This window comes from Rhinolophus hipposideros (assembly GCF_964194185.1).
Source record: "Rhinolophus hipposideros genome assembly, chromosome: X".
Classification (NCBI taxonomy): Eukaryota; Metazoa; Chordata; class Mammalia; order Chiroptera; family Rhinolophidae; genus Rhinolophus; species Rhinolophus hipposideros.
This window is the reverse complement of record NC_138046.1, coordinates 88,999,030-89,062,983: the sequence shown is the minus strand read 5'-3', so window position 1 is coordinate 89,062,983 and position 63,954 is coordinate 88,999,030. Positions and strand designations below refer to the sequence as shown.

The window sequence follows — 63,954 nt, the reverse complement described above, 5'->3', positions numbered from 1 at the left end:
AGTTACTATAAAACATTCACAAGAATTGGCCAAGGAACACCTAAATATTTTTTAAGTATAAAAAATGTACAGAAAACATTATCTAATTATAATGTAATAAAATAAGGAACGAATAACTAAAGTGCTCTGAGAAATAAAACAACTTTCTCTTAAAGAACCTTAAGCTCAAAGAGATCATTCTAACCCAAACTGCAGAATATCTGAAAAATAAAAATACAGAACATCTAGGGGAAAAAAAGAAAACGACAGTTTCTTCTTCCTTTTCTTCTTCCCTTGAATAATTCAGTCCAAGGGACATTAGATGGGGCTTAGCAGGCTAAGTGTGTCTGTGCACGGTGGGGGTGGGGTGGAATGTGGGGTGGGGGTGGGGGGTGCGGAGGAACAGGATGTCAGAGCCTGAGAAGATGGAGGTGGGGGTGGGGAATCATCCACCTTAGAAAGTGCTTGTTGCCGCTTTGAGGTATCAGAGCTGGGAGGAGGAGCCTCCCAGCACTGAGTGTGGTGCTTAAGCAAGGTCAGGTGGGGGACAGCAGTGTGCCGGGAGATTGGTTACCTTCCATAGCAACTATATTGAAGATATTGGGAACCAGGTTCCTGACTATCAGAGAAGGCAGTTACAAATACGTACAGAGAGGAAACGAAAATAAACCCTGTGGTGCTGGTATACAACCGGAGGTATCACAGTGAACTCATGGAAGAAGAAAGAATACTTCCCAATGCATTTTATGAAGCCAGTATTACCCTGATAGCAAAACCAGACAGAGACATTACAATAAAAGAAAAGAAAAGACCAGTATCTCTCATGAACTAAGACACAAAAATCCTTAACAGACTATTAGCAAACTGAATCAAGCAATGTAGAAAAGAAATTATATGCCACGAGCCAGTGAGATTTATTCCAGATATACAAGGGTGGCTCAGTATTCAAAAATCTATCAACATAATCCACCATATCAAAAGGCTAAAGAAGAAAAGTAGCAATTAATGCCAAAAAATCATTTGGCAAAATCTAATAGCCTTTATGACAAAAGCTCTCAGCAAACTAGGAATAGAAGGGAACTTTCTCATCTCAATCAAAATAAAAGCCCTACAGCTGACATATTTAATGGTGAAAGACTAAATGATTTCCTCCTAAAATTGAGAACAAAGTAAGGATGTCTGCTTCCATCACTCTAATTCAACATATCGTTGGAAGTTCTAGCCAGCACATACCAAAATGCAGAATAAATCCCAGCTGTTAAAGATGGAAAATATGAGGGCTGGTTAGAGCGCGGTGGTGCTCTTAACAACAAGGTTGCTGGTTCAATCCCCACATGGGCCACTGTGAGCTGCGCCCTCAACAACTAGACTGAAAAAACTACTTGACTTGGAGCTGATGGGTCCTGAAAAACACCCTTAAAAATAACATTTTTTAAAAAGTTTTAAAACAAAGATGGAAAACATGAAAAAAACTAAATGTCAAACCTTAAAAGGAAATTTACAATGATAGTTATATAAATTTGGAGACAGGGCTCTTGCCACGCTATTCTCTATAAAGGAAAAGACAGCCAGATTTCAACTAGGAATACTTTATAACATAATATGGCAAAAGAAGCCAAAGAAATAATAAAACTTTATCAGTGACCTAAACATCCAATCATTCATCCCACAGATAGCCCATCACTCACCTACTCATCTGTCATCACTCACCCCACACTCTCCATTCCTGAACCCACAGAGCTTCATAACTTGGCTTCCTGAACCCTAGCCACCATCACTAATGGAAGTCGCCATTCTTGATTAAAAAAAACCAGTGTTTTGGTGAGTTGCTGTGACTTAGATCCCTTCTGCTTTTTATCTGTCCTATTTTTCTTGCCTATTTGCCGCGGACAGGCATCCCCATTAGCAGCTGTGAAGTCACAGCTTGCCCATGGCCACCAGACTGCAGGTTGAAAGGGCACATCCTGTGCCCAGGGCAGAGGAGCTGGCCCCTCTCTGATGGCTGGTCTTTGTGCCCTACGATGGGGAGGCAAAGTGGGGGTCAGTTTTTAGGGGTTTTGGAACTGCAGCTCAGAGTGTAAATTTGAATAAATCTCTCTTCTTGCCTATGTGGTTAAATATAGATATAAAAACATAAAACTAGTGGAAACTGAAGAGCAGAATAAACAAACAAAACAGAAATAGGCTCACAGATACAGAGAACAAACTGATGGTTGCTAGATGGCAGGGGGTTGGGAGTAGGTGAGAAAGGTGAAGGGATTAGAAAGTACAAATTGGTATTTACAAAATAGTCATGGGGATGTGAAATACAGTATGGGGAATATAGTCAATAATATTGTAAAAACTACATAGAGTGTCAAATGGGTACTAGATGTATCAGGGGGCTCACTCCATCAATTATATAAATGCCTAACCACTGCACTATACACCTGAAACCAATATAAAATAATACTGAATGTCAACTATAATTTTGAAAAATATATGGTCACAGAATTTAAAGTACAGCATAGGGAATATAGTCAATGGTATTGTACTAGCTATGTACGGTGTCAGATGGGTAGTAGACTTGCTGGGGTTATCACTTTGTGAGGGGTGTAAACGTCTAATCACTGTGTTGTTTTTGTACACCTGAAACTAGTAATAATAATAATAATAATAATAATAATAATAATAATAAAAAGAAAGTGGGGACACAATGAGGCAGGAAGGAGCTCTCCAAGGTAATGAAATCCTCTGTCTCTTGATCATGGTGGTGATTACACAGGTAAACTTCTGTCAAAATACACCTACGAATCACCAAAATGGATGCATGCTATCCTATGGAAACTATCTCTCAATTCAAGTAATTTTTCCAAAGTAATAGATGTTGTAAATCCAAAAGCAAAAAACATAAAACTACATAGATTAAGTTAATCATATAGGTATAAAGATGTTATATCTATGTGATTTATGTGGGGTTTAAATAGTTTTCATGAAAATTGTTGAAACTCGTGATGGTTACATGCCAGACCATTATACTTCTTATTACCCTCTGTCCATGTGTTTAAATTTCGATACTAAAAACTTTTAAAAGGTCATTTTGAGAACTGTAATAATGATAAACATGCCTCTTCTCGCTTTTTTTAAATTAAAGTTTATTGGGGTGGCAATTGTTAGTAAAGTTACATAGATTTCAGGTGTACAATTCTGTATTACATCATCTATAAATCCCATTGTGTGTTCACCACCCAGAGTCAGTTCTCCTTCCATCAACATATTTGATCTCTTTTTAAAATTTACTTTTTTATGTGTATTTTTTCCCTTTACCTCTTTACTTTTACTCCATCTTTATGAACATTCCTTAAAGCATTGTGTCCACTATGTTTGGAGATATATAGAAGTGTATGTATCTCTATCAGTTCATATTTGTACATAAAACAAATCAGCCACTACACTTCACCATTATGCAAGGAAGTCATTTTATGATCACTGTCTTCATCTTAAGATTTAGAAAGATGCCCATATATCTATCTTTATATATCTATATCTATACATATCTATCTATATATAATCTTATTCTATATATTTATATATTCTATATAAGATATACATATAAAATATATGTCTATCTTGTTCTGTATATTTTGATATATGCATATTCATATGTATTTTATTTATAACAAATACTTATGTTACACACACATATATAATTATAAATATCATCTTGGTAGGCAACACTAACTTTACAATAGACTGTGTGGTACCTGTGATCCACATGTAGGAACACCATGAAAACAAATGGTAGTACAGAGACCCATTGTGATTGCTGTGAAGACTGGCCAATGGCCGAGAGGATCTCGGCGTCACTCCTGGATAGTCGGTCCTATGAAATGCTCGTGGATTTCGATAACCACCTGAATGACATTCGGAATGATGGATAAATCCAGAGGTCAATAAAGCTATTCTGCACCTGTTTGAGGGAGGGATTTCAATGCCCAGACTGGTCTCTGGGCATTTCCACTACACTGAAGAAGAAAAGCTATTTCTAAATATAACTAAATATCTCATAGCCTGTATGGCAAGCTGACAGTTTTCAGAAGTGGCTCGTGCCTTGAAAGAGGGCAAAATGTCCCATCAGTTCTCTTTTTGATTCAAAATCTCTAGAGGAGGTACAGATTATCCAGTCTGAACTTCCCGGACAAGTCCTGCCCAGTTGCATTTTGCTATGATCCTCCAAATCAAACTTATGCCCGCTCCTTCAGATTGTTCCTATTAAATAGTTTTAACTAACCTTTTTTTTAAATTAAAGTTTATCAGGGTGACAATTGTTAGTAAAGTTACATAGATTTCAGGTGCACAATTCTGTATTACATCATCTATAAATCCCACTGTGTGTTCACCACCCAGAGTCAGTTCTCCTTCCATCACCATATATTTGATCCCCCTTACCGTCATCTCCCACCTCCCACCCCCTTACCCTCTGGTAACCACTAAACTATTGTCTGTGTCTATGAGTTTTTGTTTCTCATTGGTTTGTCTTGTTCTTTTGTTGTTTTTGGTTTACATACCACATATCAGTGAAATCATAGGGTTCTCTGCTTTTTCTGTCTGACTTATTTCACTTAGCATTATACTCTCAAGATCCATCCATGTTGTCACAAATGCTCCTATATCATCTTTTCTTACCACTGAATAATAGTATTCCATTGTGAATATATACCACATCTTCTTTATCCATTCATTCACTGAAGGACCCTTTGGTTGTTTCCATGTCTTGGCCACCGTAAATAAAGCTACAATGAACATTGGAGCACATTTGTCTTTATGGATAAATATTTTCAATTTGGGGGGGGACAGATACCCAGAAGAGGGATTGCTGGGTCATATGGTAATTCTATTCTTAATAATTCTGAGGAACCTCCACACTGCCTTCCATAACAGCTGCACCAGTCTGCATTCCCACCAACAGTGTATGAGGGTTCATTTTTCTCCACAGCCTCTCCAACACTTGTTACTATTTGTCTTGTTGATGATAGCCATTCTGACTGGGGTGAGGTGATGTCTCATTGTGGTTTTTATTTGCATTTCTCTGATGATTAGTGATGTTGAGCATTTTTTCATATGCCTATTTGCCATTTGTAAGTCCTCTTTGGAGAAATGACTCTTCAGGTTGTCTGCCCATTTTTTAATTTGATCCTTTGGTTGTTTTGTTGTTGTTGTTGTTGTTGAGTTGTATGACTTCCTTATATATTTTGGAAATTACCCTTTATTAGAGGTGTTGTTTGCAAAAATCTTCTCCCATTTGGTTGGTTGACTCTTATTTTCTTGATGGTTTCTTTTGCTGTGCAGAAGCTTTTAAGTTTCATATAGTCCCATTTGATTATTTTAGCCTTTACTTCCCTTGCTTTTGGAGTCAAATTCATAAAATCCTCTTTGAACCCAAGGTCCATAAGTTTAGTACCTGTTTTCTTCTATGCAGTTTATTGTGTCAGGTCTTCTGCTTAAGTCTTTGATCCATTTTGAATTAATTTTGGTACACGGTGACAGCAGTCCAGTTTCATTCTTTTGCACGTGCCTTTCCAATTCTGCCAGCACCATTTATTGAAGAGGCTGTCTTTTATCCATTGTATGTTTTGGCTACCTTGTCACAAATTATCTGTCCATATTTATGTGGGTTTATTTCTGGGTTCTTAATTCTATTCCATTGGTCTATGTGTCTGTTTTTCTGGCAATACTATGCTGTTTTGATTATTGTATCCCTGTAATACAAACTAAAGTCAGGCAGTGTGATACCTCCAGCATTGTTCTTTTTTCTTAGGATTACTTTGGCCATTCGGGATCTTTTGTGGTTCCATACAAATCTGACAATTTTTTGTTCTATTTCTTCAAAAAATGTCATTGGGATATTGATGGGAATTGCATTAAATCTGTATATTGCGTTGGGTAATATGGCCATTTTAACTATGTTGATTCTTCCAATCCAGGAAAATTGAATGTCTTTCCATTTGTTTGTGTCTTCTTCAATTTCTTTAAAAATGTCTTATGTTTTTCAGCATATAAATCCTTCACATCCTTGGTTAAATTTATTCCTAGGTATTTTATTCTTTTTGTTGTCATTGCAAAAAAAAATTTTTTTGTAATTTCTTTTTCTGAGGTTTCATTGTTAGTATATAGGAATGCAATGGACTTATGTACATTGATTTTGTAGCCAGCAACTTTACTGTATTCGTTGATTGTTTCTAATAGCTTTTTGGTGGAATCTTCAAGGTTTTCTATATATATAGCAGCATGTCATCTGCAAACAGTGACAATTTAACTTCTTCTTTCCCAATTTGGATGCCTTTTCTTTCTTTCTCTTGCCTGATCGCTCTGGTTAGGACTTCTAATACTATGTTGAAAAGCAGAGGTGATAGGGGACAGCCCTGTCGTGTTCCTGAACATACAGCAAAGGGCTTCAGTTTTTCACCATTAATCATGATAGTAGCTGAGGGTTTGTCATATATTGTCTTTATTATGCTGAGGTATTTTCCTTCTATATCCATTTTATTAAGTTTTTTAATCACAAATGGATGTTGTATCTTGTCAAACACTTTTTCTACATCTATTGATATAATCAAAGGATTTTTGTCCTTTTTTAAGAAAACATATTTATTAGGGCATATTGGGGAACAGTGTGTTTTTCCAGGGCCCATCAGCTCCAAGTCACTGTCCTTCAATCTAGTTGCAGAGGGCACAGCTCATCTCCAAGTCTAGTCGCTGTTTTCAATCTTAGTTGCAGGGGGCACAGCCCACCATCCCATGTGGAAATTGAACCAGCAACCTTGTTAAGAGCTCGCACTCTAACCAACTGAACCATCTGGCTGCCCTTGTTTATGTGATGTATCTACATTGATCGATTTGCATATGTTGAACCATTCTTGTTCCCCTGGGATGAACCCAACTTGGTCCTGATGAATAATCTCTTTAATGCATTGTTGCATTCGATTTGCTAGAATTTTGTTTAGGATTTTTGCATTTGTATTCATCAGAGATATTGGTCTGTAATTTTCTTTTTTTGTGTTGTTCTTACCAGGTTTTGGTATCAGGGTAATGTTGGCCTCATAAAATGAGTTAGGGAGTACTGTCTCTTCTTCAATTTTTTGGAAGAGTTTGAACAGGATTGCTATTAGATCCTCTTTGAATGTTTGGTAGAATTCACTAGTGAAGCCATCTGGTCCTGGACTTTTGCTTTTGGGAAGGTTTTGGATGACTGATTCAATTTCCTTACTGGTGATCGGTCTGTTTAGATTTTCCAGTTCTTCATGGTTCAGCCTTGGAAGGCTATCTGTTTTTAAGAACTTGCCCATTTCTTCTAGGTTATTGAATTTGGTGACATATAGTCCTTCATAGTATTCTTGGATGACCCTTTGTATTTCTGTGGCATCCGTGATAACTTCCCCTCTTTCATTTCTGATTTTGTTTACTTGTGTTTTTTCACTTTTTATCTTAGTGAGTCTAGCCAAGGTTTGCCAATTTTATTAATCTTTCTCAAAGAACCAGCTCTTTTTTGCATTATATTTTTCTATTGTCTTTTTGTTCTCTATTTCATTTAGTTCTGCTCTGATTTTTATTATTTCCTTTCTTCTGTTGACCTTGGGTTTCACTTGTTCTTCTTTTTCTTGAAGGTGTAATATGAGGTTATTTACCTGGGATTTTTCTTGTTTCTTGTGATAGGCCTGTAGTGATATAAATTTCCCTCTTAAAACTGCTTTTGCTGCATCCCCAAAATTACGGTAGTATGTATTTTCATTGTCATTTTTTAAATGTATCTTTTGATCTCTCCTCTTATTTTTTAAAAAATTTTATTGGGGAAGGGGAACAGGACTTTACTGGGGAATAGTGTGTACTTCCAGGACTTTTTTCCAAGTCAAGTTGTTGTCCTTTCAATCTTAGTTGTGGAGGGCGCAGTTCAGCTCCAGGTCCAGTTGCCATTGCTAGTTGCAGGGGGCACAGCTCACCATCCCTTGCGGGAGTTGAACTGGCAACTTTGTGGTTGAGAGCCCACTGGCCCATGTGGGAATCGAACTGGCAGCCTTCAGAGTTTGGAGCATGGAGCTCCAACCGCCTGAGCCATGGGCCGGTCCCACTCCTCTTATTTCTTCTTTGACCCAGTCATTCTTTGAAAGTATGTTCTTTAATCTCCACATATTTGTGGTTTTTCCTGGTTTCTTTTTGCAGTTGATATCCAATTTTAAAGCCTTGTGATCAGAGAATATGTTTGGTATGATTTCAATCTTCTTAAATTTGCTGAGGCTAGTTTTATGTCTCAATATATGGTCTATTCTTCAGAATATTCCATGTACACTGGAAAAGAATGTATAGTCTGATGTTCTAAGATGAAGTGCTCTATATATGTCAATTATGTCCATTTCATCTAATGTGTCAAATAGGGCTGATATTTCTTTACTTATTTTCTGTTTGGATGATCTATCCATAGTTGTCAATGATGTATTTAGGTTCCTGAGTATAATTGTGTTTTGGTTAATTTCTCCCTTTAGTTCTGTTAGTAGTTGCTTGGTATATTTCAGTCCTCCCTGATTGGGGGCATAAACATTGATGACTGTTATGTCTTCTTGTTATATAGTCCCCTTTATCATTATGAAATGTCCACCTTTGTCTCTTGTTACCTTTTTCATTCTGAAATCTGTTTCATCGTATATCAGTATGGGTACACCTGCTTTTTTATGGATACCATTTGCTTGGAGTGTCAATTTCCATCTTTTCACTTTGAGTCTATATTTGTCCTTGTAGCTTATGTGTCTCTTGGAGACAGCATATGGTTGGGTTTAGTTTTTTGATCCAATCTCCTACTCTATGCCTTTTTATTGGTGAGTTCAGTCCATTTATGTTAGGATGATTATTGATATATAGGGATTTCCTGTCATTCTATCTCTGGTTTTCTGGTAGGATGATGTCTCCATTGTTTCTTTGCCTTTTTGTTGCTGTCTATTAATTCAGTGTCTTGGCATTCTATGATTTTCCCCTCTGTTTCTTCTTTTATTATGTTATATATTTCAGTTCTGGATTTTTTTTTGAGTGGTTACCATTAAGTTTATGTAAAAGAAAGTTTCATATTTAAAGTGTTCCATTTTCTTCAGCCGGCTTACTTTCTCCATTCCCTTATACTAGTTCAGGTCTTTACCCTCCCCTTTTTTATGTCTTTGTTGCCGCAAATTATCCCTATTTATGCTGTTCGAATAGCCTCCTTCAGTATTTCTCGTAGTGCAGGTCATGTGTGAGAAAATTCCCTCTGTTTCTGTATGTCGGGAAAGGTCTTTATTCTTCCTTCATATCTAAAGGGTATCTTTGCTGGATAAATTATTCTTGGCTCATAATTTCTCTCTTTCAATAGTTTGAATATTTGAGTCCACTCCCTCCTGGCTTGTAGAGTTTCTGCTGAAAATTCTGATGATAACTTAATGGGCTTCTCTTTGTAGGTTGCCGTATTTTTTTCCGCTGGCTGTCTTGAGGATTTTCTTTGTCATTAATTTTTGACAGCTTCTATACAATGTGCCTTGGGGAAGGCCTGTTGGAGTTGAGGTAATTAGGTGTTCTATTTTCCTCTTGGATTCAAGAATCCAGTTCTTTCCACTAGTTTGGGAAGTTTTTGTCGACTATTTGTTTGAATATACTCTCTGTTCCCTTCTCCCTTTCTTCTTCTTCTGGTATGCCCATTATTCTTATATTGCTCTTTCTAATGGAGTCAGAAAGTTCTTGTAGAGTTTTTTCATTTCTTTTAACTCTCAAGTCTCTCTCTTCTTCCATCTGTGTCATTTCCAGATTTCTATCTTTGATGTCACTAATTCTATCCTCCATCTGGTTAACTCTATTACCTAAGCTGACTATTTCATTCTTCATTTCTTTTATTGAGTTCTTAATCTCCAGAAATTGTATTTGGTTCTTTTTTAAAATTTTAATTTCTTTGGTAAAATGTTCATTTGTTTTCTGATTGCATTTCTGAGTTCATTAAACTGCCTGTCTGTGTTTTCTTGCCTCTCATTGAGTTTTTTCAGAACTGCAATCTTGAATTCACTGTCATTTAAATCACATATTTCCATGTCTTTTAGTTCATTTTCTGGAGACTTTTCATTTTCTTTCTGAGCTGCCTTGTTACCTTGGTTATTCATGGCAATCATTAAATTATTATTTCTCTTCCTAGCCATCTACAGGAGTGGGTCCTGCAACAGGTTGATAGGAAGAGGTGTTTCCTTTGCTTTCCAGTACGTTTTGGTGGAATGCTTTATTTTCTTTCCAACTGCAGCCTTTAATTCACTCTCACGCCGTAGTGTTATATTTTCTCTGCACTGTTCTGGCTTCTCACACAATGTGGAGATTCTTTGGAAAGCGGGTTTCTGCTCTGTGAGTAGGTTGCCTGGGTCTCAGGGCACAGCCTCCACTGGGGGATGTGGAGAGCTTCTGAAGTTCTGAAGCTCTTCCTGTACCAGATTCAGGGCCTGTGTGTTTCAGCGGCTCTGTTTACCCCTGCAGGGATCTGCCCAGATAGGTGGTGTCAGGGGCAGGGGTGGGTTGTGAGAGGTGGCCCAGAGCAATTGACCACCACCACAGCCCCCAGGGCTCCCTCCGTTTTGCTGGAACTAGTTGGGTGGCGAGTCCGTGTCTGCAGGCCACAGTTCTCAGAACTGCAGATATCCTGTTCTTTTGATCTGACATTGCTATAAGTCTGCTTCTAGCACTGGGAGGTGGGGGGCGGGGTTGAGTTCTGAAATGGTGTGTGGGGGGGGGTCGGCTAGGCTCCGTGCCTATGCCTTCCGTCCTCTACTTGGCAGTGAGGGCTTAAACCACCGTTTTCGCCCTCTTCCCTTAGTCTTGGTTCTGAGGTCTCTGCCATGAGCGTTGGGTTCAGCCATATTATACGCTGGTCTCTCAGGCGGGACTGTGGGCCATAAGGGGAGTGCTAGCAGTCCAAATTCGTCCCTCTTCCCGGCTGTGGTTGCTCTGGAATGCAGGGAGCTCGGGAGCTCCGAGCTAGGTCTGAGTCCTGCACCTACCCAGCCTGCATCTCCGTCCTCTTTGCTCCTCCCCCACTCGCCTAATTTGCCCACTTTTAGGTTATTTCTGTAGTGGTCCTCTTCGTCTTGCCTGTCTCTGCCCAGGGAGTCCTTTGTGGAGTTATGGTTGTTTCTTGTAAATTCCAGGGGAGATTTCAAGAGGCTCACTTCACGCCGTCATTTCTACCTAACTAACCTTTTGTAATCTGCAGAAATTACTTTTTAAGGCTTAAGAAAAAACTATCTTTTAAAAAAGCCCACATTTTATTTTTAAAAATTCATATTACATATACAGAGGGTGCCAAAAAAAGTATACACATTTTAAGAAAGGAAAAAACTGTATTAAAATTGTAATACTCAATATATACAAGTCATGTGTATATGTTTTTTTGGCACCTCCGGTATATTCTCTGGGATAAATGTCCAAGAATGCAATTGCTGGAGTATATGGTTAGTTTATGAGAAACTGCCAAATTATTTTCCAGAGCAGCTGTACCATTTTATGAATGACCAAGTGTCTCCATATCCTTGCCAGCATTGGTGTCGTTCTATTTTATTTCAGCCATTCTGGCGTGTATACTGATATCTCATAGTGGTCTAAATATTTATTTCACTCATGTTTATTGTTGTCAAACATCTTTTCATGTACTTATTTGCCATTGGTATGTCCTCCTTGGTGAAATGTATTTTATAATTAGATTATTTTTACACTTTTTTTAAATTTAGAGAATATTTTATTAGTTCTGTAATCAAACCCACGTAGATAAGACCTTACATATTTAATACAGTGCATTACTCCTGTACAAATGAAAAAAATTATGTTTAATATTTCTAGACCAATATGGCTGTTAATTTCTGTACAATGCCAACCCAACACGGTACAACTGGGATACTTTTTCCAAAGTTGACAGCACAGCCATATTTTCCAATAATTCAAATTATATATACGTATATATATATATATATATATATATATATACACACATGTACATGTGTGTGTATATACACACACACATATATATATATATATATATATATATAATTTGAATGTATATATAAAGACCAATAGCAGTATATTATGCATCAATAGCAGCAACAGCTTTTTCAGGCTCTGCAGTCATCTGGACAAAATTAGAGAGACAACCAGGATACTCCATTAAAAAACAAAAAAAGGTGAAAAACAAAACCTCAGAAAACAGCAAAGTTCTGTTGTGGTACCTAGCAACATTTTTTTAAAATTAGCTTCTCAATCATCATCTGGAAAGAAAACATTCTAGAATAACGTCATTAAAAACAGCCCTGATAAAGCACGGTCACAACTACGTATCCTAAAGCAGGTACAAGATATTTTACATTCACAGAGTATGATACAGTACTGTTCTACATCTATAATACAAAGGATACAATGAAAAAGGCATTATTTCAGATTTGATTGTATTTTTCCAGCGGAAGGCCCAAAAGTATGGTACGACACAGCTCTGGTATACTCTTGAGTTTAAGAGTTCTTTGTATATTCCAGAAAACTAGTTCTTTATCCGATATATAGTTTGCCAATATTTCCCCCCAGTTTGTAACTTGCCTTTTCATCTTTCATCTTCACAAGGGATTTCACAGAATAAAGTTTTTAATTTAGATCATTTTTTCCTTTTATGGATCATGCTTTTGGTGTCCAGTTGAAGAACTCTTTGCCTATCCCTGGATTCTAAAAATTTTCTCCTATACTTTTTTCTACAAGCTTTACAGTTTTACATTTCACAATTTTGCATTAATTTTTGTATAATATTTGAGGCTTGCTTATTTATTTATTTAGCCTATAGATGCCCACTTGTTCCAACACCATTTGTTGAAAAGGCTATCCTCCATTGACTCACTTTTGCAACTTTGTCAAAAATAAATTGGCCATACTTGTTTGTGGGTTTTTCTGGGCTCTCTTTTCTGTCCCATTGATCTGTTCTGTGTCTGTGCTTCCACCAATACCACGCTGTCTTGATAAATGTCGCTATATAATAAGCTTTAATATTGAGTAGAGTGATTCCTCCCATTTTCTTATTTTTTTCTCAAAAGAGTTTTAGCTATTCTAATTGTTTTGGCTTTCCATGTAAATCTCAGAAAATTATTATGTTTATCTACAAAAGATATTAGGATTTTCACAGAAATTGCATTAAATCTATACAGTGATTTAGAAAAAATTGGCATCTTTACTGTGGCACCTTCCAATCCGTGAATATACTAAGCCTCTCCATTTATTGAAGTTATTTATATTATCAGAATTTTGTAATCTGTAGATCACGTGAGTTTCCTTTACATATTTTGTTAAGTGCATATACCCAAGTATTTCATTTTCTTAGGATTGATTGTAAATCATATTATATTTGACATTTCAGTTTCTGTGTGTTCACTGTGACTATATAGAAATGGATTGTTTTTGCGTGTTGATCTTGTATCCAGCAACCTCGCTGAACTCCCTGGTTAATTCAAGGAAGTTTTTGGGGTAGATTTCTTGGGATATTTTGCATGGGCAATCATGTCACTTGCCAATAGGAACAGTTTTTTTTTAACCCCTTTACAACCTGTATGCTAGTATTCTTTTTCTTGTGTTTTTGTGGTTATTAAAACTTCTACTGCTGTGTTGAATACCAATGGTGAAAGTAGATATTCTTGCCTTGTCCCCTATTTTAGGGGAAATAATTCAGTCTTTCACCAATAATATAATGGTAGCTGTAGATTTTTTTGTAGATGCCGTTTATCAACTTGAGGTAATAGTCCTCTATTTCTAACATGCTGAGAAGTTTGGTTTTGTTTGTTTTTTTTAATAAAAAATGGGTGTTGGACTTTTGTCAAATACTTTTCCCCCATGAATTGATATGATTGTATGATTTTTCTTCTTTAGGTTGTATGGTATAATAAGAAATACCTATATGTGTTTTGTTTTTGTCTCCAGTTCCTGGCACAGAGTTCCTAAAACCCTTGGAATTTTGTGAGTAACAGGAATGTCTTTCATTATTCATAAGGAGCCCGTTTCATCACACTTGAGTTTATGTTAATGAATGACTTAGGGGGAGCCCCATAGATAGCATCAGGACGGGGCTGTTAGCATGCATGCAAAAGTTCCAGCCGCTCGCCCAGAGGCGTGGCTGGTGGGAAGAAAAGCTTTAACGGAAGACAGTGGACTCCTTCACACAAAGATTGCCTTCCTGCTCTTAATACCACTAAAAGGTTTCATAGGCATGCAACTTGAGAGCCAGAACAAAGAAAAAAGAAGTTGGCCAGGCAGCTCCAGGAAAAAACATGCTTCCCAGGGGCTCGTCTGCCTTTGAGTAAGCAGCAGATTCCGTACAAATGCAAAAACCTCTCTCAAGTCACCAGGCTAGGCAGAGCCCCACGTAAACAGAATCATTGGAACTGGTATGCATAATAAATATACAGTAAACACAGTCTTCAAGGTTTGGGGGGAGAAGAGTGAAGCAAAGAAAGGAAAAAAATCTTTCAAAAACTGCCAAGCCAAGCCACTGTCAAGTCGAATTATATCAGAGGTTTAAATCTCAAAATAGAAGGTAAAGGTCACCGTTACAGGGCTGGTCACCGGAAAGACCAAGTGATTAGAGGGTTGAAATTTTCAGCACCACCACCTACTAATCTTTAGGGAGGGGAAGGAGGCTGGAGATTAAACCCTAAACTTACAAACTCTTGAACAGGGAGATTTGAAGAGTTTCTAGGTTGATGAACACATTAAGTGCTGGGAGTGTGGTGGACCTTGAGAGCATGTGGAAACTCCTTCCCCCAACTTTACCCTTCGCAGTAAACCAGTAAATGTAAGCACAGTCATGCACCACTTAACAGACCAAGAACCAAAAAGAAACAGTGGACCAAGAACTATACAAACAGAAAACAGAAAACAATAAATTGGAGGACTGAAGTGTTATCACATCAATAATTACCTTAAATGTAAATGATCTAGGGTGGCCGTTTAGCTCAGTTGGTTAGTGTAGTGCTGCTAGCACCAAGGTTGCAGGTTCGATCCCCCGCATGGGTCACTGAGAGCTGTGCCCTCCTTAAAAAACGGGGGGAACCCTACAAAACATCTTATGCTCATAAATTTGACAACTGGGAAGAAATGGACCAATTCCTTGAAAACCACAAATACCCAAAACTCAAATAAGATGAAGTTTGATGATCTGAGTAGTTATACAATAATTAAATTGAATTTATAATTTAAAAGTACAAGGAAATGTGTTTTTTTTTTTAAAGATTTTTTTATTGGGGGAAGAGGAACAAGACTTTATCGGGGAACAGTGTGTACTTCCAGGACTTTTTTTTTTCCAAGTCAAGTTGTTGTCCTTTCAATCTTAGTTGTGGAGGGCGCAGCTCAACTCCAGGTCCAGTTGCCATTGCTAGTTGCAGGGGGCGCAGCCCACCATCCCTTGTGGAAGTCGAACCGGCAACCTTGTGATTGAGAGGACATGCTCCAACCAACTGAGCCATCTGGGAGGCAGCTCAGCTCAAGGTGCTGTGTTCAATCTTAGTAGCAGGGGGCACTGCCCACCATCCCTTGCGGGAGTCGAGGAATTGAACTGGCAACCTTGTGGTTGAGAGCCCACTGGCCCATGTGGGAATTGAACCTGCAGCCTTTGGAGTTAGGAGCACGGAGCTCTAACCGCCTGAGCCACCAGGCCGTCCCCCAAGGAAGTGTTTTTTAATTTTATTTTTTATTAAAATATATTTGAACATATCACATTGTATAAGTTTGAAGTGAACAACGTGTTGATATAATACATTCCAATGTTGTTATGATTGCCATTGGAGCAATAGCTAGCACCTCTATCATGTCACATAATTGTCATTTCTTTTTTTGTGTGGTGTAAATAATTAAGATCTAGTCTCTTAGCAAGTTTGATGATTATAATACAATATTGTTGTCTATGATATCTGTTCTAAGGACTCCAATCCCATCAGATCAGGAGTCCACTCTTATGACCTCATTTAACTTTAATTACTTCCTCTGAGGCCCCATATTCAAATATATCCACACTGGTGAGTTACAGCTTCAACATGTGAATTCTGGTGGTGGGGGGGACACAAATATTCAGTCCATAACACCCATGCTTTCCCCTTGCTTCCTCTGTCTCTTTGTTGACCCTGGTGCTTCCTGGTGTGACCCCTTACGGTGTGGCATGCCCCCTCCTCTCGGAAACTATGAGTATAACAAACTCTTTCCAATGGCAGTTGTCTCCTGATCTGTTGGCCTCATTATACCTGAATTAGAAAACAACAACAACAAAATCCTTCTATTTTAAAAAATACTAGTACTAACATTTTACCACTTTTAGTGAAATGTGGAAAACACTTCCATTTAGGTCCCTTATCTTCCCCATTTTTGTTTGAATCATCAAATGTGATATTGAAAACTCAGGAAAAAGGTAGTTTGTGTATACACACATATTCCTGCTCCTCTCCTTGAGTCTTTTTCCTTCCTGATGCTCCATGATCCTTTTGTTTCTCAGTTTCTGTTTTTTCAAGAACTACCTTAGCCCCTTGTTAAGTGTAGGTCTGCTACCAACAAGGTCGTTGAATTTTCCTTTGTCTAAGTATATCTTTTTTTTCTCTTATTTTAAAAATTTAATTAATTTATTTTTTACTTATTAGATCACCAGTGTACTCTAAAAGGATATAACTCGGGGGTGGCCGTATGGCTCAGTTGGTTGGAGCGCGAGCCCTCAACAACAAGGTTGCAGGTTCAATTCCCACATGGGATGGTGGGCTGTGCCCCCTGCAACTAAAGATTGAAAACGGCGACTGGACTTGGAGCTGAGCTGCGCCCTCCACAACTAGATTGAAGGACAACGACTTAGAGCTGATGGGCCCTGGAGAAACACACTGTTCCCCAGTATTCACCAAATAAAATAAAATAAAATAAAAATAAAAGGATGTAACTCAGGAACAACCGCATAGAAGAGATGCATAGAGCAAGGTTTGGGGGGAAAAGAGTGGAGCTTCCATGCCTTCTCCGGGCATGTCACTCTTCCCAGATCTCCTCGGGTTCACCAACCCAGAAGCTCTCCAAACTCTGTCCTTTTGGGGTTTTATGGAGGTTTCGTTACATAGGCATGACTAATTAAATTATTGGCCATTGATGATTGAACTTAGTCTCCTAGGCGTCCCCAGTAATCAGGGGGGTGAGACTGAAAGTTCCAACCCTCTAATGACAAGGACATTGAATCTGCACATTTACATACAAGTTCACATTTTGAAACAATGGAACACATCAGTAATAGAAAAAAAATCTATGATATAAGTGGAACATCCCAACCACCAGGAAGATTAAGAAAAGAGATGAACCCACACTTTATATTCTGCTTCAAATGCCTCAAAAAGGTCCCAGAGATTTCAGGGAGCACCTGGTTTATATAGTAAAATGTGATCATAAAAGTTTGGGGTGGCTTGGGGCAAAGGTAGTAGTCAAAGGGAGAATTGCCCCATCCTCAGGGGAGTTCCAAAAGTCACCTCATTAACATAACAAAATACAACTTTCTTGCTCTCATCACTTAGGAAGCTTTAAGGTTTTTAGGAGCTTTGTTCCAGAAACAGAGATGAAGACCAAATATATATTTATTATAAATTACTGTACTACAGGCCACCCCCTGGCCTTTGAACACGGATCTTTTACGGAAAAACAATCATAAAAGTAAAAGATACTGGCACGTAACTAGAATCTCATTCAGTAATTAATAACTATCCTGTCCATCATGATATCATAATGAAAATGTCTCCCAGGGTGAGACCACTCAGATTTGCAGGCTTCTATTCTACCTGGTGAGGTTCCCAAAGCAGGAGTGGTGTCAGCAAACATATGGCTTCAACTTTTCAGGCATCTCGTATAATGGAGCTAAGAGATAGTATCATCTCTTGCTCTTAGCCTCTTTCAAGGGGTTAATATAATATTGGATTTCCCTCATTATATAACATAACCCCTTTATTCATTCCCTTAGCCTCAGTTACTATTTTTCCTTTTCTCCATTTATACCCAAACCTTTCCACCTCTGGAAGGGACATTAGGTTTGGCCACTATGCTGTTCTAGATTGCAGGCAGCAAGCAGTACTAGTCTAGCAAGTGCCTCCTTCTCGGTGCACTGCCGTTCACGTAGAGGAAGGTCACACAAGTGTAGAACCAGTGGGCTATCTTTGCCATCAGGCAATAAAACTGCATTCACTGTTAATCCCAATTTTGTCAGAAGGTGTGAGGGCACATCTTGCCCCATGAGGCCCTTAGGAATTCTGACATAAAGGTGAAAAACAGAATTACAGTTTCTTGCTTAGGAATCATCCCTGTTTCCAGTCCTTGTAGTTGCAGCCCTTGACCTGCTACCACTTCATCAAGTAGGGGAGAAAATTTGATGTGATGAGGGGAAGAAAGAATCCCAGCATGTCTCCTATCTAGTAGAAACGCTGTTTCAGCCCGACTCATGTTCATGTTGAGTATGAGCACACACTCATGAAGGCGTGTAAGCCAGCCCTTCATGCTTTATCTCCCTGTTTTAGACAACCACTGTTCTATTTTTCCATTCCAATTCTCTATCAAGCTATTACTCTGAGGAGGCTATCGCTGCCCATTGTTGGACATTACGGGCTGCAAAGTGTATTCCTTAGTGTGAAGAAATGATGGTAGCCGCCCAAATTGGTGCAGTACCTTCTGTTCAGGTCTTTTATAGCTCTCAGAGCATTTGCATCTACCACTGGCTAAGCAACGCCCAGCCTAGGGTCCGTGTCTATTCCTGGCAGGATCCATCTGTAGCCCCTCCCCACGGCTACCAGCATCTGTCTAACTTGCCAGCTATGTTCTAGGCCTTCCCCCAGGGAGTCTGCCACACAGCCATCTGCACTCTCCGTCTTTGTTGTTGGCAGACAGCTGTTACTGGCATTTTGTGCCTCAGAGGGTGCAAGAGGACAGTGTCTACATTCAGCCCATCTCTGCATTGCTGTAGACCCTCATGTCCACACATCTCATGGACCTGGGTGGATACCTTAAGCGAGTACAGGGCAATATCTGCTTATTGATTCTAATCACCTTCCAAACGTGGCAGGAATTCTTCCGATGGGCTTCAACATGTCCTACTTTAACGCACCCCTCAAATTTCTATGAGGTTGTCCCTTTAATAGGCCAGGTTTCCATTGTTCTCCTGCCTGACCATAGGGCCGGGCCACTGGCTACTGTCCAGGAGTCAGTGAAAATCCAAACATAGGGACTTTTACCACTGTTCAGGTCTTCCATAACTGCTGGGAAAACAGCTTGCACTTCAGACCACTGAGCTGACTTGGTTTTACCTTCTTTCATCAGAGTGGTGGCCTTTCAAACAGGATGTTATCCATTCACTGTGGATCAGCCACCACAAACCAAGCAGCACTTTGTCCATCAGTTGAGAACTATTCAGAAGGCACTGTCCAAGTGACAATAGAAACCAGCTGCTCCTCAGTTCAGAGTCTGTCCTAGGGAAAAAAGGCTCTCTGCGTGTTGAGTATCTCCTCATTGTGTTCCCCTAGCAGCATGATCCCTAGAAACCATTTCCACATTATTAGGGCACTCTCCTGGCACTCTCCAATGCCATTAGGGCACTTCTCCGACATCGTCCTAGACATTGTCGGTATTTCAGTTGTTTTAATATCACTTTGTGTCCTTCATTCATAGAGGTAGCTTGAAATATAATGTTCAATAGCAAGGTGGTAAATGCCATTCAAATGGCCATTCCACAGATTAAGAATTCAGTCCTACAAGACTGTCCCTCCCCCGCCACTTCAGATACCAGTTGCAAACCTGTATTTCTGACTGACTATAAACCAGAGGTTTGCACAACTGCCTCCTTGGGTTAGATTACTTTGCTAGGGTGGTTCACAGAACTGAGAAACATTTTACTTACAGTGTTTCCCCCAAAATAAGGCCGGGTCTTATATTAAGGTTTGCTCCAAAAGACACAGAAGGGCTTATGTTCAGGGGATGTCCTCCTGAAAAATCATGCTAGGGCTTATTTTCCAGTTAGGTCTTATTTTTGGGGACACACGGTACTAGATCACCAGTTTATTATAAAAGGACATAACTGAGCAGCAGCCAGATGACAGAGGTGCACAGGACAAGCTATGTAGGAAGGGGTGTGGCACCTTCATGCCCTCTCCAGGTGTCTGTTATTCCCCCCCAATCTCCATATGTCCATCAACCCAGAAGCTCTTTCTTTTCCCTTCTTACCTGAAGGATAATTTACCAGATAGAGAATCTGCAGTTGAAAAGTCTTTTCTCTCAGCACTTTGAAAACTGTTATGCCACTTCCTTCTGGCCTCTACGGGAAATCTGCTATCATTTTTTTAAAGTCTGTTTTTTTAAAAAAATTTTTTGCATTTTTAAAATTGGAATCTAATTGCATATAACGTTGTGTAAGTTTAGGGTGTACAATGTGTTGACTTCATACATTTATTTATTGCAAGATAATTACCAACATAGTGTTAGCTACCACCTCCATCTTGTCACATAACGACCATTCCTTTTCTGCAGTGAGAAAATTTAAAATCTACTCTCTAGGAAATGTGGGGGTTCAGAACAAGCCATCCCAAGATGTGCCTCAGTGGTACGCAGATTACGTTGAGCTAAAGGCAATTTTAGCTTCAGGCTCAAGAGAAATTTCTGCTCTTTAACTACCTAGAAGAACTTGAACTAGGTGCCTTGCCCATAATAAATCATTAGTTTTATTTTTTTATTTTTAATCTTTTTTTGACCCACCTATATGGCAAGACCAGCCAGAAGAACCTTGAGGGTAGAGGAAAGTTTCTTCCTCCCCCACAGCAGCATTCAGTTATATGAAGTATCGCCATGCTGTGCATTAGATCTGCAGAAATTCTTTATCTACTAGTCGCAAGTTTGTACCTTTTAATAACACCTCCCCAATTCCCCCATCCAATCTGCTGCCATTTAAACTGGTATGCTGCTAGAGGTAATGCTTTGTTTCTCTCTGGCTGCTTTCAAGTTATTTTCATTGTCTTTAGTGTTTAAAAGCTTAATTATGGTACATCTTGACATGAATTTCTTTCGGTTTGTCCTGTTGAGATTCCCTGAGCTTCTTAGATAGGTTGGAGTCTTTTGCCAAATTTGGGACATTTCATTAATTATTTATTCTGTTAAACAGAAATTTTAACTTTCACGCCTGAAAGTCTTTTTCAAAGAAAGAGTTTACTAGACTCATTACAAAAACAGACTAGTCTTGGGGCATGGTGTCTAAACAACGAGCCACATGGCTAGGTAGAAAAGAGACACGTCCGTTGTCCCAGATTTTTGCAAGCATTCTTTACACATCAAGTAGTGGAAAGAAAGACATAAGCCATTCTGAAAGGCTTTACATTAGCTATAGACAAAGGGAACAGGAGAAGGTGAAGCCGGGCTGGTTCTGGGATGGCAGCAGAGGCCCCAGCAGAATCCGTAAAGCTCATGTGTAAACAAGAAGCGGAGGCTCCTGGGGTCCGATGGCGCCAGGCTATTCTCTTTTTAGATAATCTCGGAAATAGCCACCTGGAAGTTAATTTAACTAAGGTGTGTAAGCAGTCTTTTGTTAGTTTTGCACTGCAGATGTTAACTGATAAACCCCTTTTTGTCTCCTTTACCCTCTGGCCGGCTGTAATTTAATTTAGAACATTTAAGAATTTTCTCCTTGTTATGTGCATACTTCCTGCATATATGGAAGAGATCAGGAAAACAGAGTAAATTCTCTGAAAGGGTTGAAGCCATCATCACCTTAAATGTGCTCTTCAGCTGAAAACAAAAGAAGATGGTGGAGGTGGGGAGTCAGTTAGGGGAGGTGACTAGGAAAGTCACAGTAAACAAAGGGTAAAGTTGTTATGCAGATTTAAGTCCAGGCCTTCTCCATTGAAAAGAGTTTCTAAAGATTTAGTCACCCCTACCCCTTCCAGGTACAGCTGGGGAGACACCCTTACAAATGGAGATTTCCCTAACAAATGTAAATGTCTTTCACAAAGGGTAACTTCTACTTGATTTTCAGAGTTTTTCCCAAGTCTGATGTTTCTCAAAAAATAACCTGCCTAAAATAATCCGCATGCCAGAAGAGCCATATTTTGGGGTGGACAATTCTGCTCCCCTACAATAGATTTAAGAGGTTTCCAGTCCAGACAAGATAGCATAGACCCATTTCTCTCTATTCTTTTCTGCACAAATAACAACCCTGGAAATAAAACAAGACAAAGGAAAACCCTGAAAGGTGGTAAGAAGATTAACTCGTTTAGGATCCCAGGACTGCAGGAACAGCACAGCTGCAGGGCTTCTTATGTCCCCTTACTCAACAGAAGGAGGCAACTTAGGCTCAGCATTTCTCGATGCCCAAACTAGCAACAAAAGACAGATCAAGTAGGTTCCTTCCTTCCCTGGGTCCCTCTGACAATGTGAGGCAAGCCTCACTCCAACAAAAGACTGTATTAGGAGCCTCACATAAGGGGCGGACGGGTGGCTCAGTTGGTTAGAGCGCGAGCTCTGGGCAACAGAGCTGCCGGTTCAATTCCCACATGGGCCAGTGAGCTGTGCCCTCCACAACTAGAATGAAGTCAATGAGCTGCCGCTCACCTCCCAGATGGCCAAATGGCTCAGTTGGTTGGAGCGCGTGCTCTCAACCACAAGGTTGCCGGTTGGATTCCTGCAAGGGATGGTGGGCTGCGGCCCCTGCAACTAGCAATGGCAACTGGACCTGGAGCTGAGCTGCGCCCTCCACAACTAAGACTGAAAGGACAACTTGAAGCTGAACAGCACCTTCCACAACTAAGATTGAAAGGACAACAACTTGACTTGAAAAAGTCCAGGAAGTACACACTGTTCCCCAATAAAGTCCTGTTCCCCTTCCCCAATTAAAAACAAAGAAACAAAAACATAAGTCACCATGAGAAGTGTTCTCTTTCTCCACTGGGCCCAAGACTCCCTTTCCATACCAGCACCCTGGGGCAGGCACGGGGAACCTGCAGGAGGGATGGAGCTACAGCAACAGGCCAAGTCTGAAAACTTCTTTTACATTGAAGACCTCAAATACCTGAGATTCCCGTTTCCCACAGGTGGCACGAGGCTGGTGGATGAAACTGGCAGGAAGGACCCAACCAGACAGCCAGAGTTGGAAAAACCCTTCTCTACTCAAAGGCACTGGGGCAGGCAGGCAGAACCAGCAAGAGGGACCCAGCCACAACAAGCATCCTACCATAGGATGCTGCTTTGCCTTTGCAGGTCCCCTTCCCTGCAGAGACACCTGGGTAGCTAAAAGGCACTAAACGGGAGCTCATCACATCCCACTACCACCAAGAAACACCGGAGGCCTGCCTTAATCCTTACCAAGCCCTCAGGCAACTCGAGCAAATTCAAGTGGAGCCCCAGAGGCACCACATAGACCAAGCAGATGAAAATAATACCACAAAGCCTCTGAAAATTAAACTGCTATTGGAACCGTAACACAAAAACTAGGCCAAACATTCGTGCTAAACCTAAACAGGGTGACTGACTGCTGGAATGAAAGATTTTAATACAACTCAGAGTCTCCTAAGATCATAGACAAATGCCTAGGATACAATAGAAAATTATCCATCATTCCAAGAACCAAGAAAATCACAACCTGAATGAGAAAAAATAATCAACTGACACCAACGCTGACATGACTCAGATGTTCAAATTGTCTGACAAGAATTGTAAAGCAGCCATCACAAAAATGTTCCAACAGTCAATTACAAATTCTACACATTATCTTGGAACAAATGAAAAATGAGAAAAATCTCAGCAACAAAACAGGAGTTAAAAAAAAAGGAAATTAATAGAACTGAAACATACAATAAAAGAAATAAAAACATTACTGTATGGGCTAAACAGTAGAGTGGAGATGACAGCAGATAGAATGACTAAAGTTAAAGACAGATCAGTAGAATTCACCTAATTTGAACAGAGAGAAAATACTTTCATTGGGACTGAAAATATTGAACAGAGCTTCGTAGACCCGTGAGACAATAACAAAAGAGCCAGCATTCATATCATAGAAGTCCAGGAGGATAAGAGAAAGACAGGGAGGCCAAAAGAGTATTTGAATTGACAAGAAAATTCTGAGATGTCCCAAATTAAATTATAGCAGGCCAGAGGGTGGAAGGAAGAGACAAGAAGGGGTTAATCAGTTAACTGCAATGCAAAACTAAAGACTGATCACACTCCGTGGCTATTTCCGAGATTATCTAAAAAGAGAATACTGAACCCCAGGAGCCTCCGCTTCTTGTTTACACATGAGCTTTACGGATTCTGCTGGGGCCTCTGCTGCCATCCCAGAACCAGCCCGGCTTCACCTTCTTCTGTTCCCTTTGTCTATAGCTAATGTAAAGCCTTTCAGAATGGCTTATGTCTTTCTTTCCACTACTTGATGTGTAAAGAATGCTTGCAAAAATCTGGGACGAGGGACATGTCTTTTTTACCTAGTCATGCTGCTTGTGGTTTAGAGTCCATGACCCTTGACCAGGTTTTTATTTTTATTTTTATTTTCTGCTAGCAATCTCCTAATCAATTCTTTCTTTTAAAAATTTAAAAATTGTTGTTTAATACGTGCCATTAAACTTTTGATTGTGTTTCTCCTTTTTATCTGCCTGATGTCAATTGATTTATTAGACCAGCCAGAGATCCTAGAAGGGTAGAAGGAAAACTTTTCCAACCCTACACTATCAATGCCTGTCAGGCCTGCCTCAAACCCAAGTCTCTGTTAACTCTTCCAGTCAGTGCTACTCTGGTCGGGCCTTGCATGTGGGCTTGTGTCAACAATTCACCAAACCACCAGTGTCTGTCTTTTATGTTTCTTCAAACTTGGCTTCTATGAACTATTCTACCATCCATGCCCCTCTGGCTGACAACTCAAATCCATGCCTCTTTCAACTCCATGGATCAATGGCATGTTGTGCAGTGCTGTGCTATCTGATAAGACAGAGACACTAGCCACATGTGGCTAGGGAGCACTAGAAAAGGGGCTATGAGACTAAGAGTTAAATTTTAAATTTTATTTAACTTCTTCAACATTGAAAATATTCAATTCAGTTATTGGAAAACTTTTGAAGTATGTTTGGAACAATTTGTGATATTAATCTGTTTTCAACTGTAACTTTTAGGAAATCTGAATGCAGATCAAGTATTTTCAATGAAAACTTCGCATTCAAATTAAGATGTAAGTGCACAATACACACCTGATTTTACAGCTTATTACAACAAAAAGAATGCCACATCTCATTAATAATTTTAAAAATTGATTACATGTTGAAATGATAATGTATTGGATATGCAGTTTAAATAGAACACACTATGAAATTTCATTTGTTTCTTTTTCTTTTTAATGTGTCATCTGTGTGGAGCCCCTCAGGCTGCGTTTCCTCCTCCTCACCCACCTGAGTTGGAAATTGAGGCTGCTGTGCTGCGTCAAAGTGACTTAGATCCTCCAGGCATGAGAGGTTTCATTCTTACTGATATAATTTGGAACAGCCAAGGTACTGTTGCATAGCAACAGGGATGTTTGCATTTCGTGGCCATGGAGACTAAAACCTGTCTCCCACACACCGCCATTGGCCAGCTGCATCACCTCCCCAAAGCAACCTCAGGCCTCACCCCACCCACTTACACTTCCCTCACAGGGCCCATCATCTATCTGCATCCCTTCGGCCTATGCCTGGCCCCTCCCCGCACTGGACAATGGGGACCTCTGCTGATTTACAGGCATGTCTCTGCCTCATATGACTGGGGAGGCCAGCGCCCAGTTCTTACACTCAGCCACTTGCTAACTGTGCCTTGTGCTTACATCCTCTCAGGAGACACTTTGGCTGCTTCGTTTCACATGACAGTGGGGGTTACTGCCTAGTAACACTTTACCATAGGCTGAAGAGGCTAAAGCCAACTTTTCCTGCAGTCATTGGCTGTAGCTCTTCAGGCTAGACCCTGCCTCTCCCACTGTGCACATAGTAACAGAGCCTTCTCCCTAGTAACGGGCTGCTGCTTCATCCCATTGGCCACCAGAAACCAGATCCCACTTCTCATACAGGGCCATTAGCCAGCTGCACCATCTATCTACAATCCCTCAGACTTGGTCTAGACCAGAGAGCTCAAATTGCAGTATTCTATTAACTCTCCCACCACCACTGCTCATCTGGTTGGCTCTTGAAATTAGTCATTTGTTATCTAATCCACTACCAAGGGCTCCTGTCAAAATCTAAAATCCACACCCCTGTTAAAATTTCCACCAACTCTGGACAGATTTCTAACTCTATCAGTATTGCTCTAGTCTGACCTGTAATCTAGAGTGCTGATAACTCTTCCACCACCAATGTTTATCTGGTTTGGTGTAGCATTCAGCCTTCAATTAACTATTCTTCTGTCAATGCCCCTCTGATCTGGAGCTTGAACTCAGGCCTGTTAATTTCACCATCATCAATGTATGTGTACAAGGACTAATCTCAAACTCAATCTCTGTGAACCCTTCCAACATTAAGGACCTTCATAAAGCCCATCTGATAAAGACCACCAGGGTCATATCCATACTCTTACAGAAGTGGGTTTGTTAACTTGCTCCAACAATGGAGACCACGCACCATAGGAAGTGTGAGGGAACTCATCTAGGGTGGCCAACTTGTTCCAGATTGCCTGGGACTTTCCTGATTTTAGCGGTGAATGTCCCTAATCCCAGTAAACCTCTCAGTCCTGAGTAAACAGGGATAGTTGGTCACCCTAGTCTCACCAAATAAAGAAAAAAAAAAGGGATTACTATAGGGTTTTTGGGAAGCCCAAAGTTTAGGTAAATTTTAAATGAAGCAATGTTGTGATTAGCACAAAACAAAGGAGGTTGGTATGTGAAAGAGTCAATGTCACCTCCAGACTTCGAAGTGGACCCAGGAACCTTTTAATTCGGAAACACTGAAGCAAAAATAGATGTGACATGTTTGTTCCAGATACCCCTCATTTGAAGCTCTGAACCTGGGTTGGAAATCGGGGCTGCTTCTTTGTGTGGCTTAGATATTCCCGGCGAGAGTGGGATGCTTTATTATTACTGATATAATTTCAAATAGCAAAGTTTCTGATAGTCTCTGACTTTAGAAAACAAGGTTTCTCAGCAGGGCAGAGACTGGGGTGAGGCAAGTGAGGCGCTCACCTCAAAGTGCAAAATTTAAAGAGGCACCAAAAAACTCAGTAAACAACATAAGTAATGTTTTAGTTCAGTATTTTCAAAAGTCAAAATTAATGCAACAATCCGTGATGAACAAAATACCAAAACTTTAAACTCCTGTATTAGTTTTCTATTGCTGCATAACAAATTTTCCTTAAACATAAAAGCTTAAAACAACAAACATTTATTATCTCAGTGTCTGTGGGATCAAGCACTGGGGAGTGGCTTGGCTGAGTGGTTCTGTCTCAGGGTCTCTCCTAATGTTGCAGTTGTCAACTGGGGTTGCAGTCAGCCGAGGCTGGAAGTTTTACTTCCAAGATGGCTCATTTATGTGGCTACAGGCTAGAGGCCTCAGTTGTTCACTGGCTATTAGCGGGAGTGCTTGGCACATGGGCATCTCCAAAGGCTGCTTGAGCACCATTGTGACACAGCAGCTGGCTTTTCCCAGAGTGAGTGATATGAAGGAGGGAGGGAGAGAGAATGAACACACAGAATGGCAACCAGTCTTTTATGATCTAATCTCTGAAGTGACAAACCATCACTTCTGACCTTGATCCCTGGGCCTCGATTAACTATTCCATGTCTATATCCTAGGAAAATATTAACTTTTCCATCATCTGTCTCCCTGGTTTGATCTACAAATGTCAGTTAATAATTTTGCCAGAAATCACCATCTTGTTTTATAGGCCATAAGCCCAAGCCTATAAGCAATCTTCTACCATGAGTCAACTTCTACCTTCAATGGTCCTCAGGTCCAGTTCTTGAACTTGGGCCTCTGTTACTTTAGAAACATCATTTCCCCTCTGGTTTGACTGTTTTTGGAGGTATAATCAAAAGGACATTGATGGTTGAAAAGTTAACCATGGTCTAATAGTTGAGATCTAAACCATAGAGTCACTGAGAGTGGAAAATTAACATATGCCTAGTCTCTCAATCTATACAGGGTAGAAGGGTTAGCAGCAGTTTCAATTCAGTGTCAAAATACAGGGACATTGATAATGGAATCCTTAATAGAGGACATGAATCCAGATCAGAAGGGGGCAACATAGTAGGTGTAGGTAGAGTTAAGAAAGGCCCAAGTCTGAGATCAGCCCAGGAGCCATTGATGGTGGAAGTTAGCAGAGTCCAGCATTTGAGATTGATCAGAAGTCACAACAATAAGGTTTGGAAATTTCTGTAGAAGTGTGAGCGTTACAGCAACATTCTCACATTTGCCATTCTGTCTCCCACTGAATTCACAAATACTGCAGGGAAGACAGACAAAATGAGACTCTGGGAGTATCTTACTCTCCTGAATTTTGAGCTGAGGCTCAGAGACATCTGAATGTCTTTGGGGTACCCAGCAATCCATACCCAAGCTTACCCAGGACCTACCTATGTTGTTAGGTTTTCAGCAGAAGAAACTTCTCTACCTATTGTCAGAGAAGGCTTCCTGCAGGAGGGTATATGTGGACTAGGTTTTGAAGAAAGTGTAGTTCAGAGGTGAAGAACACCCAGAACTCTCTCTTCTCTCCAGAGTCAGTAGCAGCTCCTGAATTTCTATATAAGAGAGGCTAAGCAGCTGCAACCTGGTTGATAGCAGAAGTCAGGGGCATGTCTTGGAGACGCCTTCTTATCGAAAAGTACGCTCATAATGTTTTCTAAATATTTTTCTATTGACAATTTTCTGAAAAACATTGGCTGTCCACATAGAAGGCTAGTATTACAATTATTATTCCTAGCTACTATTTTAGTGGGGGTAATGGAGATTTAGGGGGATTCAAGTGTCCTTGATACCAATTCCAGCACATCAAAAGGAGACTGTACCACCCTGACTCCTCCCCCTTCTTCTCTAGTGGTATCGCCCAGGAGAGACCCGCATTAACCTGACTTTCCCACCCCTCTTCCCAATGGTATCTTCAAGGAGAGGATTGTACCACCCTGACTCCTTCCCTCTCTTGCTCACTGGTATCTGCTAGGAGGGGGACTGTACCATCCCAACTTCTCCTTTCTTCCTAGTGATATCTCCCAGGAGGAAGCTGTAACCTGACTTTTCCCCCTCCCCCAGTGGTATCTCCCTTGAAGATCTGGACATATCGCCCCTATACCCCCATGAATGGGGGCTGCAACCTCTGCTTCTTTAAACTTTGCACAGACCTTTACAACACAGTTCCAAAGACCAGCTGCTCCCCCAATCTTGCCCTCAGAAGGTTTCTACCCTTGAACAACGCCCTCCTACCCCTCCTTCTGTGGAACAGCCCACTGTACGGCATGGACGGTAAGATGGCGGCCCATGAGGGCCGCCAGGGCGCAGCCATGTTCCCTGCCCGACAACGTCACTCCTGGACAAAGTCTGTGCGGATCCATAACTGCACCTGGTTCAGAGTGAGTAGATCACAGCCTCACATCACAATCCGTTACGATCCTGTGCGAAACCAACAGCCCCAGAAGGGGCAATGGCAGGGATGATGACAGGAAATGGTAGTGGGGCCTCAGAGGCCTTTAAGTTTTGTCGCGGTGCGCTAAAACGAGTGGACGAGCATTTACGGCGTGATAGTTACTGAGGTGGTTTTGAAGTGATAGCTTTGTTGGCTTTTGGGAATGACACACTGTCAGTTTGTGGGGTCAATTGGTGGAGGAATTAAAGAATCTAATGAATAGATTCTAATGAAGTCTCTGCGGGTCAGCGATGGGGGCTTCTGGAATAGTCAGTTTTTAGATTCCTTGCTGCGTCTTGTTATCAAGTCTTAATAGTGTGTGTCCATCAGTCCGCCCAGAGGTTTGCTAATTTTATTAGTCTTTCCAAAGAACCGACTTTTGGGCTTGTTGATCCTCTCTGACATACCTTTGTTTTCCATTTCTGTAATTTCTGCTCTTCCCTGTGCTATTTTCCCTTTATCTAACTTAAAAAAAAATCTAACTTATTAAATTCGATATTAATTCATTAATGTTCAGCCTTTCTTTGTTAAAAAAAATTTAAGAATGTGAATTTTCCTTTAGGAATCTCTTTAGCTGCATTCCACAAAATTTTACATACACCATTTTATTATTGAGCTTTGTGTTTAATTTTTCTTTTAAAATTTATTCTTTACATTAATATTAATGCTCTTGGGAGGATTGACATTTTTATTAGACCACATCCAGGGATCTGGTATGTCTGTGTGCCCATTTTATATTTTGTCAATTAAAAAACACCCATTTTTAATTGTATAGGGCCAGCTCCTTAAAAAGTTTATTTTATATATTTCTTGCTATCATTACTAATGTTTTCCCCCCATTTTCATTTGATCATTGCTGTTATAGAGGAAAAACTATCTGCTCTTATTATTTTATCTTGTATTCAGTCCCTTATGAAATTACCCTATGAATTCTATAGTCTGGTAGTTTTTCTACGTATAAAATCATATCTTGGCAAAAATAAGCTACATTTTTTTTCCAATATTTATTCTGATTGTTTCATCTATTGTATGAGCTGGAAAAACAATTTTGAGTTGTATCAGACTTCCCTGTCTTGTTGCTAATTTTAATGGCAATAGCTTCATCATTTTACTTTTTAGCATAATATTCCATGACTATGTTTTGTAAAAGATTTTTGTGATATTTAAGTGATTTGCTTCTCTAATTTTTGTTTGAGTTTTTATTGGTAATGACTGCTGAATTCTGTCAAATGCTTTTTTGGTGTAAGTTAATAGCTGCCCACCCCCAATTTGTTGCTTTAATAAATAATGTTAATGTTGAGGCATTTTCATCTGGAAAGAAGAGACTAGAAGCTTTCCATAGAATTTAAGGGGGATTTTTCAATCTAAAATGGCAAAATAATTCAAGATGGTACGAAGAGATCCCTTTCATTTCAGATGACCAGGTTTCCACGTTTCTCCATAGTTACCCACCAGGTTCCCATGGACAAATCCTTCCCCTGCCCACTCCATTCACTGCTCCAGTTTCTCCTTTCTCCCAAATCCAGATCTGCCTTGAACCTGGAATTGAGGGATGGGCTCGGTGGGTAAGGTGTGAAGCCTCCTGTGGAGCCACCCAAGAATAAGGGACTCTGAGCTCATTAATTTCATTCCAAACATCATGAGTGTTTCTATAACCCACCCGACACTTAGAGTGGGAATTGCTGAACTTTGTAGGGTGAATGTGGAATGACACTGATGACATGGATACTGTCCTTTTAGGGTTTCTTGGTGTTTCTGCGGAGCTGTTGAGCTTTCTCCTTACTGGAGGTGGCAGGATCTTCCATTCATTCTGACTGCAGCCCACATACAGACACCGCTCCAGCTTTGGAAGGTGGGTTGAGACCCAGGGTGAACATGCCAACTAATGGGAAATCACCCCAGAGTTTCTCTGCCTTGGTTTCAGGACAACCTGATAGATCATTTAAGGTAAGGAGGAGGAGCCTATTTTTTCCTACTTTTTCTTTTATTTTTTTGTAGATAAATTTTAATTTTGAGATAATTGTGGATTCAAATGTTGTGCACTGTTTACCCAGTTTCCCCCAACGGTAATACTGTGCAGAACCCTGATACGCTATCACAACCGGGATATTTACATACAGAAAAACTTCCAGCACCACAAGGATGCCTCATGTGGCCCTTTAATAGCCACAACCACTTTCCTCCTCCGCAACTCCCTCCTTAACTCCTGGCAACCACCAATCTGTGCTCCACTTCTATATTTTTTCATTTCAAGAATGTTATATAAATGGAATCATACAGTATGTAACCTTTTGGAACTGATTTTATTTAACTAAGCATAATTCTCCAGAGATTCATTCAGATTGTTGCATATACGAATAGTTCATTCCTTTTTATTGCTGAATAGTATTCCATGTCATGGATGTAGCACACCTTGCTTAACTAGTCACTAGTTGAAGGACATCTTGGTGGTTTCGAGGTTTTGGTTATGAAGCAAGATGCTGTGATTGTGTAAGGTTTTTGTATGGGATGAATGCACATGAGTGCAATTGCAGGATTGTATGTTAAGTGCATTTAAAACAATTGATTTAGTTTTTTAGTATAGTTTTAGATTTACAGAATAATTGAGAAGATAGTACATGTAGTTCTATATACCATTCTTGCCCCCTGATCTTTTGACACAGTTTCCCCTATTATTTATATCTTGCATTAGTGAGGTACATTTGTTACAATTAACCAATATTAATACGTTATTCTTATAGTCTATACAGTAAGATTCACTGTGTTGTACATTTTTTGGGTTTTGACAAATGCGTAATGGTGTATATCCACTAGTACAGTTTCATACTGAACAATTTCATCTGTGCTTCAGCTATTCATCCTTCCTTTCTCTTTGCATGAGCCTCTGGCAACCACTGCTTTTTTTCACTGTCTCTATAGTTTTACCTTTTCTGAAATGTTGTATAGTTGGAATCATACAGCCTGTAGTCTTTTCAGATTGGCTTCTTTCACTTAGCAGTTTGCATTTAAGGTTCCACCATGTGTTTTCATGGCTCGATGGCCCTTTTTTTTTTTTTATTGTGCTCTCCAGCTTTTTATTTTGACGTGCTTTCACATTTATAGAAAAGTTACAAGAAGAGTAGTAGGGACTCCTAAACACTCTTTACCCAGATTCATCAGTTGGTTACATTCTGTTCCATTTGCTTTATCATTCTAGCTATATATCTGTCTATTTATGATTTTTCTGAATTGTTTAAAAATAAATTAATGACATCTTGCCCATTTATAAATACTTGAGTGTGTATTTCCTAAGAACAAGTACACTGCCGCATAACTGCAATTATCAAAGATCAAAATGAGAAAATTTAACATTGATATAATGATATTATCTACTCCACAGTTTATATTTAAATTTTCCCAATTTTCCCAATAATGCCCTCTTTCTTTCTTTCTTTTTTTTTTTTTTCCTGGCTCAGAATCCAAACCAGGGTTTTTTTTGGGTTTTTTTTTTTTAATTTATTAGTTTCAGGTGTACAAGACAAGGTAATATTTAGACGTTCATCATTTATATCCCTCACACTGTGAACCCCCCTCCCCCCACCCACTATCCCTCCGACCTCACACTGAGCCATCACATTATATATATAAAATTATAGTTGGCATTCATTAATGTTTAGCTTCTGGTGTACAATGCCATGACCAGGCATCCACAGCATCCCTGAGGTGGTCTCCCAAACAGGACACATGTCCATCGGACACGCAACAAAATCCCCAAACACTATTGAATAAGTTCCCCAAAGTAATTCTCAAAAAACTCCGAGGCCATCCTGTGGTCACCAGCCACCCCCAATCCCTTCACCCTTCCCCCCATCCCCAACCCCCTCCCCCCCCGCCCATCTAACAACTCTCGGTTTTTTGTGTCCCCTAAACTGTTTCTGATTAGTTCATACACATATTCTTTTCTTTAGATTCCGCATATAAGTGAGATCATATGGTACTTGTCTTTCTCTTTCTGACTTATTTCACTTAACATAATGTTCTCTAGATCCATCCATGTTGTTGCAAATGATAAGATTTCTTTCTTCTTTATGGCTGCGTATTACTCCATTGTATAAATGTATAAAAAACCACAGCTTCTTAATCCAGTCATCTACCGATGGGCATTTCGGTTGTTTCCATATCTTGGCTATTGTGTAAAGTGCTGCAATAAACATAGGAGTGCATACTGATTTTTGAATTGGAGTTTTGGATTTCTCCGGGTAGATGCCTAGGAGTGGAATTACTGGATCATAGGGTAGTTCCATTTTCAGATTCCTGAGATACCTCCATACTGTTTTCCATAGTGGCTGCACTAATCTGCAATCCCACCTACAGTGCACAAGCGTTTCCTTTTCTCCACATCCGCGCCAGCATTTGTTGTTTGTTGATTTATTGACGATAGCCATTTTGACTGGGGTGAGGTGGCATCTCATTGTGGTTTTTATTTGCATTTCTCTGATGGTTAGTGAGGTTGAGCATTTCTTCATATGTCTTCTTGCCTTCTGCATGTCCTTTTTAGAAAAATGTCTCCTCAAGTCCTCTGCCCATTTTTTAATTGGGTTGTTTGTTTTTTTGGAGTTGAGTAAGTTTTTTATAGATTTGTGATATTAACCCCTTATCAGATATATCATTGGCAAATATCTTTTCCCATTCAGTAGGATCCCTTTTTGTTTTATTGATGGTTTCCTTTGCTGTGAAAAAACTTTTTAGTTTGATGTAATCCCACATGTTTATTTTTTCTCTTACTTCCCTCGCGTGAGGGGATATATCAGTGAAAATCTTACTCCGGGTAATGTCCATGAAGTTTCTTCCTATATTTTATGGTTTCAGATCTTACATTTAAGTCTTTAAGCCATTTTGAATTTCTTTTTGTATATGGTGTGAGGAGGTGGTCCAGCTTCATTTTCTTGCATGTGTCTCTCCAGGTTTCCCAACAGCACTTATTGAACAGACTGTCTTTACCCCATCATACATTCTTGCTTCCATTGTCGTAGATTAGATGGGCATATAGGCATGGATTCACTTCTGGGCTCTCTATTCTGTTCCATTGATCTATGTGTCTATTTTTATGCCAGTACCATGCTGTTTTGATTACTGTAGCCTTGTAGTATAGTTTGAAATCAGGTATCGTTATACCTCCCACTTTGTTCTTATTTCTCAAGATTGCTGAGGCTATCCGGGGTCTTTTATGGTCCCATATAAATTTCAGGATTATATGTTCTATTTCTGTGAAAAACGTCGTTGGTAGTTTGATAGGAATTGCATTGAATATGTATATTGCCTTAGGCAGTATGGACATTTTAACTATATTAATTCTTCCTACCCATGCACATGGAATGTGTTTCCATCTATTTATGTCTTCTTTCATTTCTTTCTTCAGTGTCGGATAATTTTCTGAGTACAGATCTTTCACATCTTTGATTAGATTTATTCCCAGATATTTTATAGTCTTTGGAGCAATTGTAAATGGAATTGTTTTCTTAATTTCTCCTTCTGATATTTTATCATTGGTGTATACAAATGCAACTGATTTCCGAATATTAATTTTATATCCTGCTACTTTACTAAATTCGTCTATCAGTTCTAATAGTTTCTTGGTGGAGTCTTTAGGGTTCTCTATATATAGTATCATATCATCTGCATATAATGATAATTTTACTTCCTCCTTACCAATTTGGATGCCTTTTATTTCTTTCTCTTGTCTGATTGCTGTGGCTAGAACTTCCAGCACTATGTTGAATAGAAGTGGAGAAAGTGGGCAACCTTGTCTTCTTCCTGATCTTAGGGGGAATGGTTTTAGCTTTTCCCCATTGAGTATGATGTTAGCTGTGGGTTTGTCATGTATGGCCTTTATTATGTTGAGATATGATCCCTCTATTCCCACTTTCTTAAGGGTTTTTATCATAAAAGGTTGCTGTATTTTATCAAATGCTTTTTCTGCATCTATTGATATGATCATGTGATTTTTATTTTTCATTTTGTTAATGTGGTGTATCACATTAATTGATTTGCGGATGTTGAACCACCCCTGCATACCAGGGATGAATCCCACTTGATCATGGTGTATGATCTTTTTAATGTATAGCTGAATTCTGTTCGCTAATATTTTGTTGAGAATTTTTGCATCTATGTTCATTAAAGATATCGGCCTGTAGTTTTCTTTTTTTGTGGTGTCTTTGTCTGCTTTTGGGATCAGGGTGATAGTGGCTTCGTAAAAAGTGTTTGGGAGTCTTTCTTTCTTCTGGATTTTTTGGAAGAGCTTGAGGAGAATAGGTGATAATTCTTTTTTGAACGTTTCGAAAAATTCACCTGTAAAGCCATCTGGTCCAGGGCTTTTGTTTGTTGGGAGATTATTGATTACTGATTCAATTTCCCTGGTGGTAATCAGACTGTTCAGGCTTTCTGTTTCTTCTTGAGTTAGCCTTGGAAGGTTGTGCGCCTCTAGAAAATTGTCCATTTCTTCCAGATTGTCAAATTTGTTGGCATATAGATGCTCATAGTAGTTTCTTAAATTTTTTTGTATTTCTGTGGTGTCTGTTGTCACTTCTCCTCTTTCATTTCTGATTTTATTAATTTGGGTCCTCTCTCTCCTTTTTTTAATGAGTCTGGCTAAAGGTTTGTCAATTTTGTTTATCTTCTCTTAGAACCAACTCTTGGATTCATTGATCTTTTGTATTGTTTTTCTGGTTTCTATTTCATTTATTTCTGCTCTGATCCTTATTATCTCCTTCCTTGTGCTCCCTTTGGGTTTATTTTGCTGTTCTTTTTCCAGATCCCTTAAGTGTGAAGATAAACTGTCAATTAGTGATGTTTCTTGTTTCTTTAGGTAGGCCTGCAGTGCTATGAACTTCCCTCTTAGGACTCTTTTCGTGGCATCCCATAGATTTTGGGTCGTCGTGTTCTCATTCTCATTTGTCTCGAGATATCTTTTGATTTCTTCCTTGATCTCCTGCTTGACCCATTCATTAGTTAGTAATAAGTTATTCAGCCTCCATGAATTGGTGTGTCTTCCAGTTTTTTTTCCTGTAGTTCATTTCTAATTTCATAGCACTGTGGTCAGAGAAGACAATTGGTATGATTTCAATTTTCTTAAATTTATCAAGGCTTGTTTTGTGTCCTAACATATGATCTATCTTGGAAAATGTTCCATGTGTACTTGAGAAGAACGTGTATTCTGCAGCATTGGGGTGAAATGCTCTGAAAATATCAATTAAATCCAACTGCTCCAAAGTGTCATTTAAGGCTGTTGTTTCCATATTGAGTTTCTGTCTGGAGGACCTGTCCCTTGTTGTCAGAGGTGTGTTGAAGTCCCCTACTATGATAGTGTTGCTGTTGATCTCTTTCTTTATGTCCATCAGTACCTGTTTTATATATTTAGGTGCTTCTATGTTAGGTGCATAGATGTTTACTAGGGTTATGTCCTCTTGTCGGATTGATCCCTTTATTATTATATAGTGCCCATCTTTGTCTTTTAATATGTTCTTCATTTTAAAGTCTATTTTGTCAGATATAAGTATTGCAACTCCAGCTTTTTTTTCGCTTCCATTTGCATGAAATATGTTACTCCAACCCTTCACTTTCAGCCTGTGTGTGTCTTTTGATCTGAGGTGAGTCTCTTGTATACAGCATATACAAGGGTCTTGCTTCCTTATCCACTCAGCCACCCTATGTCTCTTGATTGGAGCATTTAATCCGTTTACATTTAAAGTGATTATTGATAGGTACATAGTTATTGCCATTTTTAAATTTGTAGTAAATTGTTTTCATCTTTCTTCTATTTACAGAAGTCCTTTTAGTATTTCTTGCAATGCTGGCTTGGTTGTAATAAATTCTTCAGTTTGTTCTTTTCTGGGAAGCTCTTTATCTCTCCATCAACTTTAAATGATAGCCTTGCTGGATAAAGCAATCTAGGTTGTAGGCCTTTGTGTTCCATCACTTTGAGTATCTCCTGCCACTCCCTCCTGGCCTTCAATGTTTCTGTAGAAAAGTCAATTGCTAGTCTTATGGGAGTTCCCTTGTATGTAACCTTCGGCCTTTCTCTTGCTGCTTTTAAGATTCTCTCTTTGTCTTTAAGCTTTGCCATTTTAACTATAATGTGTCTTGGTGTGGGCCTGTTTGGGTTTATCCTGGTTGGAACTCTCTGCACTTCCTGGGCTTGTATGTTGGTTTCCTTCATCAGGTTAGGGAAGCTTTCGGACATTATTACCTCAAATATGTTCTCAATCCTTTGCTTCCTCTCTTCGCCTTCTGGTATTCCTATGATGCGCATGTTGTTGCGCTTGATGTTATCCCAGAGGTCTCTCAACCCATCTTCATTGTTTTTTATTCTTTTTTCTTTCTGTTGTTCAGTTTGAGTGATCTCTGCTAACTTGTCTTCTAAGTCGCTGATTCGATCCTCTGCTTCATCTAATCTGCTGGTCATTCCTTCAAGTGAGTTCTTAATTTCGGTAATTGTCTTCTTTAGTTCTAGCTGGTTGTTCGTTAAGATTTCTACATCCTTTTTTAGTTCTAACTGGTTGTTCTTTATGATTTCTATATCCTTTAAGTCTTCTCTAAGCTCCTTAAACGTTCTTATCACCAGTGTTCTGGACTCTGTCTCTGACATGTTGGTTACCTCTGCTTCATTTGGTTCCAGTTGTGGAGGTTTCTTCTGTTCTTTTATTTGGGACATGTTTCTTTGTCTCCCCATTCTGACTGACTCTCTGTTTGCTTTGATGTATTGGGAAGATCCCCTAGAGCTCTTAGTTCTTGCTGGGTTATCTTATGTAGTATGTGTCCTTTATATTTGACTTGGACTACTTCGTTCTTCTCCTCTGCATGTGCTACACAGGTGGCTCGTGTGTTTAGTATATTGTCCTGTTCAAGAAGAACTTTAATTGCTTTTTGCTTGTGAGTAGGTGGGTTTAACTCCTAGGCCGTCTAGTTGTGAAACTTGGCTCTGCCCACCGCAGGGTGTTCTGCTGGGTGAGGGTTGGCCACGTAAATGAGGTTTGGCCTCTATGGGCTCTTGTGCCTTCAGAGAATTCCCTCTGGGTGTGTGACTTGTAGGTCAAACCCGGTAGTACTCTGGTTTGGTCCAGAGTTGGCTTCTGGATATGTTGAATCTTGTGCCTGTTCAGCTGGGCCCTGTTAGGGCAGTTTCAGCACAAATCAAGTTTCCAAGTACAACAACAACAACACAGAAAACAAATCAAGTACATTCACATGTAAAATACAACCGACAATCCCCACTCAACATAGGCAAAGATATCAAAGAAATAAAGACAGAACAAAGCAAATCACAACAAGCAGAAAAAAAAAAAAAACACCAAGCAAAGCAAAACAGAAAGCAGCTCCAGTCTTGGCTTAAGCCCACCAAGTAATCTCCAGGTTGTCCTCCGCTGTGCCAAAGTGTGTTTCTCCAGGGCCCATCAACTCCAAGTAGTTATTCTTCAATCTAGTTGTGGAGGGCACAGCTCACTGGCCTATGTGGGACTTGAACCGGCAACACTTTTGTTCAGAGCTCACTCTCTAACCAACTGAGCCATCAGCCACCCCTTGCATATCCATGATTATCTGTTAAAGATATTTTTCTAGAAATTGAATTTTTATGTCACAGGAGAGGGATCACTAAATATAAGGAATTCAGTGGATGACAGTGAAAATTCTTCCTTTTCACAGTCTACACGGTAATAGTGTTTGGAGGCTGATGATTCTGAGCCATGTGTGGCACCTTTTTCCTTATTATCAGTACTCTACTCCTCCCCAACTCTTGCTTCCCAGAGCCTCCAAAGATGAGTTAGAAATGCCTACATCCCCAGTCAGTTTTCATTTTTCATTCATTGGCATGTTGCCTTTGTTTTCCCGTGGTTTTTAGGAAGTTTTTAAGTATAAGTAGATACGTATTAGGATAAAAGGAAGTACAAAAAATAAAGTATCAACACAAGTTTTAGAAGCATGCTGGTCAACATTCCTAGTAGCTAGAAACATTGAAGTCTAGATTTATCTCTGATGTCTGAGAAAACAGAACAGAATAAGAAGTGCAATCAGACATGTGAGTTACAATGCACACATAGAGAAATCAATAATTCCTCTGTAGCAAAGATTTCCTGTTACTTGAGGGTCAAGAAATCTTTTGGTAGGGGATGGCCGGTTAGCTCAGTTGGTTAGAGCACGGTGCTCTTAACAACAAGGTTGCCTGTTCAATCCCCACATGGGCCACTGTGAGCTGTGCCCCCTGCAACTAGATTGAAACAACTACTTGACTTGGAGCTGATGGGTCCTGGAAAAACGCACTTAAATAAATAAAAGTGTAAAAGAAAACTGAAAAATAAACTTTGAAAAACAAATCTTTTGATAGATCTTAATATGGATGTTGGAAACAATGTCTTCAACTACAGCCTGTACAGCACGTGTGCGCCTGTACAGCACGTGTATGTGCTACTGTTGGTACGGCTACACGTCGGTGTTCATTTTTCTTTATGAAGATATTTTTCATTCAGTATTTAAGTAAGATTAACTACTATAAGATTTTGCTTGCAGTCAAGTAATAAGAGAAAGACTAAATATAAATTATCATCTGATTGGTTAATTAATTAATGCATCTGACCCAGAGTCAAATTACTGTGATATGCTAGTTACTTTGTGTGGGCTTAAGAGTTTTAACAAAACATGCCACCTGAGAGCATAGGGATAATGAGTACATGAAATGCTGCATAAAAAAAAACTAATGGAGGGAAGTTGTGTCAGACCTTTAGACTCTTGAGGCTTGTAGCAGTTGGTTGCCACATGCAAGTACTTCGCAGCCATTTACTTTATCTTTTGACCTTTCTGAGTTACAGTTTTAATCTACACCCCTTAAGGAGGATTAAAGAGACACTTTAAAATATAGATTAGTAGTTAGAAAACATAAAGCAGTCCTACTTCCCCCGTAGAATTTTAGTTGAATTAAATCATAAAAGAAATAATGATTATTGCACATATTGTATTAGTCTCACTGCATCTGTGGAATAGAATTTACAGTCTAAGTGGTTTTATCTTCACAATCATCTTGAGTCCTTAATCTACCTTCTTTTCCCTTTTGAAGTCTTCCCCATGCTTTTCCAGTACTCTTCTGGCTGGTTCTCTTTTTTTCTGAGTTGCTTAGCTGGTGCACAATTTGCGAGTTCTGTTAATGTTGTCATAGAAGTCTGTGCAGGAAGAGCATTACTAATTAAGAAACTGCTAACCAATATCCAAATGACAAGGCCTGGATAAAGTTCTGTCCCCAACACTGTCCATATGTTTCCACTGGAAGAGTGCACCATGGATGTACGCGTGGTTGGTCTTCCTTCCCGTGTAGCAAACTGCCGTGCTTTTTCTTAAGCATATATAGGGAACTGATTTGTGAAGGAAGACCCATCAGGAAGGTTTCTCTTGCATTAGGTTCCCTCTTAAATTCTATTTTTGCCTGTTTTCAGCAGAGCAACAGCTTTGGTACCTTCTAATTTTTCCTCTGTCTTTGTAAAACAAGCCGTACTCTCTGCATGGTCCAATGCAGTCTGCTGTTTTATATGGCCTTGAGCTGCCCTGTCTTCTGCCTTTTCTATTTCTTTGCTCTTCTTACATTCTGTTTGTCAACACTTCTTGCTTTCTTTTAATATCCAGCATTTCTTTTTCAATTTTCCTCCTCAATTTCCTTCTAACCTTTCTTTGTTCTTTCACTTTTCTTCAAATTTTTTTCCCCACTGTGTCAGTGAGGTTCTGGGTAGGTCTCTGATTTGAACATCGACTAGTTTTCTGAGAGAGTGACATGTCCTGAACTCTCTCTTTCTGTTTAAGCGTATGACTTTGTTTTAGGAGAGGTGAGTGGTGTATCACAAACTCTGGACTGAGAGTTTTTAGAAGTGTTATTGGGTTCAAATGAGGAATGAAACAGACTAAACTTTCTGACTGGTTCCCATTTGCAACTGATGTTTCAACTTTTAGTGAGTGCATCTTTTGGTATTGATTTTAACAGCAGCAGAACTGCTTGAGGATGCTTCTGTCACTTTGTTACCTTCCCAACTTGCAGACATCTGTGTAGACTGCTCATCGTCACCTGCCATGAACACCATGAAGACCGTGCCGCTCCTCTTGGCCAATGTGATGGCGACCTGAATGGTGCTTGGGAACCACAACTCACTCCCCTCTCCTCTCCTGTCTGTTATAAGGACAGTTGTCATTGGATTTAGGGTTCATCCAGGTAATTCAGGATGATCTCAATTCAAGATCCTTAACTACATATGCAAAGATCCTTTTCCCAAGTAAGGTAACATTCACAGAGTCTGGGTGTTAGCATGTGGAGATTATATATATATATATATATAATTTTTTTTAAGAAAAAAGTTTTTTTAAAAAAAATTTTTATTGGGGAATATTGTGTTTCTCCAGGGCCCATCAGTTCCAGGTCGTTGACCTTCAGTCTAGTTGTGGAGGGCGCAGCTCAGCTCCAGGTCCAGTCTCCATTTCAGTCTTCTGTTGCAGGAGGCGCAGCCCACCATCCCATGCGGGAATTGAACCAGCAACCTTGTTGAGAGCTCGCGCTCTAACCAACTGAGCCATCCAGCCGCCCCTCTGGAAGCTCAGCGGCAGCTTGTTGTCTTCAGTCTGGTTGTGGAGGGCGCAGCTCACTGGCCCATGTGGGAATCGAACTGGCAACCCTGATATTCAGAACTCGCACTCTAACCAACTGAGCCATCTGGCCGCCTTGGACATATTTTTTAGGGACCACTATTCAATGCATTACAGCCCATCTTCTGGTCCCCAAATTAATGTTTGTCCCATGTGCAAAATAAATTCACCACATTTCAACATCCTCGCAAATCTTAACCCATTATAGCATCAATTCTAAGTCCCAAATCTCATCTATGTATCATCAGGTCAAAAAGCCCTAATTCTTATTTAAATAATGTAAGTCAGGTATAAATGGAGTGAGACTCTGGGAATGATCCATCCTGGGGCAAACTCTCTTTCCATCTGTGAATCTGTGAAAGTAGAAAACAAGTTATCTAGTTCTAAAATACAATAGTGGAGCAGGCATAAGATAGACATTCCCATTCCAAAAGGGAGAAATTGGAAGGAATAAAGGGGTCACTGGTTCCAAGCAAGTTTAAAATTCAGCATGGCAATTCCATTAGGTTTGAAGGTGTCAGGATGGAGAACTGGTGTAGTGGCTGCTGTTAATGAGAGGGTTTCTGGAGACTGAAAAACAATGCAGGCAACTCCATAGATCATAACAAGAGTTTATGGGGCCGGCCCAGTGGCTCAGGCAGTTAGAACTCCATGCTTCTAACTCCGAAGGCTGCCGGTTCGATTCCCACATGGGCCAGTGGGCTCTCAACCACAGGGTTGCTGGTTTGACTCCCGCAAGGGATGGTGGGCTGTGCCCCCTGCAACTAGTAACGGCAACTGGACCTGGAGCTGAGCTGCGCCCTCCACAACTGAGATTGAAAGGACAATAACTGGACTTGGAAAAGTCCTGGAAGTACACACTGTTCCCCAATAAAGTCCTATTCCCCTTCCCCAATTTAATCTTAAAAAAAAAGAATAAGGTGCTTAATTAAGAAAAAAAGAGTTTATTACAAGGTAAGTTACTTACAGGAATAGGGTTGGAGCGAACAGACGACTCATCTGTCTGCTATCAGACTGCTGTTACAATACATGTTTTATAGTATAGCTTAGATATTAATGATTGACAAGACAAAGGGACAAAGAATGTAGTTGTGCCAGGAACCTTACCTCCTGGTGGTCTTGTGATAGATGACTTTTTAGAATTGACGCTAGCACCAGTTTGATATTTATCTCCGTTGTCATGCCTTCTGGCTGTTACTGACAAAAACCTGTACAGCTGCGTTGTGTAGGTTTAAAGAACATTGCTAATCATTAACTATAAGGCTTTGGTATGCTGGCTGAGAACAGTTAGGTTGGTCCGAGTTCACAGTGCAAAACACTTGAATAGAAAAGAAATCAGGGACACAAAGATGGAGTTAGTTTTATTCACAGTTACATCCTTACGCAAAGCCTGAAAATAATTCTCTGTGGCTCTGCCCTCTTGGCCTGTGGTGGCTCCATTTTTGTGACCTGTAGCAACACTTCCCACCCCTGCACTGCCTACTGCTCCATTGGCTTCTGCCTCTGGGCCTGCACCGCCCCCCTCTGACTTTGCACCCAAGACTCTGCCCTTGAAGTCATTCTTCCTTTTTCTTGCAAAGTAGCATATGTTTATAGCTAGTTCTACCAGACCATTTTATACCTGTAAAATTTTAGAAGCCTGATAGCCTTTTCTTGTTTTGTCTTGTATCCATCCTTCTCAGTTCAAGTTTGCAGTGTTTCTATACGTATAGCATTCTCAAAAGCCTTGTGGTTCTCCTGTGTAGGCCCCCATTAGACAAGAGGAGCCCTACAGATCTTTACTGGATAATCTCATCTCTGTTCCTAGATTCTGCTGAAATGGTTCAGTGGATCCATGAGTCACACACCTAATCCCTTCAGGAAAGGTTGTCTAGCCAAACTCTTGGCTTTCTCTCCATAGCACTAGTTCCGAACAGTGAATTTTCTAATTTTAGCATTCTTTACAATGTGGGTAGGCTGAGAATCTCTAAAATCATCAAGTATTGGTTCCTTTTTGCTTAATAGCTCCTTACGCAATATTTTTCTTTTGTCTCACCGTTTACTATAAGCAGCAAGACAAAACCAGGCCACACCTTCAAAACTTTGCTTGAAAATCTCTCAGCTAAGTAGCCAAGTTCATTCCTTACAGGTTCTACTTTCCTCACAACTGTAGAACACAATTCTATCAAGTTTTTTGCTACTGTATAACAAGGATAGTTTTTCCTCCAGTTTCCAATAACATGTTCCTTATTTTCATCTGGAATCTCACCAGAAGCACCTGTAATGTTCATATTTCTATTAACATTCTGCTCATGATGATACACATACCCTCTGAGATGACAGAAGCTTCCTCTACTCTCGTCCTCACTTCCTTTTGAGCCCTCTGCAACAGTGCCTCTCCTGTCCGTATTTCTTCCAACAGTCTCTTCAAGACAATTTAGGCCTTTTCTGTCACATGCCTCAAAATTCTCCCAGATTCGACACATTATCCCAAGCCAAAGCCACTTCCACATTTTTAGGTATTTATTATAGCATTACCGCACTTCCCAGTAAAATTTGTGTTAGTTTCCAGGTCTGCCATCACTAATGACCAAAAACGTGGTGGCTTTAAGCAACAAAAGTTTGTTTTCTCATAGTTCTAGAGGACAGAAGTTGGAGATTGAGGTGTTGGCAGAGCCATGGTCCCCCGGCAGGCTCTGGGGGAGAATCCCTTCTCGCCTCTTCTAGCTTCTAGTGGTTCAAGGTGTTCCTTGGCTTGTGGCTACATTACTACAAACTCTGCCTCTGTCTTCACGTGATCCTCTTCTCTGTGTCTCTCTTCCTTATCTATGTCTTATAAGGACACTTATCGTTGGATTAAAGCCCCACTGGGTACTCTATATCAGTCAGGCTTCTACCAGAGAAGTAGAGCCAGTAGGGATATATGTATATACACACACATTAAGAGACCCATTGCAAATAATTAGATTACGTGATTGTGCGAGCTGTCAAGTAAATCCAGAATCCATAGGGTAGGCTACCAGGAAGGGCAGGCTGGAAACTTTCAGGCAGGATTTGACATTGCCATCCATAGGTGGAATCCCATTGCTCTTAAGGCCTTTTAAAATTAGTGGCTTTTTTTTCCTTTCTTCTTTTTTTTTTTTTAGCATCAAATTGCGACCAATTAGAAAGGATACATCTCACAGGGGTACTAGCGGGAGTGGACTCTTTTTTTTTTTTTTTTTTTTTTTTTTGAGAGCCCACTGGCCCATGTGGGAATCGAACCGGCAGCCTTCGGAGTTAGGAGCATGGAGCTCTAACCACCTGAGCCACCGGGCCGTCTTAAGGCCTTTTAACTGATTGCATGAGACCCACCGAGATGATCAAGAATAATCTTTACTAAAGTCAACTAATGGTATATGGTAATCACACATGATACAAAACACCTTCACAGCAACAGTTAGATTAGTGTTTGATTAACCAGGGACTGCCAGTAGCTCACTTGACACATCACAGTCTACCCCTTGTCAACTTGGCAGCCACACGCATCTTCTTAAGTCATACTTAATCTCCTAGTAGAGACAATAACAAGGTTACCCTTCTGCCTAACATGATACAACTACAATGTGTACAACCGAAAACGGGCTCTTTCCACAGAAGAGGATGTAGTCATTGAGTGATGGTCACTCTTCTCCTTGATACACTTAAATGTGACTTAAAGTGAACTATTATGAATAGATTTTATGTTAGCTAATAAGAGGATGAGAGAGGGAACAAAACAAAAATATTTGTTATATACCCATTCATAATAAAATAAGGATGAAATACACAAAATTACAGTTCTCGTGTTTGCAACTGGTTATGTGGTCATAGCTGGTATTTATAAGTACTTTCTTCCCCTACCCATTCCATATTCCCTTTGCAAGCACCTCAGCTGGTTGTGGTTCGTTACATAGTGGGATGACTGAAACTTTCATTCTTGCAGGGTCTGGGCTATTAATAGTCCTGCCTGAGTTGGGTTGTTGTCGTTTTCCATTTACTTTAATCACAGGGCATGGGAGTATGCCTTAACGGACCTTGTAAATATTCCAGGAATATACTCCCTTACCTCCATTGTGTGGCAGCAGCCCAATCTCCCGTTAGTAGTCAGGATAACCACCCCAGCCAGTATAGTAACTCCCCTTTTTGCCTATTGATTTAAAGGTATGAGGAGCCACAGAGCATTAGAGATATTGCTTCCAGGCAGTTTGGTTCAAATAAACTCTTATAAAAAAATTTTTTTTAAAAGCTTGAGGAGCCCAAAGTGGCTGGGTGGCAGCCTTAACTTCCAGTTCAATAGAATTGCTATTACGTCACCTGGAGGAAGCATTCCTCTCTTTGGAACTGAGACCTCTACACCAGCAGAGCATGAGGTCACAGGGATGGGAAGCAAAAACTTTGCTAGTTGATCATTAGGAGTAATAGTAAGGGGTGCCATTCCCATTTCCACCCCTTGAATTCTGGGCCCATGACTCCTGTCTATGGGAGAAGCAGCACCATTTATTAGATGCTGATTCAGAGGCTGTACAGCATTCTGGAGGACATTGTTCCAGTCCTGCAAGATACTGCCATGTTTCCCCGAAAATAAGACCTAGCTGGACCATCAGCTCTGCAAAAATTATGTAAGACCCAGTTTTATGTTATGTTATGTTATGTTATGTTATGTTATGTTATGTTATGTTATGTTATGTTATGTTATGTTATGTTATGTTATGTTATGTTATGTTATGTTATGACCCGGTCTTATATTATAGTAAAATAAGACCGGGTCTTATATTAATTTTTGCTTCAAAAGACGCATTAGAGCTGATTGTTCAGCTAGGTCTTATTTTTGGGGAAACACGGTAACATCTAGCTGGCACTGTAACCAAGTCTTTTTTTTTCTTTGCTTAATCAAACGATTTTAATCAAGTTGGTAGTAAGCAGTAAAAGTGCAATTACATGAAAAACCCCATATTTTACATTTAAGTTGTTTTCCATCGTCTTTGCTTATAAGAAGTTTAAGGTGGGACCCACTCCTGAATCTTATTCCTGTTGGTGGAATAAGGTACATATTGTTCTGGAGTGGCACTCATATTGAATTTGTGGTTTGTCCAAATGAATTTATGAGCAGTAGGTGGTTTGGTCGTTGGAGGATTCATCGGACATAAAGTGAAGCCAACAGTGCCATTCAGGGGGCAACATTCTTCCATCCACATCCCAGAATGTGTCTGTGCCACTCATCGGTATTACAGTTGTGTCCCCTTATCCGCGATTTCCCTCTCTGCAGTTTCAGTTACCTATCGTCAACAGCAGTCTGAAAATATTAAAGAGAAAATTCCAGCAGTAAACAATTCATAAGTTATAAATTGTGCACCGTTCTGAGCAGCGTGATGAAATCTCTTGCTGTTTTGCTCTGTCCCGTCTGAGACGTCTCCACACTGTATATGCTTCCACACGTTAGTCACTTAGTAGCCATCAGATTGACTATCCCAGTATCGTCATCACACTTCTTGTGTTCAGTTCACCCTTATTTTACTTAATAATGGCCCCAAAGTGCTGGCAATTCAGATATGCCAAAGAGAAGTCATAAAGTGCTTCCTCTGAATGAAAAGGTGAGAGTACAGTACAATATGTTGAGAGAGACCACATTCACATAACTTTGATTGCATACAGTATATTGTTATAATTGTTCTATTTTATTATTGTTATTAACTCTTATTGTGTATAATTTATAAATCAAACTTTATCATAGGTATGTATTATAGGAAAAAACAGTACATATAGGATTTGGTATTATTCATGGTTTCAGGCATCCACTGGGGGTGTTGGAACATATCCCCTGCGGAGAAGAGGGTAAACTACTACCGTGTTTCCCCGAAAATAAGACCTAACCCGAAAATAAGCCCTAGCATGCTTTTTCAGGAGGACATCCCCTGAACATAAGCCCTGATGCCTCTTTTGGAGCAAAAATTAATATAAGACCCCGTCGTATTTTCGGGGAAACACGGTATGTGTATAGCCCATCAGTGACAGCCAAAAAACTGTTTGTTGTCTTCATAGTATTTGTTTCCATATTGGTCTTCCTCCCACTAATGTACCAACAGGATTCGCCCTGAAGAAAATTTGTATATAGTCGCGGAAGCCACCGTGGCCTCTGACCTGCTGCAGCCCGTGCTTCTGGACCTGCAGTAACTCCATCTTGTCCCACAGGCCTAACAGTCTTCAGAAGGCCATTCCACCATTCTGTCAAGCCAGCTGCTTCAGGATGTCGGAGAACATGGTAAGACAAGTGAATTTCATGAGCGTGGACCCATTGCTGCACTTCATTTGTTGTGAAGTGAGTTCCTTGATCGGAAGCAATGCAGTGTGCAATACCATGATGGTGGATAAGGCGTTCTGTAAGGCCACAGATAATAGGTTTGGTGGAAGCATTGTATGGAAGGAAGGCAAATCCATACCCAGAGTAACTGTCTATTCCTATAAGAACAATTTGCTGCCCCTTCCGTGATGGAAGCTGTCCAGTGGAATCAACCTGCCACCCGATAGCTGGCTGATCACTCTGGGGAATGGTGGCATATCAGTGTTGGTCTTTGCTGCTGGCACAATGGGCCCTCTGCTGTGGCTGTAGCCAGGTCACCCTTGGTGACAGGAAGTCCATGTTGTTGAGTTCGTACATAACCTCCACTGTTACCATGCTCATTTTGGTCATGAGCCTACCAGGCTCACATCTTCGTTAGTACAAGTTGCACCCACTTTGAAAATGATGTCTAAGTGTGGATCATAAGGGCTCAAGGCATCAAGAGAGCTATTGCTTTTTGCAGTTCAGACATAGCTTACTTTTTTTCAGGGCCTTCTTCAAATATGGCCTTCTTTCATGTAGTTTTATGAAGAGGAGCTAGCAGTAGCAGTATTGGTAGATGTGGAATATACATCCTGCATGACCCAAGTAACCTGACCGGGTGCTGTTTCTTGCTTAGTACCAGGGGTAGGGAGCAACAGCAGTTCATCTTTTGTTGTGTTTGGAGTGTCATGGGTGGCTCCTGCACAGGGCATTCTTATGAATTCACCATTTGAGTGGGCCCCTGGATTTTTGTTGAATGTATCGCCTAGCCTCTATTGATCATGTGTGTCACTATTGCATTTAAGTCAGCCTAGCTTGAGCTTCAGTTTCTGATATTATCATGATACCGTCAATGTAGTGTATTGTTATACTTTGGACCTGCATCAAGTCCAAATCCCTTCTAACCAAATTATGACAGTTGAATTATGACGGCTGGTGAATTCACATCACACCGTGGCGGGACAGGAAATGTAAATTGGGATTCTTCCCACGTGAAAGCAAACTGCAGTCGACTGTTTTCCAATATCGAGATAGAGAATAAAGCATTTGCTAGATCAGTTGCTGAGAACCAGTCTCCTTTAGCTTCCGGTATTTTTTTCACTGTTGAACCATTTCACTGTTGAACTACTGATGCTACAGGCAAAACTAATTTACTTAAGCCTTGTTAGTCTCCCTGAGCCCTCCACCTTTTTCATGGGCCACATGGGGCTATTCTAAGAGAAATTGTTGGACCTGAACTCCAGCATCTAACACTGCATTAATTAAAGTGGTAATCTCTTTTTGTCCACCATATAGTCTATACTGCTTCAAAATAACATATATGGGCTTGGGCAATTCTCAAGATTCTCATTTATCATGCACAATTAATACTGCTGAAAGGGTGAATTTATATTCCTTCTGTTTTACACTACTAGATAGGAGAAGTGTTCTCCAGTTAGACATAATATCCATCGCAGGAATACATTTAGATGAAGGAGATGTAACCATTTCACGTAAAGTCCATTCAAACATTCCCATTTTCATTCAACTCTCACTTTAATTCCGTCAGCTGTTGCAGCCCTATGTCCTACCAATCTAACTGTGGCCCCTGTTAGGACTTCACCAACAGATTTTGGAATCACAGTGCATTATTCTTCGGTGTCAAAGAGTCCCAGAAAATTTTATTCTCTATCCCTGGCCATTTTACCCATGCGTGTGCATATGGCTTTGGGTCCCCAGATGGGTGTGGAGCCTGGTTAGAGACTAAGAAAAATTATGAGTCCATAATAAATAAATGAACAAGAAAGAAGGGAAAACTCTTTCGTAAGGTCTAATGACAATTACTAATGTGTAAAGAATGATAGAGTTAGAAAAATAACCATTTTGCAACCATTGTAATAATAATTGAGCCAAGTAAGAATCATTGGTGGATGCCAAAGCTATTTGTTGAAAGTTTAATGAGGAACAAAATATTTATGTAGTCTCAAGGTATGTCCCCACAGATTACTCATTAATTACATAGGTAGAATGGGAAATTTTATAATGGAGAAAACTGATAGACACTACCTTAACTAAGTGATCAGAAACATACAATTTTTAATTTGAAAATTTCTCATAATCTCACATTCTGGAGATCATCTTAGGTTTAACAGTTCAGTAAGTATTCTTCCAGAACTCTGAAGTTTTTTTGGCTATGACTATCTAATTGTTCCAGATCCATTTATTGAAAAGAGTATCCTTTCCCCACTGAATATCTTTGACACCTTTGTCAGACTTCAATTGGCCATATATGTGTAGGTCTTTCTAAACTATTTTGTCTCATATAAATCCTTACAAAAATACCACACTGTCTTGAGAACTATAACTTTTATGAGTCTCGAAATTAGGAAAGGTAAGTCTTTTTCCCTTTTTCAAAAGTGCTTTGGCTATTCTAGGTCCTTTTAATTTCCATATGCATTTTATAATCAGCTTGTCAATTTTTAAATTTTAAATTTCTTTATTGATTGTGATCAGTGTTGTTTGTAATATTTTTATTTTTATTTTATTTTTATTTTTTTAAAGTTTTTTTTTGGGGGGAAGGGAACAGGACTTTATTGGGGAACAGTGTGTACTTCCAGGATATTTTTTTTCCAAGTCAAGTTGTTGTCCTTTCAATTGTAGTTGTGGAGGGCGCAGCTCAGCTCCAGGTCCAGTTGCCATTGTTAGTTGCAGGGGGCGCAGCCCACCATCCCATGTGGGAATTGAACCTGCAACTTTGTTGTTGAGAGCTTGTGGTCTAACCAAATGAGCCTTCTGGCCACCCCTCATTTTATATATATATATATATATATATATATATATATATATATATATATATATATATATATATATTTAAGATTTTTTTATTGGAGAAGGGGAACAGGACTTTGTTGGGGAACAGTGTGTACTTCTGGGACTTTTCCAAGTCAAGTTGCTGTCCTTTCAATCTTAGTTGTGGAGGGCGCAGCTCACAGTGGCCCATGTGGGGATCGAACTGGCAACCTTGTTGTTAAGAGCACCGTGGTCTATCCAACTGAGCTAACTGGCCGCCCCATTGTGTTAATACTTTGTATAATACCCATAGTTAAACCTTTTTTTTTCTTTCTTTTTATTTACTTATTTATTTCCAAAAATTGTGTGTATATATATATGTAGATTTAATTTTATTGGGGAAGGGGAACAGGACTTTATTGGAGAACAGTGTGTACTTCCAGGACTTTCATCCAAGTCAAGTTGTTGTCCTTTCAATCTTAGTTGTGGAGGGCACAGCTCAGCTCCAGTTGCTGTTGCTAGTTGCAGGGGGTGCTGCCCACCATCCCTTGTGGGCATCCAACCGGCAACCTTGTGGTTGAGAGGCCACTGGCCCATGTGGGAATCAAACTGGCAGCCTTCGGAGTTAGGAGCATGGAGCTCCAACCGCCTGAGCCACCGGGCCAGTCCCCCAAATTGTATATATTCACTGGTTGCCCTATTTCCCTCAAGATTGAGGAGTGAACAAAAAGGGGGCAATTATAACAGGGTGAAATGCTCGGCCTCTTTGATTCCATCTTGTTCAAGCCTACTTTGTTCTCACGGCCTTCAGGCTAATAGCTTCTGCTTAGTCTTGCATGTAGACATGCTAATCATTAGAGGAATTCTGCGTGTAGCTTCAGTTTTACAAAAGCAGTCCCTCCTATTACCCCTTCCCCTGACACAAAAGAAGCCTGAACTTTGGTAAGATGGAGTTGAGGAACCACTAGGGCACCCATCTTCTCAGCTGGCACCTTCTTAATCAATAAACCTTTCCTTAACCCCCCCCAAGTGTATATATTTAATATATACAACATGATTTGATTTGTATATACATAGTGAAATGATTACTATAAGTCAAGCTAATTAACATATCTCCTCACATAGTTACCCTTTTTTGTGTGATGAGTGTACCTAAAATCTAAACTCAGCATATTTCTATTGTTCAACACAATATTAAGTATAGTCATCTTACTATACATTAGATCTCTAGACTTATTCATCCTACATAACTAACTTTGTCCTCTTTGACCAACATCTCCCTATTTGCCCCCACCTGGAAACCACCTATACTGCTTCTATGCGTTTGACATTTTTTTTTGTGTTAGATTCCACATATAAGTGAGATCATACATTTGTCTTTTCTCTGTCTGACTTCTTTCACTTAGCATAATGCACTCAAGGTCCATCTATGTTGTTGCAAATGACAGGCTTTCTTATGGCAGAATAATATTCCATTGTGTGTATATATATATATATACCCCATCTTCTTTATCCGTTTATCTGACAGCAAACACTTAGGTTCCTGTTTCCATGTCTTGACTGTTGTGAATAATGCTCCGTTGAACATGGGAGCGCAGCTATCTGTTCAGTATAATGATTTCCTTTCCTTCGGATCTTTATCCAGAAATAGGATTGCTGGATCATATGGCAGTTCTGTTTTTAATTTGTAGAGGAAACTCGATATTGTTTAGCATTACAACCAATGGTGGTACCAATTGACTTCTTCCGTATTCATCTTGTACTATCTAATTTGTCTCTCACTTAATACCTAGACAGCAGCCACTGATCGCATTCAGCTTTCCCCTTTTCTTTCTTTTCTCCTGTGTTTCAGTTGCAGTTTTTCTACTTTGTTGGGACACTTAATACATTATCCTTCAACCCATGACCCCAGCCTTTACAGTTAAATATATAAAATGCTCATAGTCAGTCCTTTTGCCAAAGTTTTCCCATTCATCATTTCTGGTTGGATGAAGGTCATTGTTGAGCATCATGCTGTCCAATAGAACTTACTGCAATGATGGGAATGTTCTGTCTTTATAATGTCTAGTACTATAACTAGCTGCATGTGGCTATTGAGCACTGGAAATGGGCCTCGTCTGACCAAGGAACTGAATTTTAAATTTTATCCCATTTTAATTCATCAAAATGTAAATTTAAATGGCCACATGTAGCTAATAACTACCGTATTGGACAGCGCAACTCTAATAAATTCTTAAGGAAGGGCACACATGTTCTGGCACGTTCCAAACTTTCTAAAGTCCTTGATATTTGAAGGGTATCTTGGCTGGATATAATTTCGTTTGTTTGTACTTGCTTTTCTTAAGTTTCTTGAAAATGCTGTTCCACTATTGCTTTGCTTTGTATGTTGGTTTTGAGAAATTGATGCCATTCTAATTCTCTTGCCTTGTAAGTTATTTCATTGTTTTGCCTGGAGGCCCAGAGGAATTTTTTCTTTGTCTTTAAATTCTAATAGTGTTTTTAGGGTATATCTCAGAGTTCAAGGTTCCAGGTCAATTTTCCTTGATACCCAGTGGGCCCTTTAATTGTGTTGAGGTTTGTTTTATGTTCCAGGATATGGTCTAGCTTGGTGAATATTCCATGTATATGTGAAGAAACTGTTAATCTCTATTTTTGAGTGGAAAGTTTGCAAAGTCAATTGGTTGATTGGTGGTGTTCAGTTTTTCTATATCCTTGTTGATTTTCTGTTTACTAGTTACTTTTATGTCTAAGAGGTATTGAAAGTTGGCAGCCAGAATTATAGATTTGCCCACTTCTCCTTTCATTTTTGCTTCACATAGTTTGAAGCTATCTTATTAGGTTAATCTTTCCCACACTGCTACTCCCAGGGAGCCCCCTTCTTGGTCCTCTGGCTGGACAGGTGGGGCTTTAGTCTCTCTACTCTGGCATTCACTTTCTGTAAGCCGGTTTGCCTTTGGGGCTAAGTGGTGGGAGGTTAGAAAGAAGGCATTGGGGATCCTTCCCACACTCTATTCCTCTGGCCAAAGAAAAGGATTTTTCTCCCTTAGAGTGTGAGGTGCCCGCTGCTGCATGGCTGCAGCTTGGGCGCTGGGCCTTCCTTTGGGGCAGGACTGTATCAGAACAAAAGGATCTCTCCCGTTTTCTCTGCCCCACAGAGCTCCTCTCACCCCCCAACCTTTATGTCATATTGGTGTTCCCACGGCCTCTGTACTTGGTGCTTCTCTGAAGGTCCATTATCTTTTAGCTATCTAGTTTATTCTTGTGGCTTCATCTGGTGCTGAAATGCTACTGCTTCCCAGTCCTCGGCTTAGCCTAGCCTTCTCTCCTGAGCTCCAGAATCACCTGCCAGCTGGACGTCTCTATTGCTATGTGCCATAAACACTCCAGCTCAGGTCCAAGATTTATTTCCGTTTCTCCTTCTGCTAACCCATTGTCTTTTCTGTTTTGCTAATCAATATATGGCACAAGCCTCAACCCAGCTGTTCATGCTCTTATCCTGGGAGTAATATTCCCTCCCTTTCGCCCATTTGACACTACTTCTATATAATTTATAAATATAAATATGTTGTGGGGAGGTCATAAAATATCCCGATGGTGTAAGAAGTCAAGTATTTTAGAGACTGACGAGCTATAGAAACAAAAGTCGAAAAGTCCCTTCACTGTCTAGCCCCTGACCGTCTCTACAGCCCTTTATCTTATCATAGCCTGAAGCACCATTTTCCCGTCACACTGTACTGTGTGTGTTCTCTAACTCACCATGTGGGTTTCGTGTCTTCCTGCCTCCTCTTGTGCTATTGCCCCATGTTCATGAGGGAAATGATATTCTTGTTTATGAATTCAAAGCACTATCTCCTCAAGTGAAGTTCAACCTGATAACACAAAGCGGCATCTGGTTCCCCCCTTTGTGAAAGCCCATTGCACCCTGTACCGATGTCCCCACGTCCAGCAAAGCTCCTGTAGCACCTCATTACAAGGCTCTGTTCATGTACAGGTATCCTTACTGGGATATGAGCTCCTTGAGAGCAGGCACTCCATCTTTTTCCTTTTTGTTTCCCCAGCAACAGGGACAGGTCCAGACACACAGTGTTTTAACTCAGAAGGACGTCATCTTTTCTTCATGAATTGATAAAGTAACACAAGCAGGGCTGCTCTGGGTTTCCCCACTGCAAAGTATAATGTCCAGCAAGACAAAGCCAGGTGTCTGATGTAGTTTTTCTTATTCCTTCTCCATAGTTCTCTATTGAAAGACTTAGTCCCCACACGTCTTTTCCATGCGTCCCATTCTGATCATCGTTGTTACAGGAATCTGTGTCATTCGAGGATGTGGCTGTGGATTTTACCCGAGAGGAGTGGCACAGACTGAACCCTGCTCAGAGGAGCATGCACAGGGATGTGATGCTGGAGAACTACAGCAACTTGGCATCTGTGGGTGAGGATTGTTGTCTGTGTAACTCCTGCTTACATGTGTTTCCTTTCTTGATTGCTGTAATGTGTGTACCCTTTACAGGGTTTAATGATACTTTAGTTTTAGATTCAAGGTCACAGATGATTGATCAGTTTGGGGCACCAGGAAAGGTATGTTTGTTGTCACTTCCCCCGATGAAAGGTTTAAATGGGCCCCCTTCCTTGTGCAGCTCATGAAGATGCACCTTTCTCCTCCATCAGAGGCCCTAAAGCTCTGACAACTTGGCCCACGTCCTGTGCCATTTCCCATTAACAGGCCTCTGCGTGGCAAAACCAGAGATGATCTTCAAGTTGGAGCGAGGAGAAGAGCTGTGGGTATTAGAGGAGGAATCCTCAGGCCATGGTTACACAGGTGAGTGAGCAAGAACTAGACATGGAAAATGGGAGAAAAAGCCCAGGAATTCATATCTAGGGTTATCTTTGGGCAGTTGTTTTTCAGGCATCTTTATTTAGAGGTCCTTGGTCTTTGAAAACTGGAGGACAGAAGGTCTGTGTGCTTCTGATGTCTAAACCATACATTGCAATATCATCATACACACACCTAAGTGCTGGCTCCTATTTTATCTTGATTTTTGTGATTATTTACCACTCTTATCTATCCCCGCCTGCCTCATCTTAGACATTTATTTTTAGCTAGTCTTTCTCTTTAGTAGTCTCAATTGCCTTCCTTCTCTCTATTGCCTTGGATGCCTTCTATTGCCAGGCATTCATTTAATGATCCACCAAATCTTAGATGAGTGTCAACTATATGTTGGTCATGTTCGAGGTGTGGAGAGCCAGCAGTGACTAAACTAATATCTCTGTTCTCCTGGAGCTTGCAAGTCTAAATGATGCAAAGAGACATAATGTTTCGTGGTGAAAAGAAAAATCAATGTAAGATAAGAAGGCTAGAGAGTGATGAGATGTGTGCTTTTAGGAAATGTGGTCAGGGAAGTTTGTTTGGTGAGATTAACATTGCGACACCCACATCAGTGACGTGAGAGAGATGAAGCCATGTAGATTTTGAATATTCTGGGCAGAGAGATCAGTAAGTGGCAAGCCTATGCTGAGGGATATATCCTAGTAATAGCAAAGAAGCCAGTGTGGCTGAAGGGTGGGTGGTGTGAATGTGAAGAGGTGATATCAGAAAGTTAGCTGGGCTCCAAATTATGTAGAGTTCCATAGGCTATGTTAAGCACTTTAATTTTATATCGTGACAAGGAAAACCATTGTTGGGTTTTGAGTGAAAGAATGATATGATCTGATTTGTTTTTAAAGGATCTCTCTCACTGCTGTGTGGCAACAATTCTGTTGGGGGTAGTGCCCTCAGGCATGATAATGACCTTCAGCATCATAATATTCAAACTGCAGATCAAACTCTTGAATATAATGGGTACGGGAACGTCCTCTACAAGAAGATGGGCTTTGTTGAACATAAAAGAGCACACACAGGAGACAAAAACTTTGAATGTCACGAATGTGGGAAAATTTACTGCAGGAGATCAAACCTTATTGAACATCTGCGAATACACACAGGGGAGAGACCCTATAAATGTGGTGAATGTGCAAAAACCTTTAGTGCAAGATCATACCTCATTGCTCATCATAAAACTCACACAGGGGAGAAGCCTTTTGAATGTAATGGATGTGGGAAATCTTTTGGCAGGAAGTCACAACTCATCCTCCATCAGAGAACACACACTGGAGAGAGACCCTATGAATGTACTGAATGTAGGAAAACCTTTTCTGAGAAGGCAACCCTCACAATTCATCAGAGAACTCACACAGGGGAGAAACCCTATGAATGTAGTGAATGTGGGAGAAAATTTCGCGTTAAGATATCCCTTACTCAACACCAGAGAACTCACACTGGGGAGAAACCCTATGGATGTGGTGACTGTGGGAAAAACTTCCGTGCAAAGAAATCCCTAAATCAACACCAGAGAACTCACACAGGTGAGAAACCCTATAAATGTGAGGAGTGCGGGAAATTCTTCAGAATGAAGACAACTCTCAATAATCACCAGAGAACTCACACAGGTGAAAAACCCTATCAATGTAACGAATGTGGGAAGTCTTTCAGGGTGCACTCATCTCTTGGGATACATCAGCGAATTCACACAGGAGAGAAACCTTATGAATGTAATAAATGTGGTAATGCCTTCTATGTCAAAGCACGCCTCGTTGAACATCAGAGAATGCATTCAGGAGAGAAACCCTATGAATGCAGTGAATGTGGAAAAATCTTTAGGATGAAGAAATCCCTTTGTCAACACCAGAAAACTCACACAGGAGAGAAACCTTATGAATGTAGCGAATGCGGAAATGCCTTTTATTTGAAAGTACGCCTCATGGAACATCAGCGAATTCACACAGGAGAGAGACCTTTTGAATGTCAAGAATGTGGGAAAGCCTTCTGCCGGAAAGCACACCTCACAGAACATCAGAAAACTCACGTAGGCTGTCCCTTGCCTTGTGCTATGGAGGAAGCTTCTCAGTGAAGACTCTTCTCACCATTTGATCAAGCCCTTTGGACCATCTGATCACCAGGGCACAGAGAGTGCACCTGTAACAATTTGGCTCCTAACTACATTGGTGTGAAAATATGTCCTGATTCCTTAGGGGATAGCTCATTGTTGTTTTCCCTTCATTTGGATTTCCCTAATTAGTGATGAGGTTAAACATCTTCCTCTCTGTTGATTGCCCACTTGGGTTTTTTCTTCTGTGCGTTGACTGTTCATATCCTTTTGCTCATTGTTTTCTAATGGGCTGTTTATCTTTTACCTCTTGGTTTAAGTGTTGTTTTTTAATATATGAGACTATAAAAAATCCCCTTTCAGTTATCTGTGTTACAAATACCTGCTTCCAGACTGGGGCTGGTTCGTTACTTTTATTAACTCTTTTCTTCTGCTCAGGTTTTATGTTTTAATATGGTCAGTTTCAAGGTGAAAGTATTCTCCTTTACTTTCCTCCAAAGTTAAGGTTTTCCTTTCAACATTTAGAATTTTAATCTACCTCGAGTTTTTTGAATATAGTATGGATTCTGCAATGTATAATACTATATTGCTTTTAAAAACTTTAAGGTATAACACTATGTTTAAACTTCTACAGCTTGCTTTTCTCATGAAGTGTTACCTTTCCAAGGTCTGTCCTTGTCGATAAAGATAGGTCTGGTTTATTCATTTATGTCTCCATTCCCTAGTGAAAGACACTTGTATTGTTTCTGTGTTTAGTGTCTGAATCTAGAAGTGGAACTGATGGGTCATGAGGTATAAGCAGTGTGCCAGTTATTAAGCTATTGCACCCTGGTTCCGCACCCACCCTTTCTATACTGTGCTTTGTGATGCTGGCTGGGCCCATGACTCTACAATAAACACATTTATATCTTGCCAGCATCTCCCCATTGGGCCTCCATGTTCAGCTGTCCAGCGTTACTTCTTCATTGGGGCAGCAGCAGTTCCTTGTGGTAGCAGCAGTTTAATCCAGTTTGCAGTTTTCCAGCCTAATGGTAACCCAACCCCCTAGAGACATTACCAGCAGTTGGCTGGTGCCACCTCCTTAGAGGCATGGGTCCCAGCCATATGAGACCTCTCCTCCAACCTTCCAATTTTTAGTAATTTCTATTTCCTCTCTTGTTACCGTTGCCTGGCTGCTTTTTGCAGTTGCTACCTCCATGATAATTTTAATGTTCTCTTTTTGTCTTTTCATTTATGTGATTGATAACTGTAACTAGTTAAGAAATGTTGAATAAAATGTGTTTCACACACACACACACAAAAGAATTCTTTATAATAAGTTCTCTCTGTTAAAATAAGTGTTATGGTTTCTGTCTCCTTGCTGGGTTCTGATTAATAAAGAAGTTTTTCAACTCTATTAAGTAATTGATTTTTTTTTCTCCTCCAAAGTGTACTAATTTATACTCTCATGAACAGTTTGAGAAAAAGTTTACATTTTCCCACATATTCACTAGGACTTAACTATCAGTCTTTGAAATTGTTGCCAATCTGAAAGCTGTAAATTGACTTCAAGCCTTTCCATCCATGAATGTGGTTTGTCTTTTTTTTTTTAAAGATTTTATTGGGGAACGGGAACAGGACTTTGTTGGGGAACAGTGTGTACTTCCAGGCCTTATTTCAAAGTCAAGTTGTTGTCCTTTCAATCTTAGTTGTGGAGGGTGCAGCTCAGCTCCAGGTCCAGTTGCCAGCTGTTTAGTTGCAGGGGGTACAGCCCACCATCCCTTGGAGGAGTTGAACCAGCAACCTTGTGGTTGAGAAGACGCACTCCAACCAACTGAGCCTTCCGGGAGCTCAGCGGCAGCTCAGCTCAAGGTGCCGTGTTCAATTTTAGTTGCAGGGGGCGGAGCCCACCGTCCCTTGCGGGACTCGAGGAATCAAACTGACAACCTTGTGATTGAGAGCCCACTGGCCCATGTGGGAATCGAACCGGCAGCCTTCGGAGTTAGGAGCACGGAGCTCCAACCGCCTGAGCCACCGGGCCGGCCCCTCTTTTTATTTTCTAATGTATCTTTTTTGACCTTCAATAGTATTTTATGGTTTTCTCCAAGAAATTGTCTTTGGAAGTTAATCTTTTTAAGAAGTTTTGCTCATATACATGTATGTACATCTATATTTCAAAATATAGTGATGTATTAATGGGATTTACATACATATGTATATGTAATATCTGTGTATGTTTACACACACACACCTACACCTCCTCATGCATTTCATTTTACCCACATATTCACTACGTTGGTTGGTTTTTATCCCTTTCTGCATTCCTTTCAGGACCATTTTCTTCTTTGCCTGAAAAATAGCCTGCAGAGTTTTCTTTTTTTTTAGATTTTTTTTTTCTTTAGATTTTTTATTGGGGAAGCAGAAGAGGACTTTATTGGGGAACAGTGTGTACTTCCAGGACTTTTTCCAATCAAGTTGTTGTCCTTTCAATCTTAGTTGTGGAGGGCGCAGCTCAGCTTCAAGTCCAGTTGCCTGTTGTGAGTTGCAGGGGGTGCAGCCCACCATCCCTTGCGGGAGTTAAGGAGTTGAACCAGCAACCTTGTAGTTGAGAGCCCTCGCACCAACCAACTGAGCCATCTGGCCACCCGGGAGCTGAGTGGAAGCTCATTGACTTCATTCTAGTTGCGGAGGGCGCAGCTCGCTGGCCCATGTGGGAATCGAACCGGCAGCCTTCAGAGTTAGGAGCACGGAGCTCCAACAGCCTGAGCCACAGGGCCGGCCCCTATTCTGTAGCTTGATTGGAGTGTGTGTTAATGGGTGTGTACAATAGTCATCAAATGAGTAAACGTAAGATCTTTGTATCTCATTGTGTGTAAATTATATCTCAAAATTTAAAAACAAAAGTGAAAAGATCTCTGTTCCCACACCAGGAGTTGCCTGGAAGAAAGTCAGGAATCTCGACCACTAGATCAGATGAAAGACATTGGCAATGGGAGACAGTCCTCCCAAACCTTTAGAAATGGGGGATTGTGCTGGCCTTCTGGTAGCTACCATCACTTACATGGTGATCACCCCCCGGTCAACATTACTGTGTGTATTTGACTCCCAATAGCCTAAGCACAGTCCTGCCTGTAGTTTTTACCCCCCTGACATGTCAGCACAGTGTCTAACACCCCATGAGCTTACGGAAATTCATATCACCTCCTTTAGCCTAGAGCACACTGCTGATCTACCAGTAGCTCACAACAGCTTGTCTTACCGCAACCTTTTGCTCCAGCAGAATCTGCTGAGCCCCCTCCATTAGAACGCTCATAGCATCATGTCTCACTACCCCTTTTAGCTGCCATTAAATTGTTTTGGTTTTACATTTTTGTACTGAGACAAAATTGAGATAAAATTCACATAAGATTCCCAGTTTGAACCATTTTGAAGTGTCCAGTTCATTAGTTTTTACATTTTTAAATTTTTCAATGATGGTTGGCATATAATATTACATTAGTTTCAGGTATACAATATAGTGATTAGACATTTCTATAACTTAGGAAATGATCACCCCGATAAGTCTGATACCCGTTGCAATTTTTGCTGACAGCATAGTGTCTTTTCACGCCTTTAGCCTCAAGCTTAGTGACTGATGACCCTCCGTTAACTCAGTATCATGCCTTTTGCCCTCCTTCGGACTCAGCATGGTGACCACTGACCTCCCATTAGCTCACGGCGATGTGTCTTACCTTCCTGTAGACCGAGTGTAGTGTCTGTCTGACCCCATATTGGTGGGTCCTCACCATTTTGTCTATTGATCCCCCATTGGCTACCACCGTACAATATATTTAACCCAACAAGTTTTAATCGCAGTGTCTGCTCCTCTTCCTTTAGATCCCATCGCTGTGTCTGCTGATTGATTATTAGTCATCAGTACAGTGTCTTTGACCCCCATAAACCCATAGCACAGCACAATGGCACCAACATCTGCTGTTCCACAATTTACCACCAGTATGATGACTTTGATCCTCCTGAGCCCCATCATAATGTCTGCAGAACTCACATGACCTTGTCATGCTATCTTTTGATCCGCCATTTACCGAGCTTCAAGTTGTTTTTTTTTTTTTTTTACCTGAGGATCCAGCAGTGTCTGCTTTCCTTAAAATAGTCCCCATAACTGTGTCTTCTGACCTTACATTATGGCCTCTCAGTGTATCTGCTGACCACACATTAATGTCTTCTGATTCATTAGTCACCAGCACAGAGTATAAACTCCTTGAGGGCCCATCACTATATTTTTGGTCCTTACCATTGTCGAATTAGTGTATCTGTGGAATTTCACCCCCTTTAGCCACTAGTTCTGTGTCTTTGACCCATTGAGGCCTGAGTAGAGCCTGCTGACCCCACATTAGCCCCCATCGTGTTATCTGTTGATCCTCCATCAGCCAACAGTATAATTTCTTTGACATCTGTGTGACTCCAGCATGTATTTGCTGAACCTACCTTAGCTGCCATCACTCTGCTGATCCCCAATTATCCGCAAGAGCAGAGACACCTCTGGGAGCTTCCAGCATAGTATCTGCTGATTCCACTTTAAGCTCCCTTTGCTGACCACCCGTTTGTCATGAGTACAGTGTCCTTGACTCTCATAAGTCAATCACAGTGTTGCTGCCCCTGCTCTCTGTGCCTCATCACTGTGCCTGTTGATTCCCCATTAGCCACTAATATAGTGTCTGAATGCTATGATGGCCCAGATCGGTGCATACTGACCATACCTTAGAGCCCATCACTGTTACGCTAACCCTCTATTAACCTCAACACTGACTGCTGACTAGCAGCCATTAGTGTAGTCTTTACCTCGTGTCTCAGTCATGATAGCTGTTGCTGACCCTATGTGAATTAGTGTCATCATGGTGTTTGTAATCTTGGTCACAAGTAGTGTGATCTTCATAAAAAATCAGTTCAGTGTCTGCTCACCCTACCTTATCAGCCCGCTGATTAGCCATTAGCCACCACTAAAGTGGTTTTGTCCGTCCCAGCATCAGCCTACGCACTATCCCCATCCTTGTGGATGTTGGTCCTTCATTATCCACTGACTAGTGCAATATACTGACCTCATGAGCCCCAGAATAATGCCTGGGGCTCATGTGAGCCTACCCTACATTAGAGCACTTTATGGTTTCAGATGATCCTGTATTAATCACCAGTACAGTGTCTTTCACCCCAATGAGTCCTTAGAGCCATTTATTTTTTTTAATTAAAGTTTGTTGGGGTGACAATTCTTAGTAAAATTACATAGATTTCAGGTGTGCAATTCTGTATTACATCATCTATAAATCCGATTGTGTGTTCACCACCCAGAGTCAGTTCTCCTTCCATCACCATATATTTGATCCCCTTTACCCTCATCTCCCACCCCCCACCCCCCTTACCCTCTGGTAACCACTAAACTATTGTCTGTGTCTATGAGTTTTTGTTTTTTCAATTATTTGTCTTGCTCTTTTGTTGTTTTCAGTTTGCTATACCACATATCAGTGAAATCATATGGCTCTCTCCTTTTTCTGTCTGACTTATTTCGCTTAGCATTATACTCTCAAGATCCATCCATGTTGTCACAAATGTTCCTATATCATCTTTTCTTACCGCCGAATAGTATTCCATTGTGTATATATACCACAACTTTTTTATCCATTCATCTATCGAAGGACATTTTGATTGTTTCCA

The 63,954-nt window shown here is 40.3% G+C and overlaps 1 protein-coding gene across 2 annotated transcripts; it reads left to right on the top strand.

Moving 5' to 3' along the window:
- Nucleotides 1-29,436: 29,436 nt before the first annotated feature.
- On the top strand, nucleotides 29,437-59,664 carry ZNF157 (zinc finger protein 157). Of its 2 annotated transcripts, XM_081042521.1 has the most exons (6): nucleotides 29,437-29,560; nucleotides 31,354-31,560; nucleotides 48,345-48,520; nucleotides 55,652-55,778; nucleotides 56,070-56,165; nucleotides 57,071-59,664. In XM_081042521.1, exons 3-6 carry the CDS (start codon nucleotides 48,506-48,508, stop codon nucleotides 58,291-58,293), a joined length of 1,461 nt encoding a protein of 486 aa, XP_080898647.1. In that variant the 5' UTR covers nucleotides 29,437-29,560; nucleotides 31,354-31,560; nucleotides 48,345-48,505; the 3' UTR covers nucleotides 58,294-59,664. The 2 variants fall into 2 exon arrangements, with proteins under 2 accessions (XP_080898647.1, XP_080898648.1); XM_081042522.1 differs by lacking the exons at nucleotides 29,437-29,560; nucleotides 31,354-31,560; nucleotides 48,345-48,520 and having other exon boundaries at nucleotides 55,666-55,778; nucleotides 55,984-56,165.
- Nucleotides 59,665-63,954: the final 4,290 nt, after the last annotated feature.

Excerpts from the sequence above, each read along its gene's own strand:
- ZNF157 (XM_081042521.1), top strand. Across the intron at positions 55,779-56,069 it reads CAGCAACTTGGCATCTGTGG|GCCTCTGCGTGGCAAAACCA; the intron begins GTGAGGATTGTT and ends TCCCATTAACAG. Across the intron at positions 56,166-57,070 it reads CTCAGGCCATGGTTACACAG|GATCTCTCTCACTGCTGTGT; the intron begins GTGAGTGAGCAA and ends TTGTTTTTAAAG.